The sequence below is a fragment of the Stegostoma tigrinum genome, chromosome 23, assembly GCF_030684315.1.
Source record: "Stegostoma tigrinum isolate sSteTig4 chromosome 23, sSteTig4.hap1, whole genome shotgun sequence".
Classification (NCBI taxonomy): Eukaryota; Metazoa; Chordata; class Chondrichthyes; order Orectolobiformes; family Stegostomatidae; genus Stegostoma; species Stegostoma tigrinum.
Window position 1 is genome coordinate 5,286,151 of NC_081376.1, and position 72,089 is coordinate 5,358,239.

The window sequence follows — 72,089 nt, forward strand, 5'->3', positions numbered from 1 at the left end:
AATTCACAATTCCAGCAGAAATCTGTTTGAAATCCTGTAATGGAGTCCCTACTTTCATTATGTGCACACCTTCTGGTGTATGTGTGTGTGTGTGTGTGTATGAGTGTCTGTGTGTGTGTGTGTGTGTGTGTGTGTGTGTGTGTGTGTGTGTGTGTGTGTGTGTGTGTGTGTCGGTATGTATATGAGTGTCTGTGGGTGTGTGGTATGTGTTTGTGTTTGTGTGTGTGTATGTGTGTGTGTGTCTGTGTGCACCTGAGGAATATCACTGCTCATGCACACAGCGCATTCATTTTCCACAATAGATTTTCAGAATCAAAATATTTGCCCGAGGAACAAAAACAGGGTCACATGTCTCGGCTGTCGTATTGTTGAGGTGCAGAAAAATCAGATTGTTGACAGTATTTTCAGATTGTTTGATGCTAAGAGTTTCTGTGTGTTTTGGAAAACTCAGCATAAGACAATACAAATTGACCCTGGACAGACTAACTGCGAGCTGCATTGTGAGTCACAGAATTGGCAAAGACCTGGTAAACTAAAACATTTTCAGGACAATAAGTCTACGAGGAAAAACACCATGTACTTATGTCACCACAGATTTGGTCTTCTCTTTCAGAAAGAATATAAATACCTTCGAAGCAGTGCAAAAAAGGTTCGCTGAGTTAATGTCTGGGATGAGGTGTTTATCTTATGAAGAAACGTTGGGCAGGTTGAGGTGTATTCTTTGTAGTTTAGAAGATTGGAGTAATCATATTGAACTATTTAATGGATGGTATGGTGGCTCAGGGGTTAGCACTACTGCCTCAGAGCACCAGGGACCCAGGTTCAATCCCAGCCTCGGGTGCCTGTCTGTGTGGAGTATACATGTTCTCTCTGTGTCCACGTGGATTTTCTCCAGGTGCTCTGGTTTCCTTCCACAGTCACAAAGATGTGCAGGTTAGGTGGATTTGGCAATGCTAAATTGTGCGCAGTGCCCATTGAAGGATGCGTAAGCTGGGTGGGTCAGCCATGGGAATTGCAGGGTTACTGCCATAGGGCGGGATGCTCTTCAGAGGGTTGGTATTGGAGATGATGGGCTGAATGGTTCCACACTGTAGGGAACTTTTGATCCTGATGGGACTTGATAAGTCAGATGTTGAGTGAGCGTTGACTATCAGGTATATAGACCATTGAGTCTGCACTGCCAATGAAATCGTGGCTGGTCTGATAATCCTCACCTCCACTTCCCTGCCTTTTCCCTTAAAAGTCTGTCTGTCAGTATTGAATGATTCAGCATGGAGGGCCCTCTTTGATAAAGAATTCTACAAATTCACTGCCCTGAGAGATAAAAAAACTCTCTCCTCATCTCTGTCTTAAATTCTCATTCATTATCCCAGCCCTAAGTTGTCCCACAAGAGGAAATAACCTATCCGTATCTACTCTTCAAGTCCCCTGACAATCTTAAATGTTACAATAAGGAGACATTGTCGTTGTTCAATGAATATAGCCCAACCTAGTCAGCCTCCCTTCAAAGGGAGTTCCTTCATACCTGGTATTAGCTGAGAGAACTGCTTTCTGGATTGGACTAAAACTAGGGGGGAAGCAGGTTAAAAATAAGAACATAGGGACATAAGAAATAGGAGCAGGAGTAGACTTTTGGCCCATTGAGCTCTGCCATTCAATAAGATCATGACTGATCTTTCTGTGGACTCAGCTCCATTTACCCGGCCACTCACTGTAACCCTGTATCCTTTATTGTTCAAAACTCTATTCATCTTTGCCTTGAAAACATTCATTGCCATTTAAGTCAGAGATGAAAGAGGGTTGCATGTCTTTGCAAAGTCTTTCTCCCCTAGAGTGGTGCTGTGGGGACACGGAGTAACAGAACAGGGATAGGAGCATCACTGAAGCACAGGTAGATTTTCAAACAAGTGAACGAAAGTTTATCGGAGATAAATGGGAATGTGGAGTCGAGACAACATTCAGATCATCCATAACCTGATTGAATAGTGGACCAGGCCCGAGGGGTTGAACACCCTACTCTTGTAAGGATCTTGTATGTTGATCTAATGTTAAAAAAAATCCTGAGGTGCTCTGTATGGAGGGAGTAACAGATGCTCTGCTATGAGTGGGACCATATCAGTGGATGATCAGGACCTAGAGTGGAGCATACAAGTATACAAATTGGGACAAGGTCATTTTAGCTCCTTGAGCCTTCTCCACCATTTGATAATATCCTCATTGACTCGATTGGGTCCTCAACCCACTTGTCTCACCAACCACCTCCTCCCTCTCCCCTTCCCCAGACAAGTTGTATTTTGACAAGACTCTTGAAGAGGACACTCCTCAGTGAAATTACTTCTGAATGTTAGTCATTGCTCAGCGTGACCACACGTTCTTCTCAATCCTTTAGTGTGAGTCATTTCCCTTCAGGAGAAGAGGAGAAAATATTTGAAAAACAAGACATAATCAAGGCAAACATGTTTTCACACATCACATATTTACAGACAGTTATTATTTAATTCACTGATGGAATGTGGGTGTCGCTGGCTGGGCCCAGCAGTTATTGCCTGTCCCTAATTGGCCTTGAGAAGGTGGTGGTGAGCAGCCTTCTTGAACTGCTTCAGCCCATGTACTGTCGGTTGACCCATAATGCCCTTGGGGAGGAAATTCCAGGATTTTAACCCAGTGACAGTGAAGAAATGGCAATGTTTTTCCAAGAAAGGATAATGAGTGGTTTCGAGGGGAACTTGGAGGTGGTCATGTTCCCATTCATCTACTGCCCTTGCCCTTCTAGGTGGAAGTGATCGTGGGTTCGGAAGGTGTTGTCTGAGGATCTTTGGTGAATTTCTGCAGTACATCTTGTACATAGTACACGCTGCCGTTTACTGAGCGTCGGTGGTGGAGGGAGTGGATGCTTGTGAATGTGGTGCCAATAAAGCAGGCTGCTTTGTCAAAGGACAAAGAAAATTACCGCACAGGAACAGGCCCTTCGGCCCTCCAAGCCTGCGCCGATCCAGATCCTCTATCTAACCCTGTCACCTATTTTCCAAGGATCTGTGGCCCTCTGCTCCCCGCCCATTCATGTATCTGTCTAGATACATCTTAAATGATGCTATTGTGCCTCCCTCTACCACCTCCGTTGGCAATGCGTTCCAGGCACCCACCACCCTCTGCATAAAGAACTTCCCACGCATATCTCCCATAAACTTTTCCCCTCTCACCTTGAAAGCATGATCCCTAGTAGTTAAGCCCCCACTCTGGGGAAAAAGCTTCTTGCTATCCACCCTGTCGATACATTTATGATTTTGTAGACCTCAATCAGGTCCCCCCTCAATCTCCATCTTTCTAATGTAAATAATCCTAATCTACTCAACCTCTCTTCATAGCTAGCGCCCTCCATACCTGGCAACATCCTGGTTAACCTTCTCTGCACCCTCTCCAAAGCATCCACATCCATTTGGGAATGTGGCGACCTGCCCTGGATGGTGTCAAGCTTCCTGAGCGTTGTTGTGACTGCACTCATCCAGGCAAGTGGGGGTGGGAGGTAGGGGAGGGGAGGTATTCCATCATGTTCTCAGTTTGTGCCTTGTAATTGATGGGTGGGCCTTGGAGAGTCAGGAGGTGAGTTACTCACTGCAGAATTCCTAGCCTTTGACATGCTCTTGTAGCCACAGTGTTTATGTGGTGATGCAGATTATGTCCAATTAGCTAACCAAAGAGGTATGACTGATGACTATCATCTTTCCAACCATCTCATTATTCAATGTACCTACTGCTCTGGAGGAAGAAGTTTTTCCAATACCAACTTGCATGGTGATTCTATTTACATCTGTGCACCTTTGCCAGGGAATTCAAAATGACTTGAGAGAAATAGTCAGCTTTGGATTTTCATTAAAGGACAAACATTGAGGATGCTGAAGTAAGAGCAGAAAATACCAGAGAAACTCAGCAGGTCTGGCAGCATCAGTGGAGAGAGAAACAGAGCTAACACTTTGAGTCTGGTATGAATCTACTTCAGAACTGTTCTTCGAAGAGTTGTATTATCTGATCCTACAACCAACAGAGCAGGTTTACATTCTGCAACCCTGCCACACCCAGTTGTGAATGGTGGTAAACAATGAAACAACTCACGTGAGGAGGAGGACCCACAAATATCCTCATTCTCAATGATGGAAGGGCCCTGCATTTCAGTCTTCTGAAGAAAGGTCTAGACCCAAAATGTCAGCTTTCCTGCTCCTCTGATGCTGCTTGGCCTGCTGTGTTCATCCAGCTCTTCACCTCGTTGTCTCAGATTCCCCAGCATCATCAGTTCCTACTATCTCTGTAGGAAAAGATAAGGCTGACACTGTTGCAGCAATCTTCAGCCAGAACTGCCACTGATCCATCTCGGCCTCCTCCAGTGGTCCCCAGCATCACAGTTACCAGTCTTCCATTCACTCCACATGATACCCAGAAACTGTTTGAAGCCCTGGATTCTGCAAAGGCTATGTTCTCTGACAACATTCCGGCAATAGTACTGAAGACTTATGCTGCAGAACTTGCCGCTCTCCGAGCCAAGCTGTTCCATCACGGTTACAATGCTAGTGTCTATCCGACAATGTGGAAAATAGCCCAGGTATGTCCTGTACACAAAAAGCAGGACAAATCAAAACTGGCCAATCACCGCCCCATCAGTCTCCTCTCAATCATCAGTAAAGTGATGGAAGGTGTCAGTAACAGCGCTATCAAGCAGCACCTGCTCAGCAATAACCTGCTCAGTGACGCCCAGTTTGGGTTCCACCAGGGCCACTCAGCTCCTGACCTCATTACAGCCTCGGTTCAAACATGGACAAAAGAGCTGAGTACTAGAGGTGAGGTGAGAGTGTCAGTTCTTGACATTAAGGTTGCATTCAACCGAGTGTTGCATTGAGGACCCCTAGCAAAACTGGAATCATGGGTATCGGGGCAAACTCTCCACTAGCGTGAGTCCAACCTGGTACATGGGAAGATGTTTGTGGTTGGTGGAGGTCAGTCATCTCAGCTCCACACATATGCCCCATAGGTATGCACACTCACTCCCTAAACACATTCGTAAAGTCACAGATACACTCATATATTCACAACCAGGTATACACACACACACAAACACACAAACACACACACACACACACACACACACACACACACACACACACACACACACACACACAAAACACATACTCACACTCTCTCTCATACACACTCACTCACACATATACCGACAACACACACACTCACGCACATGCACACGCGCACACACACGCTTGCTCACACACACTCACACACACACTGTCACAGATACACACACATGCATACTAGCACTCTCACACACACACTCACACACATACAGACAGCACACACACTTACACACATGCACACGCACCCACACACACTCGCGCACACACACACACACACACATGACACACACAGACACACACGCAAACATACAGCCCTAATGTGGTGTTTCCATTAGGTGGGGCTGTTCATGTTTTGTCTCACATATCCTTTCTGTGGTCTCTGGTGGTACTGAGTGTTAGTGAGATTAGCTGGAGTTGTTTACAGTCAGAACTGTCCTCATGGGGATGTGGAATAAGACCAGGAAATAGTGGCCTGGGCCAATAGGAATTGAAAGCCAATAAGATTGGATAAGCAGGAGTCCATTCTGAGGTTTGTGTGTATCTAAACCTGTGTTTCACAAGTTTAAAGTACAAGTTACTTTTAAACACTTTTAACACCAACCTAAAGAAACTGTCGGCAGTCTGAGCTGGCGAAGTAGCCCTATTAATTAATCGCAACTATTATACCTGAGTTGGCAGATTGCAGCTTTATTTACTCCTGCACTGTGAAAGATTAAAACTTTTTATATACGTTACCCAGGGCAACATCAGGCAGTGTCGAGGGCTAGATGTTAAAGAAAAAGGAAGTGCCTTTCCTGAGAGATTTGTGCTGATAAAGATTTCAACTTGCTTTTTTTAAAACGTCAGGCATTGTAGTCACTGAATGTGTAAAGACTTCCTGCAAATCTGTTTGGGACCTTTGATATCAGTTGTTTTTGTACAAGTCAAACAAGGTCAAAAGGCCAATTCAGACACGTGGGCAATTTGAAGGATGTGACAGACAAATTTGGAGAGAGGGCCTGGCCTAGATTTAGAGACCCATGGCAGGCCTTGATGCACAGTCAGTGACTACTTGGGCAATTGCCATGTTCCATTTGTGATTACCTGAAGGTGAGCATCAATAGAACGAGCTGTCTCAGGCAATGGTGCCCAGGATTTTTCAGCAAGCCATTCACAAAGCAAGGCCCCAGTGTGAGGGCACTTGCTTATGACCTGGTGAAAGGGAAGCACGTGGAAAGTCACAATGCTGACTTGAGACGACGTTCGCCTGTGGCAGTCTGACTGCTGAGACGCCAACCAACCTCAGTTCCAGCAGCTCCCAGTACATTGCTAGCAACCAGCTATCCCCCAGGGGCTCAGCTAGCCCCTAGGAATAGTTTACAAGGAGCAGGCTCTGTATTTATGATAGAAATTAGCTGTCCCTATGTACATCATAATGTATTTTGTGTATGAGAGGGAATATGGTTCGAAAGAAGAGTCGCACAAGACTTGGAACATTAACTCTGCTTCTGTCTCCACAGATGCTGCCTGATCTGCTGAGCTTCTTCAGCATTATATGTGTTTTTTTAATTATGATTTCCAGCATCCACATTAATTTTGCTTTTGGTTGAGGGTGATTGGGACTCCCACAGGGTGCATCATACAATATGCCACACATGTGCCTGTGAGCTGAAGTGAAAAAAAGGTGGGAGCTGGCCAATGACTCCTCACTAAAGGTACATCCCACCACAAGGTGTGCCTCTTATCAGAGTGTTTCTAACATTCCTGGGCACAAGACCATTCTCGGTATCCTCTGCATTAACTTCATTCCCCGCTTCCAGATCAAATACCCTCTCTTTTGATCAGTTTTTGTTGTTGTGAAGCATGCAGCAGGATAGCACACAGTCCCAGCAGGATGTGGGGTTAGCCAAGTATTCTTCCGCAGATTCTGATAGGTCCCAATTCAGCAGGATTCCTGGCAGAGTTTGCCTCCTGGCTGCCATCTACTCACATGGCTCTGCTCTTTAAAAGGCACTGTTACTAAGAACTTAATGAAAGCATTATGGCACATTCCAAGGAACCTGGTGTTAACCCACAGGGACCAAATTCCTATGTTGAGAGATGAGAATCTCTCTCTATTGATATATGCAGCTGGCTCACCAGCAGGTATTCTGATAGTAACATGCCTGCAATGTACATCCTGTTGTACTGTTTGGAAGCCCAGAGATCTAGCATGCTGTCCATTGGGGAATTACATAAGTTCCCCAGCTCACGTCAGCCTATCACTTGTTTGATACACATCTACGGCTAACAGGGAAACATGACCCACATCATTTGCACTGGAGCCTGAAGCTAAACACAAGTTCTGTCTTTGGCATTCCTAGAGCTAAGGCTCCAGGATATGACAAAGTCTTGGTGTGGGACACGTCTGGAGAGGATCTCTGGCGATCACATTATTTATACATGCTGGAAGGCTTAATGAGATTTCTAACTAGTTTCATTTTTCTTTCATGGGACATTGCGCATCCCTAGTTGCTTTTGGAATGGCCTGGCAAGCCACTCATTCCAAATAGCAGTTCACCTCATTGCTCTGGGCCTAGAATCTCATGTAGGCCCGACCAGGTAGAATTGCAGAAACAAAAGGCCCTAGCGAGCTAGCTGGAATCTTACAATAATTGGTGATAGTTTCATGCTCTCTGTTACTGAGAACAGTTTTCAATTCTGGAAATCGCTCGTTTATTTTCAATTCTTCTCATGGCAGGTTTGAACCAGTGCCTCGAGACAATTAACACAGATTACAACTCCAATGGCATTGTTAATGTACTACCATCTTCCCTACCTATGCTAACTGAGGGTAGGTAAAAGAATCTTTAGGAAAAGATAATCAGTGACCACAACAGGGTCTCTTTCCTCTGTTACCCCACATTTATTCTAAAAGATAAGACCCCCAGACTTTGGGGCCATAGGGCCCAGATAGGAAAGACCCTGCAAAAGGCAGGTGAGGTTCTGGCTGTTTAACTAACAGCACAGGATAAACATGCACCATGAAATTTGTATGAGAGGTTGGTGATTTTGACCATTTCTCTTCATGCTCAGCAGTACCATAGTCCTCTGATGCTGAAGCTTCTCTTATGGCCTGCATGCTCCCCTAGTGTCTTAGTTATGTGGTGTGCCAATGAAGCAGGCGTAACTTAAGGAAAAAAACCTTTCCACACAGTGAGTAGTTAGGGTCTGAATGCACTGTGTCAATGTGGTCAATGTGTTGGAGGGAGGTACCACTCAGGCATTCAAGAAGGGCATCGGATGTTTATTTGGGTAGTAATACCATGCTGGGATATGGAGAAAGGCAGAAGGTTGACACTACAGGATAGAACGGGTTCGGGCACGATGGACTGAATAGCCTCTTCCTGTGATTCTATGATCTGAACCAATACCAGTAGTTGGTTGATTTTTGCCACCAACCCCAAGATTAACAACCCCAAAGAGACAGCATTTGTCCCTAGTTAATTAAAAGCTGCAGGAGTGATAAACCATTGAATCAAAACTAGCATGGTTCACACTTGGATATTGTATTTTTATTGTGTGTGTTCATTGGTATCCAGTTCATAGAGCTGTACGGTGAGGAAATGGACATTTTGGTCCAACTCGTCCATGCCGACCAGATATCTGAAATTAATCTAGTCCCCTTTGCCAGCATTGGCCCATATCCCTCTAAACCCTTACTATTCATATATCCATCCAGATGTCTTTTAAATGTTGTAATTGTACCAGCCTCCACCACTTCCTCTGATAATAAAATGTGAGGCTGGATGAACACAGCAGGCCAAGCAGCATCTCAAGAGCACAAAAGCTGACGTTTCGGGCCTAAACCCTTCATCAGAGAGGGGGATGGGGTGAGGGTTCTGGAATAAATAGGGAGAGAGGGGGAGGCGGACCGAAAATGGAGAGAAAAGAAGATAGGTGGAGAGGGTATAGGTGGGGAGGTAGGGAGGGGATAGGTCAGTCCAGGGAAGACGGACAGGTCAAGGAGGTGGGATGAGGTTAGTAGGTAGATGGGGGTGCGGCTTGGGGTGGGAGGAAGGGATGGGTGAGAGGAAGAACAGGTTAGGGAGGCAGAGACAGGTTGGACTGGTTTTGGGATGCAGTGGGTGGAGGGGAAGAGCTGGGCTGGTTGTGTGGTGCAGTGGGGGGAGGGGACGAACTGGGCTGGTTTGGGGATGCGGTGGGGGAAGGGGAGATTTTGAAACTGGTGAAGTCCACATTGATACCATTAGGCTGCAGGGTTCCCAGGCGGAATATGAGTTGCTGTTCCTGCAACCTTCGGGTGGCATCATTGTGGCACTGCAGGAGGCCCATGATGGACATGTCATCTAAAGAATGGGAGGGGGAGTGGAAATGGTTCGCGACTGGGATGTGCAGTTGTTTGTTGCGAACTGAGCGGAGGTGTTCTGAAAAGCGGTCCCCAAGCCTCCGCTTGGTTTCCCCAATGTAGAGGAAGCCACACCGGGTACAGTGGATGCAGTATACCACATTGGCAGATGTGCAGGTGAACCTCTGCTTAATGTGGAATGTCATCTTGGGGCCTGGGATAGGGGTGAGGGAGGAGGTGTGGGGGCAAGTGTAGCATTTCCTGCGGTTGCAGGGGAAGGTGCCGGGTGTGGTGGGGTTGGAGGGCAGTGTGGAGCGAACAGGGAGTCACGGAGAGAGTGGTCAAACACCCCACCACTTCCTCTGGCAGCTCATTCCATACACACACTATACTGTACGTGAAAAAGTTGCCCCACCGATCCCTTCTAAATCTTTCCTTTCTCATCTTAAACCTATACCCTCTAGTTTTGGGCTCACCCACTCTGGACAAAAAGGCTTGTCTATTAACTCTATTTATGCCCCTCGTGATATTATAAACCTCCACTGGCCCATCTTCTCTGTCCACTACAATTTCAGTGCCATCTGGAAGCTTACTAACCAACCCTCCTATGTTCATATCCAGATTATTTATATTAATGACAAAAAGCAGTGGACCCAGCACCAATCATTGTGGCACACTGGTCACAGGCCTCAGTATAAAAAAAAACCCCACCACCACATTCTGTCTCCTACCTTTCAGCCAGTTCTGTATGCAAATGGCTAGTTCTCCCTGGATTCCATGTGATCTTGCTAACCAGTCTACCAGGAGGAACATTGTTAAAAGCCTTACTGAAATCCATATAGATCACATCCACTGCTCTGTCCTCATCAATCCTCTTTGTTATTTCTTCAAAAAATTCAATCAAGTTAGTGAGACACGACTTCCCAGGCACAAAGTCATGCTGACTATGGGCGACATGGTGGCTCAGTGGTTAGCAGTGCAGCCTCACAGCGACAGGGACCCAGGTTTGATTCCAGCCTCGGGCGACTGCGTGGGTTTCCCCCGGTTGCGCCGGTCTCCTCCCGCAGTCCAAAGATGTGCAGGCTAGGTGGACTGGCATTACTTAATTGCCCGTAGTGTTCAGGGGTGTGTGGGTTATAGGGGATGGGTGTGGGTGGGATGCTTCAAGTGGCGGTGTGGACTTGTTGGGCCGAAGGGCCTGTTTCCACACTGTAGGGAATCTAATCTAATCCCTAACCAGTCCTTGCCTTTCCAAATACACGTAATTCCTGTCTCTCAGGATTCCCTCCAGCAGCCTGCCCACCACAGATGACAGGCTCACCAGTCTATAGTTCCCTGCCTTTTCCTTACCACATTTCTTAAATAGTGGCACCATGTTATCTAATGTCTAATCTTCCAGCACCTCACCTGTGGCTATCGATGACACAAATATATCAGCAAAGAGCCAGCAATCAGCTCCCTAGCTTCCCACAGAGTTCTAGGGGCCACCTGATCAGGCCCTGGGGATTTATCTACCTTTACGCATTTTAATATATCCAGCACCTCTTCCTCTGTAATATGGGCATTTTTCAAGCTGTCACTATTTATTTCCCCACGTTCTCTATCTTCCATATCCTTCCCCACAGCAAACGCTGATGCAAAATACTTGTTTAGTATCTCCCCCATCTCCTGCGGGTCCACTCATAGGCAGTCCTGCTGATCTTTAAGGTGCTCTGTTCACTCCCTAGTTTGTCCTTAATTTATTTGTAAATCCCTTTGGATTCTCCTTAACCCAATTTGCCAAACTATCTCGTGTCCCCTTTTCACCCTCCTAATTTCCCTTTTGAGTGCACTCCCACTGCCTTTATACTCTCACGATTCACACGATCTCTAGACCTGACATATACTTCTTTCTTTTTCTTGACCAGTGCCTCAATTTCTCTAATCAGCCAGCATTCCCTACACCTACCAGCCTTCCCTTCATCCTGGCAGGAATAAGCTGTCAATAGGCAAGTTATCCAAAATATAGGCAATTTTTTAAAAAAACGCCTTTTTAAGGTTACAATTGCTTTTACTTGGCAGCCATTAAAAACTCTGCCTGGAGTTGAGATGCTGGTGGAGGTGAATGTTAAAATGTGGGATAGGAAGTGGTTATCTATCACAGACAAGATTAAGCTGTCTCATAGAGTCATACACCATGGAAACAGACCCTTTGGTCCAACTTGCCCATGCCGAGCTGATGTCTTAAATTAATCTAATCCCAGATGCCAACATTTGGCCCAAACCCCTCTAAACCCTTCCTATTCATGTGCCCATCCAGATGACTTTTAAATGTTGTAATTGTACCAGCCTCCACAACTTCCATTGGCAGCTCAGTCCAATCACGCACCACCGTCTGTGTGAAAAAGTTGCCTCTGAGGTCCCTTTTAAACCTTTCCCCTCTCACTTTGAACCTATGCCGGCTAGTTCTGAATTCCCCTACCCTGGGGAAAAGACCTTGACAGTTCATCCTATCTATGGTCCTCAGGATTTTATAAACCTCCATCAGGTCACATCTCAGGATGCAAGGAGGCTTCAGGGTTGAGTGTGACTTGGGAGGTGCAGTACAATGTGGCTAAAAGTAAAGTTCTACACTTTGGTGTGAAAAACAGAATGGGAGAGTATTACTTAAATGGTGATACTCTGGGAAGTATAGATATACGCACGAATATGGGTGCCCTTGTAAACCAGTCAACAAAAGTAGGTAGGAAAGTGTCGCAGACAATGAGGAAGGCAACTGTTGGTCTTGAGAGCAAGAGAATTTAAGTTCAAAAGTCAGGATATCCTATGACAGGGTCTTGATGAGATTACAACTGGAGTATTGCGTGTAATATTGGTCCCTGTCCCAAAGAAAGGATATACTTGTCACAGAGAGAATGTAGTGGAGGGCCACTGGGCTGATACTGGGGGTGGCAGGGCTGAACGATGAGAAGAGGTTGGTTCGAACAGGCCAACATTCACTAAAGTTCAGAAGAATGAGAGACAATTTGATTGAAACATTAAAAATTATACATGGGCTGAAGAGACTTGTTACAGAGAGAGTGTTTTTTCCTAGTTGGAGAATCCAGACCGAGGAAACACAATTTTGGGATATGGCGTAGGCCATTTTAGAACTGAGATGAGGAACCATTTTGTCTCTGAGGGGAGTGAACCTGTGAAATTTTCGACCACAGAAGGCTATGGAGGCCAAATCACTGAATATTTTCAAGAAAGAGATGGATATATTTTTAGATTTTAAAGGCATTAAAGGGTATACTGAGAAAGTGAGAATATGGCATTGAGATAGACGATCTGCCGTGAACATGTAAAATGATGGAGCAGGCTTGAGGGGCTAAATGGCCCTACTCTTGCTCCACATTTCTATTCCTCTGATGAATTAAAATGGACTTAAAAAGGGCCCTGGGGGAAATCTTCAAATTAACAGATTCTTTGTTAAACTAACAGCAATGATCTTTTCAATTTGAAAGCTGTTCATTAATGTATCTTTACAAAAGTTCAACTCCTTTTCATTAGAAAATGAATTTTGGAAGTGCAGCCTGAGGATCTGGAAATAGTCACATTCGAACCTCCTGTTATTCTGTTGTGACAAAACATTACGATATATTAAACCCATTCATTTTCCTAACATGGTTATTGTTATCTCTTTGGTGATCATGCAGGAAATCCACAATGGAAAAGATCAAAATTCCTGCAGCCCCAGCCCGGGTACAGATCTTACAAAGTCCAGGACACCTATCGAATGTGGTCATAAGCCAACAAACTGTCTCTGCGCCTGTAATTGCACAACAGCCAGCACCAACTGTATTTGTCAGCCCATCTTTCACTGACCGCTCTGTACGTACAACTTGCCCCAGCTGTGCTACTGAAGTCATGACTCAACTTACTTTCAAAGTTGGTCTCCTGGGTTGGATCCTTTTTGCTACCATGATAATCTTGGGGTAAGTGTTTTCAACTTTTCCGAAGCTCTGCAATTCATTCGGCATGAATGATTTCCAGAGTATCTTCTCCAAAAACCCCTTCCCACTATTGGTTAGATTTTATGGTCCCCCCGCCCCGTGACATACTTGCAGATTTTTAGCAATATGACCTTGTCCTACATTTAATGATTTAACCTCTTTCATAAGGCTGTGATCTAGTTGCGTGTCTGATAAATCACATTGTTCAGGCTCGTATAGAAATTTTTCAAAGCCATCTATTCAGAGATGTTATTACACCTGGAGCAGGTGGGACTTGAACCTGGGCCTTCTGTCTCAGAGGTAGGGACAGTAAAACTGCAACACACAAGCCCTTTAGGACTTGAAACTCTTTCTCCTGATTGACAGAGTTTATTGACTACTCAGTCACACAACTCGTTCCATAGCATCATCTTTACAGGTGTGCCTTATACATATTTCTGATTCAATCTGCTCTGACCTGTTATTACACACTTCTGGGGCAGATGGGACTTGAATACAGGCCTCCTGGCTCCAAGGTAGGGACATTACCACCTTGGCACAAGAACTCTTAAAATTCACTGTCTGCCATGGTGAGATTCAAACCTACATTCTCAGGGCATCAGCCCAGCTCAGAGTCCACTGTGCCACCACCTCCACATTATTACGCTGAGGTTTGTAGGTTAAGAGAAGCAAGCAGTAAGCATTTATGGTCACTGAGCGCATGTAAATAGGGAGCAGCTGGCTTACTGAGAGTGAATTGAGAGCTGTGAGCCTGCACAAGTCAATAAAATCTCTCTACATAGAAAAACAATGAGGCTTGGTTTCTCTCTCACCAGTTAGAGCCAGACAATTATAGAGATGTACCACAGAACTAGGCCTTTTGTAACAACTCGTCCACACAAATCACATATTCTAAATTAATCTAGTCCCATTTGCCAGCATTTGACCCATATCCCTCTAAATCCTTCTGATGCCTTTTAAATGTTGTTATTGTTCCAGCCTTTACCACTTCCTCTGGCAGCTCGTTCTGTATATGCAGCAGACTCTGTGTGAAAATGTTGCCCTTTAGGTCCCTTTTAAAACTTTCCCTCTTCAACTTAAATATATGCCCCTCTAGTTTTGGTTGTCCTACCCTGGGGAAAAGAGCTCAGTTATTCATCCTATCCATGGCCCTCATGACTTTATAAACCTCTACAAGATTATCTCTCAGTCTCTGACACTCCAGGGAAAATAGCCCCAGCCTATTTAGCCTCTCCCTATAGAGCAAACCCTCCAACCCTGGCAACATCCTTGTAAATCTTTTCTGAACCCTTTCAAGTTTCATAACATTCTTCCTACTTAGCAGGGGGATTAGAATTGAACACAGAATTCCATAAGTGGGATAAACAATATCCTGTACAGCTGCAACCTGACCTCCCAACTCTTACATTCAATACACTGACCAATGAAGGCAAGTATAACAAATCCTTTCTTCACTTTCTTATCTACCTGTGGCTCCAGTTTCAAGGAACTGTGAACCTGCACCCCAAGGTCTCTTTGTTCAGCAATACTCCCCAGGACCTTACCTTTAAGTGTAAAAGTCCGACCTTCTTTTGCCTTTCCAAAATGCAACATCTCACATTTATCTAAATTAAACTCCATCTGCCACTCCTCAGCCCATTGGCCCATCTGATCAAGATCCCATTGTATTCTCAGGTAACCTTCTTCGCTGTCCACAACACCTCCAATTTTGGTATCATCTGCAAACTTACTAAGCATCCCTCCTATGTTCACATCCAAATCATTTATATAACTGATGAAAATCAATGGACCCAGCACTGATCCCAGAGGTACACCACTGATCACTGATCTCCAATCTGAAAAACAACCCTCCGTCACCACCCTCTGTTTTCTACCTTTGAGCCAGTTCTGTATCCAAATAGTTGGTTCTCCCTGTGTCCCACCTTGCTAACCAGTCTACCATGAGGAACCTTGTCGAATGCTTTACTAAAGTCCCTGTAGCTCATGGAATCCCTACAGTGTGGAATTGGCCATTCGGCCCAATAGGTCCACACCAACTTTGTAAAGCACATCACGCCCAGACTCACACGCCCTGGCCAAATTGTATCCCTGTAATCCTGCATTTCCCATGGCTAATCCATCTAACCTGCATACCCCTGGACACTTTGGAGCAATTTAGCTTGGCCAATCCACTTAAGCTGCCCATTTTGGACTGTGGGAGGAAACCGGAGCACCCAGAAGAAATCCACCCAGACGCGGGGAGAATGTGCAAACTCCACACAGACAGTCGGCCGAGGCTGGAATCGAACCCAGGTCCCTGGCACTGTCGGGCATCAGTGCTAACCACTGAGCCACCGATCATGCCCACTGCTCTGCCTTCATCAATCCTCATCGTTACTTCTTCAAAAAAAACTCAATTAATATTTACAAGTTTTACAAAAGGAGGTTATGGTCCAACACTAGCTACTTAACTGCTACTATTTTCCATGTCATTTTTATTTGTTATCCATGTAGGCAGAGACTCCGAACTCTAGTATTGGGGAGTCTCAGTGTGGCGTGGATCTTAACGTCCCGGCCTCGTGAAAACTGTCACTAATTGAGGCCCAATTCCCATTGCCTACCCATCTTACCCAGTCTTGTTTTTCTCTATTGAACAGGCAAGCAGGACACCTTCATGAAAGAGACATAGTCCCACAGTTATTACATAGGCTGGGTTCCACCAGGAATCGATGTGCATGAGTGAAATGGACAGATACTACTAGTTTCACCATCCCGCAGAACTGTTGGGGAGTGTGGTTTGTGGATTCTGGTCCAGAACAGGCCCAAAGACAATTTGATGTTCGATTTCCTTGAGATCTTTCGGAGCATCCCAAGCAAGCCTAGACCTCATTGGTCCAGCCTTGATACTGAGACCCTGGTGCCACTCCCAGAAACCAGCAGTGATCCTCCTGTGACTGAGTTCACACCACACCCCACCAGCCAAGTAGTCACCATGACCTGGTCTTGCAGGAGTGTTCAAATAAGACCCAGCTTTTAAGGTCATACCCTTTCTGTCTTTAAAATCAGGCCCTCGGTCCAGTTCAGTGTTTGATCTCAGCCTTAATCCTGTAATTCACCTACCAAGATTTTGTCTGTGATCTACTGCACAGCACAAAGAGAAATTCTTCCCTAAACCTGTTGTGGTAATCACCTGGTTTTCCTAAAGGAGAGACAGGGCTAAAATATGTAATTTCGTGTAATCACACCTCGCCAATCAGTTCCAGAAAAACATTAACAATGTCTTTCAGTGGATCGTTCATGTCAAACATGTGGTTTTAAGGAGACATGTGTGTACGTATGTAGGAGTGTGTATGCATAAATATGGATATACTTCTGTGTATGGGCAAAACTGTTCGTTTACAGGTGTATCTGAGTGTGTGTGTGTGTGTCTGTGTGTGTCTGTGAGTGCGTGTATGTGTGTGTGTGTGTGCACGTGTGTGCGTGTCTGTGCGTATGTGTGTGCATATGTGTGTGTGTGTGTGGGGATGTGTGTGTCTGGTGCTGTGTGTGTGTGAGTGTGTGTGCGCATGTGCGTGTGTATGTGTGTTTGTGTGTCCGTGTGTATCTGTGTGAGTCTGTGTGCACGCATGTGCATGCGTGCGTGTGTGTGTCTGTAGGTGCGTGAGTTTGTGCGTGTGTGTCTGGGTACATGCGTGTGTCTGTGTATGTGTGTGTCTCTGTGTGTGTGGGGAGTTGTGTGTGAGAGTGTGTGTGTGTGTGTGTGTGTCTCTGTGTGTATGGGTGCTTGTGTCTGTGTGTGTGGGGCGTTGTGTATGAGAGTGTGTGTGTATGTGCGTGTGTGTGTGTGTGTGTGTGTGTCTCTGTGTGTATGGGTGTTTGTGTCTGTGTGTGTGGGAGGTTGTGTGTGTGTGTGTGTATGTGTGTGTGTGTGTGTGTGTGTGTGTGTGTCTGCAGTCCCACAGACTGAAGGTGACACTTGCTCTTGTCACTGCTTGCCTGTGAAATTTTTAACGCTGAGAGTCTGTCACATTGTAGTTGCCTCACAGTCCTTGCTGACTACTACACCCTCCCTGTCCTCACGGCTACCTTTGGCATACCTGAGGGATGTAGACATTAGTAACCAACCTGCCTGGCTACCTGGGAGCACACCTTCTGTAGCCATCAAGCCCTCAGGTGGGACTTAAAGTCAGAGATCCAGACCCTACCACTGTACTGAAGGGGATAGCACAGGAAAAGACATGAGAACAAAACAAACTTCCGGATGGAATACCTAACATTAATATGATATCAAGAATATGTATGCATATGGAAAACAGTCTGCAACAGGAAAGCATTTAAAGTTGTCTTTTTGATCACTGCACATGGCAAATTATTCCCGATGCCGATTGGAACATGCCTGACCTTGTTTTAACAAAGTGCTGGGGCGTGGAAGACAATAATAACAGCCTAGAGTGGTGTCGGAAATTTTCAACTGTTATCTGAGGCCTCTGCTTAACGCAGAAATCAAGGAGTGGTGTACAAATATTCAAAATATTTCCTCACTATACAATTGCTCTGTAAATTCCTGTTCTTTGTTCTCTGTTGCCATACGGTCCAGCATTGCAGAGGGATTCCCTAGGTAGCAGCTGGAGTCAGTGGCCCTCTGGGTATTCCTGCATATTGGCAACATTGACATCATTTCTTAACAATGTGATGTTGTTCAGAAGTCCCATTCTGTTGGGGTAAACACAGTAATTTTCTAATGAAGGGAGTAATAAGCTCATACATACCTTGCCAAGTGCTAAAGGATCCACCCTGGCTCAGGCAAGCAGGTTAATGTCAGCTCCAGCCTGTTCATTCTGTGTGTGACTCCTAACTGTGTTGTTTTGAGAGCGTTCACCTCCCTCCCCTGCCACTGGCTGTTTTAGTTCAACCGGGAGAGGTGCATCTGTTAAAGCAAAACGGCATTCTTATTAAGATAATAAAATGTGAGGCTGGATGAACACAGCAGGCCAAGCAGCATCTCAGGAGCACAAAAGCTGACGTTTTGGGCCTAGACCCTTCATCAGAGAGGGGAATGGGGTGAGGGTTCTGGAATAAATAGGGAGAGAGGGGGAGGCGGACCGAAGATGGAGAGAAAAGAAGATAGGTGGAGAAGGTATAGGTGGGGAGGTAGGGAGGGGATAGGTCAGTCTAGGGAAGACGGACAGGTCAAGGAGGTGCGGCTTGGGGTGGGAAGAAGGGATGGGTGAGAGGAGAACAGGTTAGGGAGGCAGAGACAGGTTGGACTGGTTTTGGGATGCAGTGGGTGGAGGGGAAGAGTTGGGCTGGTTGTGTGATGCAGTGGGGGGAGGGGACGAACTGGGCTGGTTTAGGGATGTGGTGGGGGAAGGGGAGATTTTGAAACTGGTGAAGTCCACATTGATACCATTAGGCTGCAGGGTTCCCAGGCGGAATATGAGTTGCTGTTCCTGCAACCTTCGGGTGGCATCATTGTGGCACTGCAGGAGGCTCATGATGGACATGTCATCTAAAGAATGGGAGGGGGAGTGGAAATGGTTTGCGACTGGGAGGTGCAGTTGTTTATTGCGAACTGAGCGGAGGTGTTCTGCAAAGCGGTCCCCAAGCCTCCGCTTGGATTCCCCAATGTAGAGGAAGCCACACCGGGTACAGTGGATGCAGTATACCACATTGGCAGATGTGCAGGTGAACCTCTGCTTAATGTGGAAAGTCATCTTGGGGCCTGGGATAGGGGTGAGGGAGGAGGTGTGGGGGCAAGTGTAGCATTTCCTGCGGTTGCAGGGGAAGGTGGCGGGTGTGGTGGGGTTGGAGGGCAGTGTGGAGCGAACAAGGTTGCAGACCAAGGTTGCAAACTCCACATTTCTAATGTGCCCATCCCCTGCAGTTTCCTTCCCCATCCTATGCTCCCTAAATCTTGCCTAATCTCATCGTAATTGCCTTTCCCCCAGCTATAACTCTTGCCCAGTGATATACACCTATCCCTTTCCATCACTAAAGTAAACATAACAGAATTGTGATTGCTATCACCAAAGTGCTCACCTACTTCCAAATCTAACACCTGGCCAGGCTCATTACCCAGTACCAAATCAAATGTGGCTTTGCCCCTTGTTGGCCTATCTATGTGTCAGGAAGCCCTCCTGCACACACTGAACAAAAACTGACCCATCTATAGTACTCGAACTATAGTGTTCCCAGTCAATATTTGGAAAGTTGAAGTCCCCCATGACAACTACCCTGTCTGTCTCACTCCTATCAAGAATCATCTTTGCTATCCTTTCCTCTACATCTCTGGAACTATTCGGAGGCCTATAGAAAACTCCCAACAGGGTGACCTCTCCTTTCCTGTTTCTAACCTCAGCCCATACTACCTCAGTTGACAAGTCCCCAAACATCCTTTCTGTAACTGTAATACTGTCCTTGATCAACAATGCCACACCTCCGCCCCTTTTACCATTTTCTCTGTTCTTACTGAAACATCTAAATCCCGGAACCTGATGTTCTGATATCAGATAATTGGCCCACTTTCTGCCTCTAATCTCACCATTTATATTGAAGAGATGATTTGTACTTAGATTTGCTTAACTGATTAATAACTTCCTCCTTTCTATCACACGTCATTCATTAATCTATAGCACTGACAACATGCTGTTTGCTTTTGCCCATCAACATCATGCAATGTTCATAATCCTTCACCATTTAGTTGCTGGAATCAAAGTTTTACACAAAACAAATTGGGTGTTTTAGATTTGAACACATAGACACATAGAAAATAGGAGCAGGCCTTTCTGATCTTTGATCCTGCACCACAATTCAATATGATCATGCAATGTCAGCTTCCCACTCCTGCTTTCTCCCTGTACTCCTTGATCCCTTTAGCCACAAGGGCCAAGTCCAGCTCCCTCTTGAATATATCTGATGAACTGGCCCCAACAGCTTCCTGTGGGTCAGCATTCCATACGTTCACAACTCTCTGAGTGAAGAAATTCTTCCTGAATGGCTTATCCCTTATTCTTAGACTGTAACCCTTAGTTTTGGGCTTCCCCAACATCAAGAACATTCTTCCCACATCTAGCCTGCCCAGTCCCATTAGGATTTTATATGTTTCTATGAGATACCCCCTCATTCTTTTAATTTCAAGTGACTACAAGCCCAGTCGATCCAGTCTTTACTCATACGTCAGTCCTACCATCCCGGGATCAGCCTGATGGTGAACCTTCACTGTGACTCCCTCAATATCAAGAATGTCATTCCTCAGACTAGGAGACCAAAACTGCACACAATACTCAACGTGCGGCCTTGCCGAGGCCCTATATAACACAGCTAAACAGCCACAATGTGATACCTGCACCATTAATAGGTATAGGGCACACCTTCAGCCTTGGTTCCACCATCAAATTCAATGTGCAAGTCTAAAAACTTTCTGCAGAAAGGCTTTCTGATCTACTAACAGTCCTCACAATCCTAACTCCAGGAGAAGTCCTGAGGCAGGGTCAAGTGGAACACAGTCTTAGGATAAGCAATAAGTCAGTAAGGATTGAGATGAAGATGAATTTCTTTACTCAAACGTGGTGTATTTTTAGCTTTCTGTACCCCAATACGCAGCAGAGACTCAGCAAGTATATTCCAGAATATTGTATAGGGCTTTGGGAGCTGCCATGGTGATGATATCGTGGAGCTGTTTCTCACTGGGTATAAATCTTACAGTGTGGGTGGAGTTAAGGGGAAGATAGAATGAAAAGGAGAGCTAGGCAGAAGACTGATGGTGTAAGTATATTTGTGGAGTAGAAGCACATTGCTATTCCTTCAGACAGGTTGGGTCAAAATCCTAGAATTCCCTCCCTAAGGGCATTATGGTTTTACCTACAGCAGCAGTTTTATTCATTCATGGGATGAGGGTGTCGCTGACTAGGGAGCATTTATTGCCCATCCCTAATTGCCCAGAGGGCAGTTCAGAGTCAATCACATTGCTGTGGATCTGAAGTCACATGTAGGCTAGACGAGGTAAGGATGGCAGTGTCCTTCCCTAAAAGGCATTAGCGAACCAGGTGGGTTTTTCCCAACAATCTGCAACGGATTCACATCCATTGTTAGATTTTTAATTCTATCTGCCATAGTTGGATTCAAACCCAGGTCCCCAGAACACTATCTGGGTCTCTGGATTAACAATCCAGTGATAATACCAGAAGGCCATTTGCCTCCCTTTGGCAGCTCACCATCACCTTCTTAAGGACAATTAAAGATGGGAACATGAGGTAATCAAGTCTATGAAATAGTGTTAAAATGAGATTAGATCATCGATTACCATGTGATGTAGTATTTAATCTTAATCTGTAATAAACAGTTTTTATAGTGAAGGCCAAGTCTGAAATCAGTTCTTGACCTTGACTATTCCTCAACCAGTCTATTTTGAACATGAATTCTGGTTCTGAGCATAAAAACACACAATAACAATAGAGAGCCGGAGACAAATAGAGGTGTGAAAATTATAAACGTCAAGAGATATGGGGAGAGCATTGAGAAAATGTCACTGAGATATTAGGTATGGTTTAATGGTGAGACACGCTCAAGGAATTGAATGATCTAATCTGCTCTTGTGTTGCAATCAAGAAAATCAGAAAAGACATTTAATGTGCATCAGTATAACTTACATCATATTTGAATAAAGGAAAAGATGCCAATTAAGTTGATGACTTGTGCAAGTAATGTTTACATCAATGTCACTGTCTAATATTTCAGGAAAGGCAAGGTGCTGAAGATGCAGAAAACATGAAACAAAAAATCCAGAAATAGTTGGAAAATACACTTTGCGGAGAGAGGCATGGATACACCTGGGCCGAACTTGTCCTGACAAATGGAGGTGAAGGGTGGAGACAGGAAAATGGCACAGAACATTTCAATGTGATTCCTCAGTGCCCTCCCACTGGCAGCTAAATTTCCCTGGGACGGCCAAGAAGCATTAGTGGGAATTCACTGGCAATCCACCCCACTGTTGATGGGCTATTTTGAATAACAATTGAAATTTCATAGACTCCCTTCGACCCCCTAGTTCGTTCACAGCCTTTGTATAAGTGCTGTCATTTTATCAATTCAATCTATCATGGGATCATTAGCAAGGCCAGAATTTATTGCCATTCTCTAATTGCCCTTGAACTAAGTGGCTTGCTAGGCCATTTCAGAGGGCAGTTAAGAGTCAACAACATCGCTATGGGTCTGGAGCAACATGTAGGCCAGATCAGGCAAGGATGGTGGGTGCACAGCATTGTGGGTAATGTATTAGCATGGAGAGAAGATTAGTTAACTAACAGAAATCAAACAGTGGGGATAAATGGGTTAGAGACAAAAAAAACATGCAGATGCTGGAATCCAAGGTAGACAAACAGGAGGCTGGCAGAGCACAGCAGGCTGGGGGAAAGGAGCAGTCAATGTTTCAGGTATTACCCCATCTCATCCTCAAGGCCTACAGCTACGGGGATAATTCGGTGTTTTTTTGGTTGGCAGTCAGTGGCTGGTGATGTGCCTCAGGGATCAGTGATGGGACCACAACTGTTCACAATTTATACAAATGATTCCAAGCTGGGAACCAAGTGCAGTGTGTCAAAGTTCATAGACGGCACTGTGATGAGTGCTAGAGCAAAATGTTCAGAGGACGCTGAAAGTCTGCAGAGGGGTACAGATAGGTTAATTGAGTAAGCAAGGCTCTGGCAGATGGAGTGCAATGTTGGTAAATGTGAGGTCATCCAAATTGGTAGGAATAACAGCTAAATGGGCGACTAGTTAAATGGTGAGAAATTGCAGCATGCTTCTGTGCAGAGGGAACTGGGTGTCCTTGTGCATCAATCACAAATAAGTTGGTTTGCAGATGCAGCAGGTAATTCAGAAGGCAAATGGAATTTTGTCCTTCATTGATAGAGGAACAGAGTCTTAAAGCAGGGACATTATGCTGCAGTCGTATAGGGTGCTGGTGAGGCCATACCTGGAGTGCTATGCGGTTGCAGGGGAAGGTGGCGGGTGTGGTGGGGTTGGAGGGCAGTGTGGAGCGAACAAGGGAGTCACGGAGAGAGTAGTCTCTCCGGAAAGCAGACAGGGGTGGGGATGGAAAAATGTCTTGGGTGGTGGGGTCGGATTGTAGATGGCGGAAGTGTCTATCATGGGCCTCCTGCAGTGCCACAATGATGCCACCCGAAGGTTGCAGGAACAGCAACTCATATTCCGCCTGGGAACCCTGCAGCCTAATGGTATCAATGTGGACTTCACCAGTTTCAAAATCTCCCCTTCCCCCACCGCATCCCTAAACCAGCCCAGTTCGTCCCCTCCCCCCACTGCACCACACAACCAGCCCAACTCTTCCCCTCCACCCACTGCATCCCAAAACCAGTCCAACCTGTCTCTGCCTCCCTAACCGGTTCTTCCTCTCACCCATCCCTTCCTCCCACCCCAAGCCGCACCCCCATCTACCTACTAACCTCATCCCACCTCCTTGACCTGTCCGTCTTCCCTGGACTGGCCTATCCCCTCCCTACCTCCCCACCTATACCCTCTCCACCTATCTTTTTCTCTCTCCATCTTTGGTCCGCCTCCCCCTCTCTCCCTATTTATTCCAGAACCCTCACCCCATCCCCCTCTCTGATGAAGGGTCTAGGCCCGAAACATCAGCTTTTGTGCTCCTGAGATGCTGCTTGGCCTGCTGTGTTCATCCAGCCTCACATTTTATTATCTTGGATTCTCCAGCATCTGCAGTTCCCACTATCCCTGGAGTGCTATGTATAGTTTTGGCCTGCTTACTTGAGAAAGGATGTACTGGCACTGGAAGAGGTGCAGAGAAGGTTCACTCGGTTGATTCCAGAGTTGAGAGGGTTGGCTAATGAGGAGAGATTGAATAGACTGGGACTATACTCATTGGAATTTAGAAGATTGAGGGGTTAATACCGAAACATATAAAATTATGGCGGGAATAGATAAGATAGAAACAAGGTGAATGTTTCCACTGGCAGATGAAACTAGAACTGGGGGGCATAGCCTCAAAATAAGGGGGAGCAGATTTAGGACTAAGTTGAGGAGGATCATTTTCACCCAAAGGGTTGTCAATCTGTGGAGTTTCCAGCATACTGAAGCAGTTGAGGCTTCCTCATTGAATGTTTTTAAGGCAAAGATAGATAGATTTTTGAAAAGTCAGGGAATTAAGTGTTACGGTGAGTGGGTGGAAAAGTGGATCTGAGTCCAGGGAAAGATCAGCCATGATCTTATTGAATGGCAGAGCAGGGGCTTGATGGGCTGGAAGGCCTACTCCTGCTCCTGTTTCTTATGTTCTTATGTTTCTTATGTTCCTCTATCAATGAAGGACAATATTCCATTAGCCTTCTGAATTACCTGCTGCATCTGCAAACCAACTTGTTTGTGATTGATGCACAAGGACAACCAGGTCCCTCTGCACAGCAGCATGCTGCAATTTCTCACTGTTTAACTAGTCACCCATTTTGCTGTTATTCCTACCAATTTGGACAGAGCAGAGGATCATCTGACAATAAGCAATGGATTCACAGTCATCATCAGATGCTTATTTCCAGATTTGTTTTTTTCAAACTGAATTCAAATTCCGCCACTTGTCACAGCTTGATTCGAACCCAGAATGTTATCTGTGTAATAATGCGGTGGGGCAAAGTGCTAACTTAAAGGGATTTCTATCTGAAACGACTGCTGCAGGAGTCGGTTAGTGGAAACACCTTGCGCTTGGGACCAAGCGAGGCAGATACTGCCATCCATTGAGAGCTAAAGGCTACATAGGGTGCCCCTTCCACATAGAGTTTGCCATCTCCAGCCAGGTGGTGGGTGAGAGAGAGGAATTCAGCAGGCAAAGGAGCATCTGCATATTGGCACAGTGCTGGCACATACATGTGGAGGGCACGCCAGAACAGTAGGCAGCTATGTACATGAAGAGTGCACTTGGCAGCGCAGACAGCCCACAATAAAAAACACACCTTCATGGACCTGAGGGAGTAGCATTGTTGCTGCTGGTAGTGATATTTGACCGGATGGTTGGCATGCTGAATAACAGGTTGGGGGCACTCCCATGTGGTGCGAAACTTTAGTGATTGTGGCATTCAAAACTCCCCACCCCAGGGTTGTTCCAAGGGTCAAGTGGTGGCCAGTTGCAGAATCTTGCAACCTAAGGCTCACTGTTCCATCAGGCAGGTGATAGACAGCCATTTTGCAGGAACTGGCGAGAGGGCCTGAGCTTACAAACTGAGCTCAGGGCTAAGGACCAAACAGTGTCAGCCCTGAGAGGGTTCAGTAGCAGGAGGGTGGGGATCAAGATTTGAAATACACTCTCACGGTCACAAGGTTCCCTCAGAACAGGCCGAGGCTTCCAATGAATGGCCAGGCTCCCATTCCCTGCGGATTTGTGAACCATGAGCACAGGTTCTACACTAACTTTCCAAGAAGCTGCCGTGACACCTTCATTTTGTTTGTACATTCTCCCCGTGTCTGTGTGGGTTTCCTCTGGGTGCTCTGGTTTACTCCCACAGTCCAAAGATGTGCAGGTTAGGGTTGATTGGCCATGCTAAATTGTCCATAGTGCTCAGGCATGTGCAAATTAGGTGGGTTAAACATGCAGGGGTAGAGGAATGGGTCTGGGTGTGATGCTCTTCAGAGGGGCGATGTGGGCTACTTGGGCCAAATATCCTGTTTCCACACTGTAAGGCTTTTATGATTCAATGCAAAACACAGGGGAATGGGAGAGACCAGAGTCTCCAGGAGCAACAGCTGGAAAACGGCCTTTTTTGTGCTCAGTTCTGGGTAATGTCTGCTCCAGAGAGCCCTTTCTGGATAAATCCTGGACCATGAGTGCTATCCAATGAGAGCATCAGATTGGAGCCTCAATACCATGACACAGAAACCTTACAGACACCAGCAGTTATCTCCATGGCAACCATTTTACAAGCAACTGGAATTTCGGATGAACGAGTCTTACCTTTTATGCATTCACAGGGCATGGGCATCACTGACCAGATCAGGATTCATTGTCCATCCCTAATTGCCCAGAGCACAGTTAAGGGCCAATCACATTGCTGTGGGTCTGGAGTCACATGTAGGCTAGATCGGGTGAGAATGGCAGATTTCCTTCCCTAAAGGGCGTTAAAACGGTCAAAGCCACAATGTGGTTTATTGAGTGAGTATCAGGGCAAAATTGGAAGCAGTTAGGATGCACCTGGACTTCAGCAAAACATAATAGTTTTCGGCGGAAAGATGGAATACTTTGGTGAGCAATGAAAGGACAAACATGCTACAATCTAAGAAAGTGTTTAGAATATCAGTGCTGTAGAACTAGGAAAAATTAAAATCAGTATATCAGGGCATACAGCATGAGACTTTAAAATAAACTGCAATTCTACACCACAGGGCCTGTTGGTGACATACATGATCATTTTAATGCAAATTTGAATGTTTGCAGAAGATAATAACAGGAAGTGTTAACACCAGTCAGATAAATGCAGTTAAAGTCAACTGAAATTTTGCATGTTCTTCCTGTTCTATTTAAAAATGAACTCATATAGAAACCCAACCAAAACATACATCATAACTTGCCAAATGTGAAACACCAGGGGGGTTTCCAATGTCTCTTTTGCTGTTTTTCACCACTGTAACTCAGTGTTAATTAGCAAGAACTGCTCACTTTAGACAAGTTCAATATAAATAGAAGGTCATACCGCAAGCACCTTAAAACAAGTGGTAACACAAGCCTTGATGACTCAACCCTTTCTGGTTCTGAGCTAATTCATGCAGGATCGACCAACAGGCTATTTTGGAAGATAACAAAATGTGGGGCTGGATGAACACAGCAGGCCAAGCAGCATCTTAGGAGCACAAAAACTGATGTTTCGGGCCTAGACCCTTCATTAGAAGAAGCCCAGTTCACTGAAGCAACTGAGTAAGTTACTCGCTAAGGCACGTGCTTCTGTCCTCTCCTGTAAATCGGCTAATGTTTCACATAATTCTTTCCCCACTCCCCAGTGAGATTAGTCATTCTGCTTGCCCAATAACTGAGCACAAATAAGGCCTTTTTCCAGCTATTGTTCCTGGAGACTCTGGACTCTCCCATTCCCCTGTGTTTTGCATTGAATCATAGGTTCCTTACAGTGTGGAAACAGGTCATTCAGCCCAACTAGTCCATGTCGCCACTCTGAAGAGCATCACACCCTGACAGAGTGAGGTATACAAAGATACAGTCGCATGGAAGGTAAGATCAGCAATAGATTTGAAATTAGAGAGGTCCATTTAGCAATCTTAGAATGGCAGGGAAGATGCTGTTCTTGAACCTGATGGTGCATGTGTTCAAGCTTCTGTATCTTCTGCCTGATGGAAGAGGTTGGAAGAGAGTATTAGTGGGGTGGGAGGGGTCTTTGATGATGTTGGCTGCCTTTCCATGGAAACAAGAAGTGTAGTTAGAGTCCATAGACACGAGGTTGGCATCTGTGATGGTCTAGGCTGTGTACGTGACTTCAGAACAAATAACATAGAAAGTAGAACTATGCAGCACAGGAGTGGGCCCTTTGAGCCTGTGATGTTGTTCTGAACATGACACCAAATTAAACTAATCCCTTCTGCCTGCGCTTGGTCCATTTGCCTCCATTCTTTGCATATTCATCAGGTTATTTAAAAGCCCCTTAAACAACTCTAATATATCTGTCCCCACCACCACCCTTGGCAGCGTGTTCCAGACTTCTATCATACTCTGTGTAAAAAAGTACTTGTCCCTCACATCTCCTTTGAACTTTCCCCTTCTCTCTTTAAATGCATGCCCCTAGTTTTAGACATTGCAGCTCTGGGAAAAATATTCTGACCATCAACACTTTCTGAGCATTTCATAATCTTGTAGACTTCTATCAAGTCTCCCCTCAGCCTCTGCCACTCCAGAGAAAACAACCTACATTTTTCAAGCCTCTCCTTATAACTCATATCCTCTAATCCAGGCAGCATCCTGGTAAACCCCTTCTGCACCTTCTCCATGCCTCCACATGTTTCCTGTAATGTAGCAAACTGAATTGAATTCAATACTCTAAACGTGGCCTAACCAAAGTCTTACAAAGCTGCAACATGACATCCTGACCCTTGTACTTAAATCCCTGACCAATAAAGGCAAAAATGCCATATGCCTTCCTTACCATCCTATCTACTTGGCCACTCTCAGGGAGCTATGGACTTGAACCCAAAGATCCTTCTGCACATCAGTGCCGTTCAGTGTCCTGCCATTAACTATATTCTTTTCCTTAACATTTGATTTCCCAAATCGCAGCACTGCACACTTACCCAGATTAAATTTCATCTACCATTTCTCCACCCATATCTGCAGTTGCTCGATATCCTGCTGAATCCTTTGACAACCTTCCACACTATCTACAACTCCAATGATCTTTGTATCATCTGTAAACTTACTAACCCACCAGTCTAGATTTTCATCCAAGTCATTTATATATATCGCAAACAGCAGAGGACCCAGTATGGATCCCTGCGGAACACCACTAGTCACAGACCTCCAGCCTGAAAAATACCCTTCCACCCATACCTTCTGCCTTCTATGGGTAAGCCACTTCTGAATCCACGCAGAAGTCGCCATGGATCCTATGCATCTTAATCTTCTGGATGAGCCTACCATGAGGGACCTTGTCAAAAGCCTTACTAAAATCCATGTAAGGGACGTCCACTGCTCTACCGTCATCGATCACCTTTGTCACCTCCTTGAAAAATTCGATCCAGTTAGTAAAACATGACCTGCCCTTCACAAAGCCATGCTGACTGTCCCTAACTAGGCCAATCTAATGCAATTGCACACAAATCATATCTGTAAGAATTCTCTCCAATGGGTTCCCAACCACCAATGTGAGACTCATTGGTCTATAGTTTCCTGGATTATCCCTATTTCCCTTCTTGATCAGAGGAACAACATTAGTTACTTGCCAGTCCTCCGGGATCTCTCCAGTGGTTAAGGAGGATACCTTGGTCTTGGGCAAGGCCCCAGCAATCTTCTCTCTTGCCTCTCTCAATAACCTGGGGTTGGTACCATCAGGCTCTGGGGACTTAGTTATCCACCTTAACGCTCTTCAAGCAATCCAGCACCACTTATTTCTTGATCTTAAAATGCTGTAGCATGTTGGTATGCTCCACATTAATCTCACTACTCTCCATATCCTTCTTCTGGACGAATACTGATGCAAAGTACTCATTTAAGATCTCACCCACAACCTCTGCCTCCAAACACAGTTCACTCTTTTATCCTTAAGTGGTCCTATCCTCCCCCTAGTTACCCTTTTGTTCTTAATGTATGTATAGAACACCTTGGGATTCTCGTTAACCCTACTTGCCAAGGTCATTTCATGGCCTTTCTTGCTCTCCTCATTCCCTGCTTTGATTACTTTCCTGCTTTCCTTGTAATCCTCACAGGGCCCTGTTTGATTTTAGCTTCCTAAACCTTGCATTTTTTTTTCTCCTTTTGAATAAATTCACAAACCTCCCTCATTATCCAGGGGCCCCTTACCTTGCCACCCTTGTCCCTTCCCTTAGCGGAACATGCCGGCCTTGAAGTCTCATCAGCAGGTCTTTAAACAGTTCCCACATGTGAAATGTGGACTTGCCTGATAACAGCTCCTCTAAATTAATACTCCCTTGCTCCTGACTAATACTGGCATAATTTGCACTCACCCAATTTAGTACCTTCCCGCAAGACCCTGACTTATCCTTGCTAACATCTATCTTAAAACTTAGGCGTTGTGATCACGGTTTCCAAAATGCTGTCTCACTGAAAGGTCAGTCACCTGGCCAGAGACATGAGCCAACACAAGGTCTAGCATGGGCCTCCTCTAGATGGGCTATCTACATACTCTTTCAAGACTTTCTGCAGTTTCTTCCAGTCCTCAGCAGAGCTGCTGCCACACCACCCTGTTATGCACCCAGGTAGAATGCTTTTTATGATGCATCTGTAAAAGTTGGTGAGCATCCTTTAGAGCTTGCTGAGTTTCCTAAGCCTCCTGAAGAGGAGGCCTTCTTGACCGTCACATCCACTGGGAAGTCCAGGACAGATTGTTGGTTATCATGTCTCCCAGAAACTTGACACACTTGACCCTCTTCATCTCTGCTCCATTGATGTAGATAGGGGCATGCCCCCAAATTTCTTCCTGAAGCTAATGATCAGTTCTTTTGTTTTGCTGACATTGTGAGAAGGATTGTTATCATTGCACCACAATACCAAAGCACTCTATCTCCTTCCTGTGTTCTGACTCATCATTGTTTGATATCTGACCTACAATGGTGGAGTCTTCTGCGAACTTGTGGATGGCGTTCGTACCAAATTTGGCCACACAGTCATGAGTGTGCAGGAAGTGCAGTAAGGGGCTGAGTATGCAGCCTTGTGGGGCTCTGGTGTTGAGGACTATTGTGGAGGAGGTGCTGCTGTCTATCTTCACTGATTACAGTCTAATGATGACCACAAATCCATTGTTGATTGTTGGAAAAACCCATCTGGTTCATTAACGTCCTTTACGGAGGGAAACTGCCATCTTTATCCTACATGTGATTTCCAGACTCTTAACGATATTGTTGATTCTTAGCCGTCCTCTGGGCAACTAGGCATAGGCAATAAATGCTGGCCCAGACAGAGGTACCACATCGTTGAATGAATAAAAAGTACAGCCCAAATTCTGGATTCTCCAATACTCTGAAATCTACTCTGGACTCCAGTCTAATGGCTCATCGCTGATATGTGTTGTGTTTTCCACTGTTAGAAAAGACTCCTACTGAGATTGACAGGACTGGAAGTCAATGCTTGATACAGTATTTCCTTGAACTCTTTTATTCCCAGTAGGAGCACAGAGCTATCCTGTAAGAAAAGATGGCTCCATTGTCCTCCTGTATAAATGGAAGGGAACTCTCCAAACTTGCAACAAAATTTAGAGGAACCTTACTCCTGGATGAACACAGCAGGCCCAGCAGCATCTCAGGAGCACAAACTCCTGCCAGCGCAAGCAAGTATTTCATCAGAAACGCTCTGTGAACTACTTAAAGCATTATCTCGAGAAGGATTTCCTGCTGCAGAGTGCTATCAAAGAAGGTTGAGGTAATGCTGTTTACAGACAGACAGCTGCAGGAAGGGAAGGTGAACCTCTGCACTACATTTACTGGCCTGGCCATAGCTCTTGATGCGGCCAGCTGCGGAGATGTATGGAAGGTAATGGAGACATTTGGCTGCCCTGAGATACTCATCACAACAGCTCAACAGTTTCATGATAACATGTGCAGACATGTCTAGAATGATGGAGAGTTCACACCTATTCCCACTCACTGATGGATTTCGATAGGGCTGCACTCAATAGCCATCCCTCTTCAGCTGGTATGTAACTGCAAGACTTTACAAAGGTGTTCCTGACCTTGCAAACATGAACTTTTTTGACTGGAAGCTGCTCAATCTGAGATGACTCCAACCAAAAAAAACAATGCCACGGTTTGCTGCTTTCTGGTGAGTGTGCAGCTCAGAGCTTGACACACAGTGTGGCACAGAACCTGTTCTCCAAGACATGTGGCAACTTCAGCCTTACAACCCACGGGAAGAGTATGGCAGCGAGGTTCTTGGCCTGAGTCAGGAAAACCTGACCTCGAGACTTGAGGGTTTCTGTCTCTGTCAGCAGTGAGAATATCTCGACAGCATGCCATAGCGATGATGAGACACATTCTAGAATTGTCATCCTCTGACAGGCTTTGAGCATCAGCCTCAGAAAGAAGAGAATTAAGCCTTCCTACTAGAGTGAAAGTCGATAGGAGAATAGCCCCATTCATTCTGATGTATGTGTGTGGGACTTGGACTGTGCCTCGGAATCAGGCTACGAAGCTCAACCACTTTCAATTGAAGATAATAAAATGTGAGGCTGGATGAACACAGCAGGCCCAGCAGCATCTCAGGAGCACAAAAGCTGACGTTTCGGGCCTAGACCCTTCATCAGAGAGGGGGATGGGGTGAGGGTTCTGGAATAAATAGGGAGAGAGGAGGAGGTGGACCGAAGATGGAGAGAAAAGAAGATAGGTGGAGAGGAGAATATGGGTGGGGAGGTAGGGAGAGGATAGGTCAGTCCAGGGAAGACGGACAGGTCAAGGAGGTGGGATGAGGTTAGTAGGTAGGAGATGGAGATGTGGCTTGGTTATTCCAGAACCCTCACCCCATCCCCCTCTCTGATGAAGGGTCTAGGCCCGAAACATCAGCTTTTGTGCTCCTGAGATGCTGCTGGGCCTGCTGTGTTCATCCAGCCTCACATTTTATTATCTTGGATTCTCCAGCATCTGCAGTTCCCATTATCACTTTCAATTGAGCTGCTTTCTGAGGCTTCAGAATACCAGACAGCAAGATAGAATACCAGACACTGAACTACTCACCTGGGCTGGCATCCATACCATATGCAGACAAGCAGGTTGTCTGTGTGGTCAGAATCCCTGGCATTCACTTCCTGAAGTGAATCTTCAGCTAGGAGCTTCAGTCTAGCGCATGCTGTCAGGGCGAGAACTACAAGGACACTATGAATGGCTGATTTTAGAGTTTTGCTGTTGATTCTGAATCATGGGAGAAGCTCATCCAGGAGCACCATACTTGTAGTTTAAAACAGCGTGCCTTCCCTCGAAAGTAAGTGCGTGTATGAGGCAGCGAGAAAATGCAAGGACAGCAAATCCCAAATCAGCAGCTCAATAGCCTCCAGAAACCTGACCTATTTACAGCGGAAACATTTTAATGCAAATCAGCCTTCTCAGTCATACTTTTTCCCACTGAAACCTCACGGAACACCTTACACATTGAACATACTCATCTTCATCTTGAAAGATGAAGAAGAACTGTCAAGTCTTCTGGTGCAATTTCCCAATGTACATCACCAAGCATCAGCAGGATCTGATGTATTAATTCCATGACTTACTGGGCAGTCCACCACACCAGATGTTCAAGCTTAGTTCTTATCGATCCCTCATTCATGTTTCTCCAATCCTTGCGTATGTAAACAGCTTCAAAAATACAATATTTTTTGCTGATTATCCCACAGTGATCAGCACCTATCCAAATTCCTCAGACTGAAGCAGTCCATACCCAAACGCAGCAACTTTCAGGCTCGGGTTAATATGTGGCAAGTTACCATTGGCTCACCAATGCCCAGCCATGACCATTACCAGTAAGAAAACATTCAACTATCTCACCATCACTTTCGGGGCACTTTTACCAGTGCACTTGACGGGCTGAGGAAACTATAGCATTGTCTCATTGACAACTGACCTCCTTTTCCAGACATAAACATCACACTGGGCTGCTCCTAGCCAATTTGACAGGTCTGCCTGTTACCGTATCTGCCCCAGGAGGGGCATTCACTCATAAAGTCGAAAATATACTTTTAAGTAAACTGATGCTCAAACAAAATTTTAAGGAGAGTTGGAGAAGGCAAATTAAACATTGCATGTGACTGAATGCAATGATAGTATTACTCACGGTATAGTGACTTGTAATGGAGCAAATTGATCATTCTGATATCCCCTATTTTGCATCTCAGCACCCATTTCAGATCAATTTCCAAATGTTTCAACCAAAGTACTTTTTCCAATTGTGTCCCAATTGTGCTGAAAGCAAGGCTCCTGATATCAGTCATTTATCGGGAACTTAAAAGTTTGGGATGCATCTTATATCCTTCATTTGCTTGTTCATTCTTCTCCTTATCCTTTAAAGCCCCAGATTTCTAAACCCCATGCACAATGTCACCTAATTGCTACTCCCCAATTTACATCAACTCACACAGGAATTACTGTGTGGAATAGGCTATTTAGCCCAAATGTCTTTGATGGTCTGTTTGTTTCACACAAGACTCTTTCCCTAACCTCCACCTACCCACCCAGGTCAGGGTTCCTTTCTCTCTCATGTGTTTATCCAACTTCTCACTAAATGCGCCTGTACCATTAACTTCAATTGCTCCGCTGTGGTCATGGGTTCCACATTATCACAGAATAAAGAAGTTTCCCGAATTCTTTATTTGATTTAGTAGCAACTATTTGATATTTATATCTCTTCAGTTGGTCCCTTCCACATTCCCTTTTCCACGTGACACTTATTAAATCTTTGTAGCATCCTCCACAAACTTGATTTCTGAATTTTGAAAATGAAGACAGAAAGTCCCTAGAAACATTCTCCACAACTGCCCCTCCAAGTCCTGACTTTGCATTTCAATATCACAGAAATACCACCCACTCTTTTCAACTAGAGGTTAACACAGTTCTGTTCAGTGGAATATTCTGTCTTGAGCTCAAGGGTTTTTTTGAATGCTCACATAGAGAAGGGCAGTCCCATGGAAGATGGCATTTATTGCCTTCTGTAACAAAGGCAGCACAGTGGCTCACTAGTTGGTGCTGCTGCCTCACGGGGCCAGGGTTTGATTCCAGCCTCGAGCGACTGTCTGCGTGGAGTCTATACATTACCCCAGTGCCAGCGTGGGTTTCGTCCGTGTGCTCCATTTCCTCCCACAGTCCAAAGATGTGCAGGTTATGTGGATAGGCCATGCTAAATTACCCACGGTATCCAGGGAGATTCAGGCTAGGTGGATTAACCACAGGAAATGCAAGGTTACAGGGATGGGGTGGGTCCAGTTGGGATGCCCTTCAGAGCATTGATATGGGCTAGATGGGCTGAGTGGTCTGATTCCACACTGTAGGGATTCTAATTGCCCTTGTATGTCTTGGCTCTCCAGTTCATTTTGGAGTGGAGTTGAGTCAAGCACATTTCGCCCCAACCCGGAACTTTAGCTTTCCTGCTCCTCTGATGCTGCCTGGCCTGCTGTGTTCACTGTGTTAGCTCTGACTCCAGCATCAGCAGTTCCTACTATCTCTGTGAATTAAGAGTCACGTGTAGGCTAGCCTAGGTAAGGATAACACATTTCCTTCCTTAAACAACTCCAATGAACCCGAATCGTGTTTACAATGGCTTCATGCTCACCATTAGACATTAAAAATATCAAATTTTACCAGCTGTTTTTGAAGAAGGTAGTGGTGTGGGGAGTTGGGGTGTGGATGTGTGTGGGTGGTGAAGATTTGAACCTGAGACCAGGAAATTGTCCTTGAGCTCTGGGTCACCTGTGATATTATGACGACACCAGCCCTGCCCTGAGGGCCACGATAGAGCTAATGATGATGAAACAAGTATCGCCCTGTTTATTGATGCATTCGATAAGCTGGTGGAGGATGGATGGATGTTATTTCCCGTCATGGTCTAAGTTCAGAATCGGGGAATCGGCAAATCTATCCCAGCAATTTCCATGAGAGATGGCTACAATTTTGGGATTCCCACTGATTTCATACTGAAGTTAAAGCCTCTTGAGATTTTTTAGAATGTTAAAACAGTATATAAATGCCAGTTGTTATTAAGATTCCAAATTGTTTTATTTAATCCCAGTCAAGATTCATTTTTAAAGTGTGCTACTATAGTTAATCATCCTACATTCTTGTGAATCATTACAACAAAATATCAAACACAAGAACAGCACCAGATCATATTTCACTCACATTCCCACTGAAACATTTTGAAATTCACACCAATTGGATAGAGTACAGAAAATTCAAGTGTGAAGTCAGAGAGAAAGTTTCTTAAAAGCACAATTAACATGAGGTGGCATATCACTAGCGTTGTCCAGACAAGCGTGAATGAAATGGACTGAGTAATCTTGTGAAAGTACACGAGGTTTCGCTATTAATAATGATATAGAAATTAAACCAATTTATGAAATCACACACCATTGAATGAAACTCTACCCACAGTGAAGTTTCAGTTCTGCTCAAATCTGTGAAGCAACAGGCAGTTCTGTGCAATGTTTAGCTTTTATAAAAATGCAAAGAGTAACATAATTCTGTCCCAAGCATAAGGGAGGGGTTTTGTGGTAACAGAATGATAATAGCACAGAATAGGTTTCAACAGAGTTTGCTAATCTGGAGAAAGTTGAGGAAACATGTTGTGAAATACAGAGTTCAAAAAACCCACATGCATCACAGGATTAATCATTCAGAGAAGATGTTTATTTACACAACGGTGGTGAAATTTGAAAAAAAGTTTCAAAATGGGATTGAAAGTCAAGTGCCATGCACTCATTTGTAGACTTATAAATGGACAGGAAAATGATAACATATTCTCAGAATATGTGAGGTCATTTTGAAAATAAACATACAGTCGTTGTTATCAACCAATAAAACTCAGTATTTGGCAGAAAATAACTTTGGCGCAGATGTATTTTACACTTTGAAACTGGCGAACGTTGCTTAATGTTTTTGGAAGGGAGCCCATGTCCGATTGTCAGTTTGTCAGTCAGACGAATGTGTTCATTTAATTAGATGAGAAGTTTAAAGGTGGTCCTATTGGAAAGCTTTTGGCAAACGTTTGTTTGTTTACAAACATGGTGAGTTGATCCTGTGACATGATTGGGTTAGCTGTTCACCGAAAAACAAGCTTGGATCAACTGCTTGTGTTGTAATCCCTCACACGCCCCACTAACAAATACTAAGATCCCACCAGTGGTAGTCTTAAGCATAGAACATAGACCGGTACAGAACAGTACAGGCTTTTTGGCTCACTGTTATGCCAACCTATTATACTAAGATCTAAGCTCAAACTACCCTGCAAACCCTACATTTCACTATCATCCATGTGCCTATCTAAGAGACGATTAAATGTCCCTAATGCATCTGACTTCACTACCGCTGCCAGCAGCGCATTCCACACGCCCACTACTCTGTGTGAAGAACCTACATCTGACATCTCCCCTATACCTTCTTCCAATTACCTTAATATTATGCCCCCTCGTAGTAGCCATTTACGCCCTGGGAAAAAGTCTCTGACTGTCCACTCTATCTATGCCTCTCATCACTTCGCACACTTCTATCAAGTCACATCTCATCCTTCTTCACTCCAATCAGAAAAGCCCTAGCTTCCTCAACCTTTCCTCATAAGACCTGCCCTCCTGCTTGAACTGACCTGCTTGAAGCACCTTCTCCCATGGCCTTATGCAAACGTCACAAACCAGGCCGTGCTATCCCATGGTCTGCTATTACACACAGCCCATTGTTAGCTACTAATAGTCCCCATTAATAGCTACTCATTCCCCAGGCTGATAGTTATCGACTCCTTTCTCTCTGTTCTTCTCTCACTTTTGGCTCTATCTCCCACCTATTGCTTACTCCATAGCTCCTCCTCCCACCCTATCTTCTGCATAAAAAACAACTTTTTCCTAGCTACCATTAGTTCTGAGGAAGGGTCTCTTGACCTGAAATGTTCATTCTGATTTCCCTTGTCTGATGCTGCCAACCTGCTGAGCTTTTCTAGCAACTACTGTTTCTATTTGCTTTGATCATGAAATACAGCTGTAGGATTTTGAGTAGCATTTATTGACCATCTTTAGTGGTCCAAATGGCAGTTAAGAGTCAACCACTTTGCCATGGATCTGGAGTCTCCAATTAGGCCAGACCAGGTAAAGGATTTTCTGAAGAAGGGTCTAGGCCTGAATTGTCAGCTTTCCTGCTCCTCTGATGTTGCTTGACCTGCTGTGTTCATCCAGCTCTACACCTTGTATTCTCAGATTCTCCAGCATCTGCAGTTCCTTCTATCTCTGAGGTAAAGGATGGCCGATTTCTTTCCCTGAAGGATATGATTGAGGCAAGTGCATATTTTACAACAATTGACAACTAGGCTAGCTTTTTAATTCCACAATTTTTATTGAATTCAACATTCACCATTGAAATTGGTGAAATTAGGATTTGAATCCATAACCCCAGAACATTAGCCTGTGGTCTCAGATTAATAGTTCATTGACATGACCAGTTTGCCCCAACCTGAAGGCCTAATGAAGATGAACTGCCTCCCTGTGCAGTTTGTTTGAGTTGCAACTAAGCCACTGGCCAATTTAATTATCCACCCTTTCCTGTCGACGCAGGAAGGAAGTCATATCTTGCAATGAATCAATGGGTACGATGGAAGGATAGCTAGTGATACTGAAACATGACTTTTCACAGAAGAAATCAGAATGAATTCCCAGTTGAATGTAAATATTTTATGTCCATCTCTGAATGAAATATCAGAGTTTTACCAGGTCCTGAGTGTTCAGCAGCAGAGATTATCAATCAGTGAGAGGGACCTCTATGGGATGACACTCCAGTGTACTTCTGACCACATTGGTCTTTCTCAGCAATGGGCTCAGGAGGAGAACATTGGCTCGTTTCACAGAGTCCCTAGGATTTCAATGACAATGGGGTCTCACCGCTGCCCATGGAAGGTCAGCTGATTGATAGGACTTGCCCCCTTGCAGCATTGCTGGAGGCCACTGGAATCAGAGGAACAAAGGAAGGTCCCGCAGAAAAGGAAAGCAACCCCCACAATAATGATGGTCTTCCCAGAAGGGTTTCCATTCTGACATTGCCCGTAGTGCCCAGGGATGTGCAAGGTGGGTGAATTAACCTTAAGAAATGCAAGGTTACAGGGATAGGAAAGGTGGGTGAGATGTTCTTCAGAGGATCAATGGGCTGAAAGGCCTGCTTCCACTTTGTAAGGATTCTATGGTTCTAGCACATGCAGCATGCTGAATTTTTAGTTGGCTGAACTGGAGACATCCCAAGAATCACTGAGCTGTCTCAGACATGGCCATAGTCACTGTCTCCACAGGGACCCATCAGAAAGGAATCTCTGCAAAGTCAAGGAAAGAATTCCACTGATCGGTTCCATTTTTTCAACCTTTGGAGAAACGCAGCAGGGCTGGCAGTATCTGTGGAGTGAGAAACAGATTTAATATTTCAAGTCCAATATAAACAGGGACAGGCAGCATCTGTGAAGAAAAAAACAGAGTTAATGTTCTGGGTCCGTTCTGAGGAAGGGTCACCGGACCCGAAACGCTAACTCTGATTTTTCTCTTGACAGATGCTGTCAGACCTGCTGAGCTTTTCCAGCAACTTCTGTTTTTGTTCCTTATTTACAGCATCCATGGTTCCCGTGGGTTTTATAAGGAGGGACAGCCTGTGTAGGGAGGCAGTGGATGTAGGTGAGATGATAAATGAATATTTCTCATCTGTATTCACAGAGGAGAAAGACATTGTAGCCGGGGATTTTAGCTGGGATGGTGAGGTTCCAGAACATTATTAAGGAGGAGGTATTAAATATTTTACCTAGCATAAAGGTATATAAATCCTGCGGAACTGATGAGAAGTATCCCAGGCTGCTGTGAAAGGTAAGGGAGGAGAATGCTGGAGCCTGTGCAGCCATATTTAGTACTTTGCTGGCCAAAGGTAAAGTGCCAAGTGACTGGAGGATAGCTAATGTGGTTCCTTTGTTCAAGAGGGGCAGCGGGGATAGGCTAGATACTTGCAGACCAGTTAGTCTCATGTCAGCAGTAGGCAAAATATTGGGAAAACTCCTGAGGGACAGGAGTACACCAGAGATCGGTGCTAGGACCCTTGCTACAACTTGGATGTGAGTGTAGAAGGTATAATTAGTAAGTTTGCAGATGACATGAATATTGGAGGTGCAGTTGATAGTGAGGAGGATATAGCATTCTTCGCCTACCTGCTTATAGAACATACCTTGAGCTCTCTACAAAATCCACAAGGGCCTCATGTACTGTGTCGGAAAACTTATACGCCCAGGCCCTCAGGCTCTGAACCATGTTCGTACACTGTTAGCCAGTATACTCCATACCTTTGAGGTGGAGGGCCAGGTGTTGGACCGGGATGGACAAAGTCAGGAGTCACATGACACCAGGTTATGGTCCAACAAGTTCATTTGAAATCACAAGCTCTCGGAGCATTGCTCCTTGGTCAGGTGATGAAGGAGCAGCATTTCAAAAGCTCATGATTTCAAATAAACTTGTTGGACTATAACCTGGTGTCATGTGACTTCAGGCTTATTCCATACCTTCAGCATGTGCTTGGATATACCATGACACACTGGCACATCCTCAATCTGGGCCTGCTAACCCAGAGGTAGGGGCACTACAACAGCACCATATATGGATGTTACGCGTACTGTATTTGGAAAATTCTTGTAATCCTCACCTGAGTTCTAAACATTGTCAGTGTTTAGAGCTTAAAGCACATTTAAATTGTGATTGTCACCTGGTGGCCTTAAAATTGAAGACCTTTAAATAGATGAGTCTTATTAGCATAGCCCACGATTAGCGGCTATGTTGTCCTTTCCCCAAAATAGTTCTCTGATGGGGTTTTCCCATTCAGTGTGAGCTGCTGAGATGTGGGTGTCAAATATCCAATACACATATTCAGTACAAGCACATAGGGAAACAGCAATCATGGGTTAGAAAGCTATGCCCAAGTTTGCTTAAGTATTGGTTAAAATACCAGGAAAAGACAGTTCTTCAAAGCTACTTCAGCATTTGTGTGCAAACATTGCACAGCTTAAATTTCAGGTTCTGCAAACAAACGATTAGAAAGTTCAATTCTACCTGTGTAACAGCACCTTAAAAATAACTTGTCTAATGAGAACCAGTCTGTTCTATAAATCTATAGCATTGAATTCCAATTAGATGTAAACTGGGCTTGGTTGGCTGGGTGTCTGGTTTATAATAGAGTGGATGCCAATGGTATGAGTTCAGTTCCTAGAATGAATGAAGTTACCATGAAGGACTGAAAGCACTGCAGATGCTGTAAATCAGGAACAGAAACAGAAGTTGCTGGAAAAGCTCAGAAGTTCTGGCAGCACCTGTGAAGAGAAATCAGAGTTAACGTTTCGGGTCCGGTGATCTGAGTTCTGAGGAAGGGCCACCGCTCCCAAAACATTAACGCTGATTTCTCTTCACAGGTGCTGCCAGACCTGCTGAGCTTTTCCAGCAACTTCTGTTTATGTCACCATGAAGCATTGTCCTCTCGACTTGTCTCTGCAGCTGAGGGGTGGTCTCCCTCAGGTTGACCTACCACCAGGCATCTCTCTCCCTCTCGAATGACAGGCTCAGGCTGTGGCAATTTTCCCTTCAGTCACGAGCTGCTGTTTTTTGAGCTTGGCAGCATGTTCCCTACACTGAGGAAGAGATCGATGCTATATAGAGGCAGCTCATTCCTTCACTCGCCCTGAGGGGTGGGTGCAGACAGCAACCAACTATTTAATAAAACCCAATCTGATGGTAAAAGTTCCCATGCCTTGCACTGCTTTCCAGACATCATCACCCTTTATGGACCGTGAATGAAGTAATATATTTCAAAATATACTTTATTCATAAAAGATATCTTGATATATGTGTATATTGTGTATGTATTGTATATATGCCAAATCAGTAAAGCAGTTTGGCTCTGTACAACAGTGTATCAAGGTAGCAAACATTGGAGTTTGACTCTATCCAAACAAACCAAAGACAACTCTTATTTGAAGATTATACTTACATGCTGTTGAGGCACTGGGAGTGTCCGATAACTGAGCAAACATCCATTCAGTTTCTTCAGAAAGACCTCAGGTGGTGGACTCTCTCCATTGTGCCTTGTCAGCAGCTGCCCCTTACTTTAGTGTGCCCATCAGTGCTGTTACCTGCCTTTTCCCCATATCCCGCCACGCCATTTCAATATAAATGATCATCCCACGCTCTTTGAATTGATTGATCCAATAAAGTACAATTAGATGAGGTTGTTGACTTGCCATTGAACGAGAACAAGCCAGCTCGGCGAGCAAGTCAACAAACTCACCCACAACCCAACAAGACCTACAGATCTTTGCCAAAACTTTGAGTACAATTGGATGTTGCTTAAAATCCTATTACAAAGTTTCATGGTCTAACATGTCTACCCAAAATCCAGAAGACCTGGAACATTCAGACTGTACTGAGACAAGAACTTAGAGTAGAAGTGCCATCCTCCGACAGATGCCAGTTATACAGAGGCTGGCAATGCTGAAAGACCATGCTGCTGGGGCGATGGAAGCTGATGCTGGTATGAACTCCACTCAAGGCTTCAGATCACAGAGGGGCCCACTTACAGGGGATTGAAGATAGGCCAGGCTTCTTGGGTTGGTGGTTGCAGGGGTAAATGGTGTTAGAGGGGGTTGGCAGCAAGGATATGGAGGGATAGCTACCAGCAGACCTAGCCTCCACTCTCCAATAGCCAGCCTGTTAAATGGACACTAAAGTGTCTTTGAATAACGGATAGCCCCTTAGTTTCCCAAAAGAAATGCACACCTGTACGTTTATATGAAGCCTGGTCCACGGGTGAGGTTTCCCATGTTCTTACCGTTCATGAAAAGCACCCCAAATCGTGAAGCTCTTGATTGAAGGAGGTGCGAACAAACTCCCCTTCTTTATTCACCCCGCCCAAGGTTAGTTTTTTTTTAATTCATTTGCAGGATGTGGGCGTTGCTGGCTGGCCAACATTTCTTGCCCATGCCAAAGTTCATTGCACCAAAGTTCATTTAAAAAACATCCCTTTGTGCCTTTTTCCCAGACCAGATGGACTCATGTTTTAAAAATTTGACCAGGCTGTCTTGAGTAAACAAAGGAATGAGGTTACGAATAGCTAAACCTGAAAAGAAATAATAACTCAACACACACAGACACAGACTAGGAATAAGAAGTGACCTAAAACAAGATCAAATGTTAAAATATATATGAAACCATCTCTCTGGGTGATTCCTGATAGATTAGATTCAGATTTAGATTTAAGCTTTATTGTCACGTGTACAGTGTAAAGTGAACAATGTTGTCCCAAATGGGTACAAAGGTACCCAAGTACATGAAATAACATAGAGAAACAAAATTAAATGCAAATCATTACTGTTATTCTTAGTACAAATAGAAAAATAAAGAATTCAAGTTAAAAGTTAACAATACAATTCTTCCTGGCATTAAGCGGAAAAGAAAAGGAAAAAGGTTAAATTTCAACAGGAGATAATGGAGCATTGATTGTTCAGTTGACGGTTGCCAGGATGCTTGGTTTTGCAGTTCGTTGAAATCTTTTTGCCTGGCTTCCTTTTTACATTGGTTTACCGATAACACTCAGGGTGAGGCAAGCCTGTCACCCTCTTTCCTAGATTGTGAAGCATTGTCAGTTGAACAGTTGAATTTGAGACTCTTGGCTGTGCATGTTGACAGAAATTATCTTGTCCTCTCTTTTGATTGATTGGCTTGTTAGTTAGTTGACTTCTAGCACTCAAACTGCAAGTATCCATTTATCTGCATTGCAGGAGAGATTACTTCTTTAATTGTGGCCTTCACAGCACATTACTGTGTGAACCCAAGCTAAGATACATGAATGCCACAGTTCACCAGTCTACCTCCTTTCATTAACATACCTTCTTCCACTAGAATGCGTAGACCAGTCAGTTTTTAATTGCTTTTATGTAAATTCCTGGAAGGGCAAAACACAAAACATTTCTCCAAGGGGTGATCTTGTGCAAAGAAGGGGGAGAATATAAACCTCTTTGATGGTTCTTCCTACTACAGCATGCAAGGTCAGTGTGGACAGGAGGACTCATCTGCTCTGACTTCTCGGCTTCAAATAACTGTTAATCTGAAAATTTTATTTCTTTATTTTTCTCATTTATTCCTAAGAATGTGTACCTAGGTATTGTTGTAATTAACATGGTGACTTTGTAAACTTTCCATTGTCCTGATGTGAGTACATGCGACAATAAACTGAATTCTAATTCTAATTATCCCCATAACCCTGAATATTGTTTCTATGTAAATAATCTTCCAATCCCTTCTTGAATATCTCAGTGGTGCCTGCCTCCAGCACATTTGTCTGCCCGTATATTCCAGACTGTAACTGCTCACTGTGCAAACAAGCTTTTATCTCAGACCGTGTTTGCTTCTTTTGCAAATTGCGAAACTTTTCCCCTCTTGTTCTTAATCCTTTCATGAGAGGGCAGTTTCTCTTAGTCTATTTTATCCAGTTCATTCATGATTTTTGAAGACAGTCCCAGTTTCTCCCATCTTTATACCCGAAGCTTCCCATCCCTGGAACCATTCTTAGAAATCCTTTCTGCATTCTTTCCAATCTGTTGACGTTCTTCCTATAGTGTGGCACTGGACACGATACTCTAGCTGGGTTCTAACTGGTCTTATGTAAACTCAACATAACATTCTGTTTTTGCACTTTATGCCCTGTTTAGAAAGCGGAGGATAATACTTGTCTTGTCATGTTCAGTAACGTACGTATCTATGTCTCTTAACTCCTGCACAGCCTTAACTGTATCATCCTTCTCTTTATTCTGTAAATCCATGTTCTCTCGAGCTGAATGTTTCGGCTCACATCTGTTGCGGAATGCTTATGGCTTGAATTACTCTGCCTCAGTGTCCTGAGATGGAATGTGTACCAGCAACACTTTGGTTAAGTCAGCAGTGGGTTGAGATGGAAGCCACAGGGACGGCTCCAAGAATAGCTGAATAGTTTCTCGAAAAACACTATCGCCTCACATTGAAGTGTGGAAACAGGAGGGAGCCATTCAGTCTCTTGGGGCTGCACCAGTGAGATTGTGGCCAATGTGCATCCATTCTCCTGTGACCTGTCTTGCCTTCATACACTTTAATACCCTTGAAACAAAGTACTTTCCAGCTGTGGGATCTGGAAGGAGGCTGGAAGAATGATGACCTGAATGGGAACTGAGGCAACGTGGAGTAGACAGCAGTCTAGTGAGTGAGAGTAGAATAGGGGAAATAACATAGAAATGTTATCATTATCAGGAATTTGATTATTAGGGATCAGAATATCTGGACAGGTATATGGATGGGCAGGGAGCAAAGGGATACAGACCCTTAGAAAATAGATGATAGGCTTAGACAGAGGATCTCGATGGGTGCAGGCTTCAAGGGCCGAAGGGCCTGTTCCTGTGCTGTAATTTTCTACGGTCTTTGTTCTTTGAACCAGGGGGGTTAACAGTCTAAGGATACAGAGTAGGCAATGTAGGACTGAGTTATAGAGATATACAGCACACAAACAGACCGTTCGGTCCAACTCGTCCATGCCAACCAGATATCCTAAATTAATCTCATCCCTCTAAAGCCTTCCTGTTTGGGTGCCTATCCAGATTCCTTTTAAATGTTGTAATTGTACCAGCCTCCACCACTTCCTCTGGCAGCTTGTTCCATACATGCACCACCCTCTGCGTGAAAAAGTTGCCCTTCTGGTCTCTTTTAAATCATTCCCCTCTCACCTTAAATCTATGCTTCCTGCTTTTGGTCTCCACTACCCTGGGACAAAGACCTTGTCTGTTCACCCTACCCATGTCCCACCAGATTCTATAACAGCTATACAATTACTCCTCAGTCTCCAATGCTCCAGGGAAAATAGCTCCAGCCCATTCAGACTCTCCATGCAGCTCATACCCCCCAACCCTGGCAACATGCTCATAAATCTCTTCTGAACCCTTTTAAGTTTCACAACATCTTTTCTATAGCACGGAGACTAGAATTGAATGCAGTGTTTCAAAAGTGGCCTAACCAATGTCCTGTACAGCTGCAACATGATCTCCCACCTCCTATACTCAATGTACTGACCAGTAAAGGCAAGCGTATCAAACGCCTTCTTCGTTATCCTGTCTACCTGTGACTCCACTTTCAAGGAACTGTGAACCTGTACTCCAAGGTCTCTTTGTTTGACAACAATACCCTGGACCGCACCATTAAGTGTGTAAATCCTGCCCTAGTTTGCCTTGCTAAAATGCAGCACCTCATGTTTATCTAGATTAAACTCCATCTGCCACTCCTCGACTCATTGACATTTGATCAAAGTCCAACTGCATTCTGAGGTAACCTTCTTCTCTGTCCACTACACCTCCAATTTTGATATTACCTGCAAATATACTAACCATACCTTCTATATTCATATCCAGATCATTTATATAAATGGCAAATGATGAGGAGAAATCTCCACATCTAGAGAGTGGGGAGCCTGAATTAACACAGAAATGACAGTATTCACCATAACAGACCAAGCAGTATAAATTCCAAGTGGATTACAATAACATTGCTTCATCGGAGGCCTCGCTGATGATGTTACCTAGAAAGGTGATGAAACGTCTGAACGAAAACAAGTCAGCTCGACGAGCAAGTCAACAACCTTACAGAAAGTGGTTGAGGCCAAAGCATCGAACCTTTCGAACAAGGAGTTAGCTATAGTTCATAAGGCTAAAGCGATCAAAGGGTATGGGAAAACAACGGAACGGGGAACTGAGTTGTATGATCAGCCATATTGCATGGTGGAGCAGGCTTGAAGGGGTGAACGGCCTCCTCCTGCTCCCATTTTCTATGTTTCTATGGGAGTAAGGGATCACCCATTCAACAATGACTGAGGATTTAGATGGTACTGTCATTTCATGCCAAGGTAAGGGACATCTAAAAATCCTAGCAAATGAATGCTGCTGGGCAGAATGTGATCGAAACCAGAATCAATGAGATCGACAGGGAGGAGGTACCCCTTTTGAGGGTAACATGAACATGGAGTAAAAAGCAGGGCCTTGTGGTGATGTGTGCAATAGTTCAACACAAAGATTTTTCCTTCTTTCTGTAGGTTTTCACACACCTGGCTGGAATGGACTTCCTGCTAAATTGGGGGCTGATAGATGTGTTAGAATTCCTAGGCCGGAGTATCCCTTCTATGGAGATGCCACTATATTGGAACAGTTATTTAGTAATGGGTACTGTATTAATTAATTGGTTAAGTTTTCTAATAGTTGTTATAGAGTCATATAGCATGGAAGCAGACCCTTTGGACCAACTAGTCCATGCCAAAAGCAATCGCAAACCAGCTCAGATGGAAAAGCTATGACCATTACGGTACAGGCTAACAGGCCTGTGAGGCATCCACGGTGAAAAGGATCCGCTCAGGAAATATAAATAAAAAATACAGCCATGCTGGAAGAATGTAAACAGATGGCGGAACATCAGCTGTTTCACTGGCAGACGTCAGATAAGTTTGGATGTTTGGACAGTGCAGACTGCCAGGAATGCACACAGATGAGCTGACAGTTGGTATCCAGGTTTTGGTAGCAATCCTTGTTATCTGGCCCACACTGTTCAGGAAGATAATCGGGGTTACGAGGTGTGGCAGAGGACTGAACATAGCCATCAATCTAAACATCAGAAAAGAATGTGTAGCATTGACAAGCCAGAGTGGAATGTTTGCGTACCAATACCATGCCTCAGATCAGTTGTAGTATAACCTAATACTGGGATATGAGGGATCTGGGTGTATATGTGGAGAAGTTATTGAAGGTAGCAGAACAGGGTTCATAGGGCAGTTAATGCAGCCTACATGATTCTAAGGCTTTATCAATATGGAGACAAAGTACTGAAGGCACCAGCCTTACTAGGCCCAATCATGAGAGAGAGAGGGCTGGTGGTGGTTTAACCTGAGGGTCACCACACCTCAGGGGAGCGGAGACATTGAGGAGGGTCTTTCATGTCAGTCTCAGCCAGCGCAGGAATTGAACCCACATTGTTGGTGTCAATAACAAATCATCCGGCCAACTGAACTATCTGACCCCAGGCTCAGTGTACAAGACCAAGGAGGTTCGGTCGAACTTGAGCCTTAGTTTGGGCCTCAGCTCGTGTATGGTGTACAGTTCTGGGCTCCACATTAGAGGAAATGTGTGTGTTCGGAGAGACTGCAGGAAGAGTTCATAAACCTGGTTCCAGAAATTAGGGACTTCAGTTGCATAGGTAGTTGTATGGGGTGGCTCAGTGGTTAGGATTGCTGCCTCACAGCACCAGGGCTCAATTCCAGCCTCTATCTCGGTATGGAGTTTGCACATTCGCCCTGTGCCTAAGTAGCCTAAAGATGTGTGGATTTGGTGGATTAGCCATGGGAAATGCAGGGTCACAGGGATGGTGGGGGTTGTGGGTCTGGATGGGGTGCTCTTTGGAGGGTTGGTGTAGATTTGATGGGCTGGGTGGCCTGGTTCCACATTGTAGGAATCCTATGATTGGAGAGGGTGGGACAGTTTCCCTCTGGAGGAGATCTGAATGAAGTTCTCAGAAGCATGAGGTAACAGAGCATGTAGGATGTAAAACTTTCCAATTACTAAAGGATTAAGAGTGAGGGGGCACCGATTTAAAGGAATTAGGAAAAGAAGATGGATTGATTACTGAGGAAATGTTTTCACAGAGTATGTGGTCCAGGTTCTGAAATGGACTGGTCGAGAGTGTATTTGGAGGCAGATTTTTGAGGCTCCATTTGAAAAGGAGCAGTGTTGGTGGTGACAGGGAGAAAGGCACTGAGGGAGCTACTCAATTCAAGAGCCAGTGAGAGGGCTGAATGGCCTCTTTCCATAATTGCAACTATATAATCTACAACCAGGATGTCACTGACACTGAAAATAAAACTGCAATTTAATGTGGGTAACTTTACAGGAGGAGCAGTCATCCCTAACCTAGCTGTACCAGGCCAGATTAACTGATGCTTTTTAATCTCAATGCCAGTTTATTGATTTACTTTAAACGTTTGTTCAAAATGACTCCCAAACTATTCAACAGGATCCCATCTCCTTTAAAATACATATTTTCACAAGAAGCTTTCTGTTTAAATGTAAAATAGCTTCTCACTCTGTTGCATCATTCCTCCTTCACTTGTGATACAGCACGATGATGAGGTTGGTATTTATTTCAATGTAGTTTTACGTAACATGGACCATTGATTCTTTGAGGTCAAATATTACATCTTGGTAAAGATTTATTTTTTCCAATACATGCAGGGAGTAACATTTCTTGTGGTTTATTTCTCAATTTCTCTTGTGCCCTTGATTTCTCACCAACAGCCATGTACTTTTCCATGTAACACTTCTACAATCATGAAGGGCTTCATGTCAACATTATCAAACAAAATTTGACCGCGTAAAGAGATACCACCGCAGATGGTCCAAGAGATCGGTCTTAAGGGCTATCTTAAGAGGTGGAGGTGAAAAAGTTTCGAGCCGCAATTCCAATGTTATGTGCTTTCCCCCATTTTTTGCCCAGTTTTCTTAATCTTGCATCTTATGCACCAGAGGTACACTCCTATGTTCACTCATGGGATGCAGGCATCATAGTCTGGGCCAGCATTTACTTTCCAACTCTAGTTGTTCTTGAGAAGGTGATGGTGAGCTGTGTTCTTGATGTCCATGTGCTGTAGGTAGACCAGAATGCCATTAAGGAGGGAGTTCCAGGATTTTGTCCCAGCAAAAATGCAGCAGTAAGGATGATGCATGGCTTGAGGGGGAACTTGCAGGGTGTGGTGTTCCTATGTAACTTCTGCCCTTGTCTGTCTAGATAGTTGTGGGTTTGGAAGATGCTGTCTAAGGATCTTTGGTGAATTACTGCAGTTCATCTTGTAGATAGCACACACTGCTGCTACTGAGCATTGGTGGAGGAGGGAGTGGATATTTGGGGATGGAATGTTAATCAAGCAGGCTTTGTTCTGGATGGTGTCAATCTTCTTGTTGGGTCTGCACCCATCCAGGCAAGTGCGGAGTATTCCATCAGATTCCTGACATGTGCCTTTTAATTGATGGGCAGGCTTTGGCAAGTTAGGAAGTGAGTTATTGTGGCATTCCTAGCCTTTGACCTGCTCTTGTAGCCACTGTGTTTGTTTAGTTTCTGGTCAGTTGTACCCTAGGATGTTGATAGTGAAGGATTCAATGTCATGATACCGTGGAATGCAATGATGTTGAGGAGTCAGTGTTGGACTGGGGTGGACAAAATCAGAATCCACATGACACCAGGGTACAGCCCAAAAGATTTATTTGAAAACACAAGCTTTCGGAGGCTCAGTCCTTCTTCAGGTGTTAGTGAGAAACGTAATATCAGACACAGAATTTATAAGTAAAAGATCAAAGGTTCACACCATTGATGAGGATGTGCTAAACAAGCGTAAGATACTGTTAAATATTTAATCAGTTAGAAGGTTTTAATTGATTAATATGTATATAAAACATTGTATGTAAAACATGGGGTGTCAAGGAGGGATAGATAGATTCTCTCTTGCTCGTGGTGATCATTACCTGGCATTTGTGAGGCATCTGCATTTATTGTTGGCAGCACAAATCTGGATATTGTCCAGAATTTGTTGCACTTGGTCAGGGGCTGCTACAGAGCCTGAGGAATCATCAGCAAACATTCCCATTTCTGACCTTATGCTTGAGGGAAGGTCATTGCTGAAGCAGTTGGAGATGGTTGAGCCTAGGACACTACCCTGAGAAACTCCTGCAGAGATGCTCTGGCCTCATTCAAGTGGCTGCTATTCATATATGAGCCTATTTCATCTCAAATTTGCCCTACCCTGCTAAATCTTAATCAGCAATGGAGATTAGAATTCATTTTCCTTTGGTTTATCCCAGACCTGAAAGCAATTGTAATTCTTCCAAACAGAAATCAAACTGAGTGCAGACCAGGAACTGATCCTAAAATGCTAGATACATTTTTGGGATCATTAACCAGACATCACCTCCTCCGTTTACCTCCTTGTGTTTTTACAACTGGTTCTCTCAGAAAAAAGATATTGAAAACAAAGGAAAGTTTCATTTCAACATTGATAGCATCTGAGCTGAGAGGTCATTTTCTCATTCATTCATGAGATGTGGGTGTTGAATTGTCCTCCTTTAATTGCCCAGATGGCAGTTAAATTCAACCACATTGCTGTGGGATGGAGTCATTTGTTGTTGAGTCCTAGAGTTGTATAGTACAGAAACAGACCCTTTAGTCCAACTTGGCCATACTGACCAGACATCCTAAATTAATGTACTCCCATTTGCCAACATTTGGCCCATATCCCTCTGAATCCTTCCCATTCACGTACCCATCCAGATGCCTTGTAAATGTTGTAGCTGTACTACCCTCCACCACTTTGTCTGGCAGCTTATTTCACTATGTACCACTCTCTGAGTGAAAAAGTTGCCCCTTAGATCTTTTTAATGTAGGCCCAAACAGGTGAGGATAGCAGTTTTCTTCCCTAAAGGACATAAGTGAACCACATCTGTGCATGAAGCAGAGCCAGTCTCCATTGCGCTCATGAAAATTGAAATGGGTCCCACACAGTTTGATTAAAACCTCAAATGCTTCATTTTTCAAAACATTTATTACCTCAAAGTCTCATTTAATTTTCTGCAACAGTATAAAAGAAAGGAAATCGAACAGGGGTCGCTATCACCCATTTTTAGTTTTGGCACAGAGTCAGGGTCTGCTCCAATCAGTGTAATAGCCACATGATAAAAGGCAGCAATGTTCATCAATGCGGTTAATTATTTTATCAGTGCACCGCTGGAAATGAACACACCACAGCATCAAACTGAAATCTTGGGCAGTCAGAAATAAGCCTTTACTTTAGAATAAAGATCCGGATTTGTCCTTTTATTTCCCCTGCGAGACTGATAAAGAACATAGTGATTGCAGCACATTTTTCTTTAGTAATGAGCTCCTCTCTCTTATTTAGATTCATGTCAAGCATTACACTTTATGAGAGTTTTCCCAAATTGGATGGAACACAGTGAAGTAAGTAGCTCCCGTTTGCTTAGAGCAAGCCAGCCTCTGCCACATAAAGGCCATTTTGTTCATTTGAATCAGAAAGGATGTGGCAGTATGACTGGGATGTTTTGAATAACTGGCATTCAATAGCTGCCAAACCTCCATCACAGACTGATGTAATGAATGAAAGCGAGCCCAGGTTACAATGACGTCAGCTTCCTGACAGTGTGTGCCAGATAGTGGGGTTGTTTCGCTGTGAAAATCAGCAACTGCCTGGGCTGTACTGTTCCATGATAAGCAAATGGCACTATCTCGCCCAAGATTATAGGAATGAATGCTACAGACGTCTTGGCACCCCCGTGGATCAGGAGCTTTGATCACATTGGCCTGTGGAAGTAACACAATTGGTCTATTGTGTTTGACACTGTGCGATCACTCACTGATAAACTGTTGTTGATTGTATCATCTTCTGTGAAGCAATACTCTGCATTCATTATATGAGATTGAAGGTCGAGATTGAATTATTGAACTGAATTAGTTTTATTGTCACGTGCACTCTCATAAGTACACTGAAAAGTTTACAAATATAATCTGATCTTTTGCCTTTCCAGATCTGGGGAGGACGTTGAGAAAAAGCCTTCACAATTAACTAGTAGAAATTGACACTAGTTTTTGGATTGTAGATATATCTGTTCAATATGGATTTGACAACACATTTTAAAGTTTATAAAATGTGAGGCTGGATGAACACAGCAGGCCAAGCAGCATCTCAGGAGCACAAAAGCTGACGTTTCGGGCCTAGACCCTTCATCAGAGAGGGGGATGGGGGGAGGGAACTGGAATAAATAGGGAGAGAGGGGGAGGCGGACCGAAGATGGAGAGTAAAGAAGATAGGTGGAGAAGGTGTGGGTGGGGAGGTAGGGAGGGGATAGGTCAGTCCAGGGAAGACGGACAGGTCAAGGAGGTGGGATGAGGTTAGTAGGTAGCTGGGGGTGCGGCTTGGGGTGGGAGGAAGGGATGGGTGAGAGGAAGAACCGGTTAGGGAGGCAGAGACAGGTTGGACTGGTTTTGGGATGCAGTGGGTGGGGGGGAAGAGCTGGGCTGGTTGTGTGGTGCAGTGGGGGGAGGGGATGAACTGGGCTGGTTTAGGGATGCAGTGGGGGAAGGGGAGATTTTGAAACTGGTGAAGTCCACATTGATACCATATGGCTGCAGGGTTCCCAGGCGGAATATGAGTTGCTGTTCCTGCAACCTTCGGGTGGCATCATTGTGGCAGTGCAGGAGGCCCATGATGGACATGTCATCAAGAGAATGGGAGGGGGAGTGGAAATGGTTTGCGACTGGGAGGTGCAGTTGTTTGTTGCGAACTGAGCGGAGGTGTTCTGCAAAGCGGTCCCCAAGCCTCCGCTTGGTTTCCCCAATGTAGAGAAAGCCGCACTGGGTACAGTGGATGCAGTATATCACATTGGCAGATGTGCAGGTGAACCTCTGCTTAATGTGGAATGTCATCTTGGGGCCTGGGATGGGGGTGAGGGAGGAGGTGTGGGGACAAGTGTAGCATTTCCTGCGGTTGCAGGGGAAGGTGCCGGGTGTGGTGGGGTTGGAGGGCAGTGTGGAGCGAACAAGGGAGTCACGGAGAGAGTGGTCTCTCCGGAAAGCAGACAGGGGTGGGGATGGAAAAATGTCTTGGGTGGTGGGGTCGGATTGTAAATGGCGGAAGTGTCGGAGGATAATGCGTTGTATCCGGAGGTTGGTAGGGTGGTGTGTGAGAACGAGGGGGATCCTCTTGGGGCGGTTGTGGCGGGGGCGGGGTGTGAGGGATGTGTCGCGGGAAATGCGGGAGACGCGGTCAAGGGCGTTCTCAATCACCGTGGGGGGGAAGTTGCGGTCCTTAAAGAACTTGGACATCTGGGATGTGCGGGAGTGGAATGTCTTATCGTGGGAGCAGATGCGGCGGAGGCGGAGGAATTGGGAATAGGGGATGGAATTTTTGCAGGAGGGTGGGTGGGAGGAGGTGTATTCTAGGTAGCTGTGGGAGTCGGTGGGCTTGAAATGGACATCAGTTACAAGCTGGTTGCCTGAGATGGAGACTGAGAGGTCCAGGAAGGTGAGGGATGTGCTGGAGATGGCCCAGGTGAACTGAAGGTTGGGGTGGAAGGTGTTGGTGAAGTGGATGAACTGTTCGAGCTCCTCTGGGGAGCAAGAGGCGGCGCCGATACAGTCACAATCTCCGATACAATCCCACAGCTACCTAGAATACACCTCCACCCACCCACCCTCCTGCAAAAATTCCATCCCCTATTCCCAATTCCTCCGCCTCCGCCGCATCTGCTCCCACGATAAGACATTCCACTCCCGCACATCCCAGATGTCCAAGTTCTTTAAGGACCGCAACTTCCCCCCCACGGTGATTGAGAACGCCCTTGACCGCGTCTCCCGCATTTCCCGCGACACATCCCTCAAACCCCGCCCCCGCCACAACCGCCCCAAGAGGATCCCCCTCGTTCTCACACACCACCCTACCAACCTCCGGATACAACGCATTATCCTCCGACACTTCCGCCATTTACAATCCGACCCCACCACCCAAGACATTTTTCCATCCCCACCCCTGTCTGCTTTCCGGAGAGACCACTCTCTCCGTGACTCCCTTGTTCGCTCCACACTGCCCTCCAACCCCACCACACCCGGCACCTTCCCCTGCAACCGCAGGAAATGCTACACTTGTCCCCACACCTCCTCCCTCACCCCCATCCCAGGCCCCAAGATGACATTCCACATTAAGCAGAGGTTCACCTGCACATCTGCCAATGTGATATACTGCATCCACTGTACCCGGTGCGGCTTTCTCTACATTGGGGAAACCAAGCGGAGGCTTGGGGACCGCTTTGCAGAACACCTCCGCTCAGTTCGCAACAAACAACTGCACCTCCCAGTCGCAAACCATTTCCACTCCCCCTCCCATTCTCTTGATGACATGTCCATCATGGGCCTCCTGCACTGCCACAATGATGCCACCCGAAGGTTGCAGGAACAGCAACTCATATTCCGCCTGGGAACCCTGCAGCCATATGGTATCAATGTGGACTTCACCAGTTTCAAAATCTCCCCTTCCCCCACTGCATCCCTAAACCAGCCCAGTTCATCCCCTCCCCCCACTGCACCACACAACCAGCCCAGCTCTTCCCCCCCACCCACTGCATCCCAAAACCAGTCCAACCTGTCTCTGCCTCCCTAACCGGTTCTTCCTCTCACCCATCCCTTCCTCCCACCCCAAGCCGCACCCCCAGCTACCTACTAACCTCATCCCACCTCCTTGACCTGTCCGTCTTCCCTGGACTGACCTATCCCCTCCCTACCTCCCCACCCACACCTTCTCCACCTATCTTCTTTACTCTCCATCTTCGGTCCGCCTCCCCCTCTCTCCCTATTTATTCCAGTTCCCTCCCCCCATCCCCCTCTCTGATGAAGGGTCTAGGCCCGAAACGTCAGCTTTTGTGCTCCTGAGATGCTGCTTGGCCTGCTGTGTTCATCCAGCCTCACATTTTATTATCTTGGAATCTCCAGCATCTGCAGTTCCCATTATCTCTGATACATTTTAAAGTTTGTTAATTTCCATCCATTCACATCACAATCAGATAGGGTTGAAGAACAGAGAGACCGAGAGATTCAGGTAACATAATTCCTTGAAGTTTACAACACATACAGAGGGTGGTTATGAAAGTGCTTAGCACGCTTGCCTTCATTACTCAGACCTTTGAGTATAGGAGTTAGGATGTCATGTTGAGGTAGTATCGGACGTTGGTGAGGCCTCTTCTGCAGTACTGTGTGCCGTTCTGGTCACCCTGTTATCGAAAGGATATTAATAAGCTGAAGAGGGTTCAGAAAAGACTTACCAGCATGTTGCCAGGAACGGAGGGTTTGAATGATACGGAGAGGCTGGATAGACTGGGACTTTTTACACTGGAGTGTAGGAGGTTGAAGGTGACCTGAAAGAAGTTTATGGGGACATAGATAAGGTGAATGACAGATGTCTTTTCCCTAGGGGGGGAAATTTCAAGACTAGGGGGTGTATTTTTAAGGTTACGGGAGAAAAATTTAAAGAGAACATGAGGGACAATTTTTGTTTATTTATACAGGCTGGATCATGAGTGGAATGAACTTCCAGAGGAAGTGGTGGATGTGGGCGCAGTTAGAACATTTGAAAGACATTTGGATTAGTACATGAATGAGAATTGTTTGGAGGGATATGGGCCAAGGCGGCAGGTAGGATTAGTTGGGAATATGGTCGTCATGTACTGGTTGGACCAAAGGGACTGTTTCCCTGCTTAATGACTGTATTGACTACACTTATATTGTGGCTGTCCTTACTTTAGTAGAGCATTTCACAAGCATTCAGTCCATTACAGGAAATGAAGTTCCATTGAGGTTTCTGGTCACCAAAAAAGGGCAATGAAATTATTACATAAGTTTGTAAGAACAAAAAAAGCATTTGATTCTAACTGTGTTAGATGATATAATACCAGGGAAGAAAGGGATTGTGAAATGCAGTGAGCAAGTGAGTGAGTGAGAGAGTTAGACCTATTGAAATGACTGAACTTGAGGACCTAATGCTTCTTCTCTTCCTAAAAATTGTGTTGTTTCTGAAGAGGCTCCGTTAATGCAAGAAAATGTCCCAAAGTGCTTTAGAAACAGAGTTATCGAATGGTCAGCCTTCAAAGGCAACAGTGTTACAGATGACCAAAGTAGTGTGCTATGGAGGTTATGGGGTGAAGGTGTTGAAGGTTAGGGCTTCAACAGCTTGGTCACCACAGTTTTGGACCTATCGAGAGGCCAGGACTGCAGGAGTGAAGCACACATACCTCTGAGACTTGTAGTCAGAGTGGACAATTCAAGGAGGAAGTGGTGGAGGCTGGTAAAATTACAACATTTAAAAGGAATCTTGATGCCCATATGAATAGGAAGGCTTTAGAGGGATATGGGTGAAATGCTGGCAAATGAGTCAGATTAATTTAGGATATCTGGTTGGCATGAATGAGTTGGGCCAAAGGGTCTGTTTCTGTGCTATACAGCTCTATGACTCTATGACCCTAAGACAAGGTGGCTAGTGGCTCAACGGTTAGCACTGCCACGGACCTGGGCTCGATTCCACTTTCAGGTGATTCTCTGTCTGTGTGGAGTTTGCACATTCCCCTTGCGTCTATGGGCGTTTCCTCCCATGGTCTGAAGATGTGCTGGTTAGATGGATTGGCCATGGGAAATTGATCATATTTTACAAGGATGTGCAGGTTATGTGGATTAGCCATGGGAAATGCAGGGTTACAGAGATGGGGTGGGTCTGGGTGGGATGCTGTTCAGTGGGTTGCTGTGGACTCAATAGGCCGAATGGCCTGCTTCCACACTGTATGACAGGAAAGAGATGAGACAACGTAAGGAGTTGAAAGCAAGGACAAGCCTGGAGCCAATGAAGATCAGCAGGTAGATTAGAGTAAGGAGCAGTCAGGAATAAGAAAAATCAATGGGTGCAAAAGATTTACTCATTTAGCTACAACAACTATGAGGGAGCATCAGTTCCCAAGGAGTGTCATTATCAGATTCAAAACATCAACTCTGTTTTCTCTCCACTGACGCTTGAAGAACTGTTGAGTTTCTCCAGTGCTTTCTGTTCTTATTTCAGATTTCCAGCATCATAGTATTTTAATTATGGAATCATAGAACCCCCTACAGAGGGGAAGCAGGCCATTCAGTCCATACTGGCCCTCTGAAGAACATCCTACCCAGACCCACCCCATCACTGCATTTATTGCGTCTAATCCACCAAGCTTTTAATTATTTTGTCTTTTATTGTGTAGCAACATCTGATACAGCTAATATTTTGGGAGCAATGATGAGTCTTTTCACATTTGTGCTTCAAGTGTGCTGTGAAACATTATATTGTGATTGTAAAGCCTCAATATAATCTCTACAGATATGCATTCCACTAGTGCTTACCCTTGACACTCTTACTCATGTTTGTTTATTTACGCAACCCTGTTGCCCTTTCTCCTAATTTCTGCTTTTGAAAACATTGGGTTTGATGGGGCAGAAATTCTTATTTTGGACTCCAAGGGGTCAAGAGTTGTAAAGTCCAACGCTGCAGCTCTGTGTATGGAATTGATGACTCACACTTGAGTCGAAAGGTTAGGTCCCGGACAGGAGATACACCAGGAGTGTCTGGTTGATAGGGAATCACAGGGATGCTGTTTGTAGCAAATACTGGAATGGCCAACTGGAAGACCATTTTCAGCAAGGGGCCATATCGTGATTAATACCAAGCGGACACTGCCCAGAACAAGGAGCCAACCCCACTGAGGAAATCTATGAAGGATTTCAGCTCCATCTTTACCCAGCTATCTTAGAGCTGCTTGAGTTGGTTGAGCACATTCAGAGGTCGGAACTGCTAACCTGAGACTCAAATGCTCTGAGACCAGCCGCGTGCCTTACCTTCTTTCTCCCTTTCCACCTTTGACCTAATATCAAACCTTAACTACTAACTTTTTGCATTTGTTTGTAGATTTAATAGATGGAAAAGGGGGGATTTTGGGGTAGTGGTCCAGCTAGGTAGTTGGGGAGAAGTGTAGACTGAGTTGATGGAAGGAAGGCTGGTTTTTGTGATGGGCTGGGTTGTGTTCACAGCTCTCTGTAATTTCTTACAGTTTTGGTCAGAGCGGTTGCCATGCCAAACTGTGATAAGATGCTTTCAATAGTGCATTGATAAAAGTTGTTGAGAGTCTTTGTGGACATGTCTGGGGAGGTAGAAGCATGTGTGTGCTGCAGCATTAATGTGGATAGACCAGGACAGATAGTTGGGGATATCTACTCATAGGAGCCTGAAGCTCTCGACCACTTCCAGCTCATCCCCATTGATACAGACAGGGGGCATGTCCGCCATTCTGCTTCCTGAAGTCCATGACCAGCTCCTTCATTTTGCTGATATTGAGGGAGAGGTCGTTGTCTTTACACCATGGCCACTAAACTCTCTATGTCTTTCCTGTACTCTGTCTTGTTGTTGTTTGAGATCCAGCCCACTATGGTGGTGTCATCAACAATTGTGTAAAGGGAGTCACAACTGAATTTGGCCACACAGTTGTGAGTGCATAAGGAGTACAGCAGGGGACTGAGAACGCAGCATCATTGAGCACCGGTGTTGAGGATTATGGTGGAGGTGGTGTTGTCTCCTATCTTTACTGATTGTGGTCTGTGGGTCAGAAAGTCAAGGATCCAGTTGCAGAGAGGGGAGCAGAGTTCTGGTATCAGAGTTTGGAGATGGGTTTTGTTGGAATTGTGGTGTTGAAGGCAGAGCTAAAGTCAATAAATAGGAGTCAGATATAGGTGTCATTGTTATCCAGGTGTTTCAGGGATGAATGTACCATCTGCCATGGACCCATTGTGACAGCTGGCGAATTGTAGTGGATCAAAGTAATCTGGGAGGCTGGAGCTGATGTGTGCCATTACTAACCTCTCGAAGCAGTTCATAATGATGGATGCCAGAGCCATCAGGCGGTACTTGTTAAGGCATGCTGCCTGATTTGTCTTCGGCACCGGGATGATGGTGGTCTTCTTGAAGCGAGTGGGAACCTCAAGTTGTAGTAAGGAGAGGTTTGTAGATATCAGCAAATACTCCCGCCAGCTGGTCTGCTCAGGGCTTGAGTGCACGGCTGGGTACTCCATCTTGGCCAATCGCTTTCTGTGGGTTCACTTTCAAGAAGGTTGATATTGTGTCTGTGGTGGGGCCTGTGGGTACAGGTGCACCAGAGGTTGGCGGGACAGTTGACATCATTTCACTCGCTTAAAACGAGCATACAGTGCATTGTGCTCACTGGGGAGGGATGCACTGTTGTCAGCAATTCTAGCCGATTTCACTTTGTAGCCCGTTATATTGCATAAGCCTTGCCATAGGCAGTGTGTGCCCCTGTGGCCATTAACAAGCAACAACTTTCCTGAATTAGCAATTCACCTCTGCCTTGCAAGAATCTTATCTCACTGGTCAGAATAAGCATAAAAGATGGAGTGAGCTGGACCTGGCATCCATATCAGCCTTGCCTGCTTCTACCACACACCTCCCCCAGTTCACATAAACCCAAAGGAGATTCCACCCCACGTGTTTAACTATTTACTCGCTGCGATCATGAAAGACACATCATTCAGTTTTAACAGAGAGGACGCTGTGAAATCCCGATGAGTGGTTTCCCAGAGGGTCTGCTCATACATTCATGCTAACCAGAGCAGTGACACCCCAATTTAACTCGATTCACCCACGAGCAAAATGAAATTACAATAAGGCTGGAAATGTGTGAAAAATGCCTTTATTCAATTTGTTCAGCTCTCACTACAGCCTAACCTTGAAAATCATCAGGAATTAACTCCAGAAAAATCTCAGTATGACATATGATGCCGTTTACAAGTTTGTCTCATGCTGGTCAGCAGCGCCGACTTTCAGAATATCAGACCCCTCGAACCCATTAGGGTTACAGTTGGGAGGGAGTAGTTGGTCATTTTGATAAACTGGGTTTTTGCGTCATCTGTGATTGACTCATCAGTGTTTCACTGTAGCTTTTACTGCTCTTAACGTGCATTATGGAAAATAATAAAATGCAGTCTGACATCCACAGATTCACATGCTCGCATTTGAAGTTCACATGCACCCTAATAAATTATAACGTGGGAAAGGATAGTGGAAGCAAGTTGTGTCCAGTGAAGTTAAAGGGGTACAACAGTTACTGGAGGCAGCTCACACTGGCATCGACACTGGAGGAATTCAGGGTATGTGGCTCTGCTCCTGCTGCAGCGACACAGGAGAAGATTAAATGACCAGTCATTTCCACAGTCGCATTTGCAAACTTTCCTCAAGAGCTTCAGGAAAGGCAGAGTCACTGTAGTCTTAGCAAGCTGTAGGGCTACTCTCATTAGAGAGAGCGAGAGATGACTAGTGATGGTTTAGCTTGAGGGTTCCACACCTCAGGCGAGGGGAAATATTGAGAAGGAGAGTCCTTCAAGATTGCCTCAGCTGGTGTAGGAATCAAACATATCACCTGCATTGCAAACCAGCTATCTAGCTAACTGAGCTAACCAAGTCCAGAGAAGAATTGCAAGAGCTCTGAGCTTGGGCTGGGAAGAGATTCTCAGTCCTGGCCGTTCCCTCGCAGTTCCTCCTAAACACAGAGGCTTGAGAAATGACTCTGACTGCTCAATAGTGGCAGAAACTGGGCTGGTGGTCAGCTGGGATCTACAAAGTAACCCAGCAGCTAGCATACATTTCTCGCAGCACCTTTCACAACCACAGAATGCTCTAAAGAGCTTGATAGCCTGTTTGAAGGAATGGAATTGAGCACAGCGTATTAGCTGGGCTGCTTTAGTAATGTGACCTCTTGTTTTCACTTTAGTTCATGGCAGCCATTAAACAGAGAGCTTGAAATGCAATCAAAGATGTACTTTTGAGGAGCAATTGCTGTCATAATGTAGGATCTCAGTCAGCAACTGGCAAATTCAACCTGCCAATCTGATTTGGTGGAGTTTATTGAGGGATAGCTATTGGTCAGTCCCCTGACTGAACCTACTCTTCACCCTGTTGGTACTGTAGGGGCTGGTTGTATCCACCTCAGTGGGCAGACAGGACCTTCAGTTATCTGAAAGACAGCACCTCAGCATTACAGTTTCAGACCCAAACTGACAAAGAATTTGAAGCCAGAATGTCAACCTGCCTTTCTACATGCAGTAGCTTCAGTCAGACTGTCAATGTATGGTTGGCCTGGAGGTTATTGAGTAATAAGTAAGGACTGTGAGGAGTCCCAAGAGGAAAATCATATAAATGTTGAGACCAAACCAAAACATTGCAGCTCCTGGAGATCTGAAATTAGGAGCAAAAAATGCTGCAAATACTCAAGTCAGACAGCACTTGTAGAGAGAGAAACAGAATTAGCATTTCACCTCACATTCGACCCTCTAGAAAAGGAGGGTGGCAACAGACCTGAAACAAGCCTTAACCAGAAACTGCTGGAGAAACTCAGCAGGTCTGCCAGCATCTGTGGTGAGAGAAAGCAGAGTTAACATTTTGAATCTATTGACCCTTCTTCAGAACTGAACTGAAATTAAATAGACTTGAAATGTTAACTGATGTTTCGCTCCACGCATGCTGACTGACCTGCTAAGTAGGAAGGATGTTGTGAAACTTGAAAGTGTTCAGAAAAGATTTACAAGGATGTTGCCAGGATTGGAGGGTTTGTGCTATAGGGAGAGGCTGAATAAGATGGGGCTATTTTCCCTGGAGCATTGGAGGCTGCAGGGGTACCTTACAGAAGTTTCTAAAATCATGGATAGGATGAATTGCCAAGGTCTTTTCCCCAGGGTAGCAGAATCCAAAACTAGACGGCGTAGGTTTAAGGTGAGAGGAAAAGATGTCAAAAGGACCTTAGGGGCAATATTTTCACATGGAAGGGTGGTGCATGCATGGAATGAACTACCAGAAGAAGAAGTGGTGGAGGCTGGTACAATTACAACATCCAGAAGGCATCCGGATGGGATGAATAGGAAGGGTTTAGGGGGATGTGGACCAAATGCTGGCAAATGGGATTAGATTTATTTAGGATATTTGGTCAGCATAGACAAGTTGGACCAAAGGGTCTGCTTCCATGCTGTACAGCTCTATGACTCTGTTAGAACAAACTGTGTTGATTTTACTTAGACACTTATGGTTGAACTTTCCCATATTTGGCCAAGTGTCAATTTCGGGGAAATCTGATGCAGGGTTTCCCTCTGGGAGCCCTGGGGACTATATTCTCACAATTCTTCATCGCTCACGTTGTGAATGAAGCATCAGGCTAGCGCACAATCTTGCGGCTAGCAGAGCAGAGTGTTCTTTCGTGATTGGAGCTACTGGTCGTTGGTGTCACTGCTGCCATATTTAAGCACAAGCTGCACAGTATCTCAAAAATTGCAAGTCCAGAACTGCCCTTTGAGCATTGCTGTGCTACTCCAGGTGATGTGGCTAAGAGAGGCACATTTGCACCAGTGTCGCAGGGACCTAAAGTTCCTCATGAATGGGGTACTGGAGGGACGGCTGTCCTCTTCTGCCAGACAGACAGAGGAGACCGCAGGAGGACATACTGGACTGACATAGCAGAGCCACAAGAGGAAAATGACCGTTGGAGTACCACCATGTTCTGCCTGCTCTCCCACACTCACTCTAACTGCGCTACCGCATCCCTCCAAGGCCAGTGGTCTGCCCCTCTCAACATTGCCTGCAGCACCGTGCCTCTCTCGCTCCTTCTCACATGGTCACCCAGGCTACTCATAAAGGTAGAATGCCGTGGATGATGAAAATCTGAAACAAGCTCAGAGAATGCAGGAGAAACTCAGCAGGTCATTTCTATAAATGATTTGGATGTGAATGTTGGAGGCATGGTTGATAAATTTGCAGATGACACAAAAACAGGTGACGTGGCAAGCAGTGAAAAAGATTCATAATGTGATGGGACCTTGATTGGGTGGACCAATGGGCAGAGGAGTGCAGGTGGACTTTAATTTAATGTAGGCAAGGCAACGGCCTGGTGTACTCTTAATACAAAGAGGGGAAAGATTTATAAGAGACCCGAGGGGGAACTTTTTCATGCAGAGGGTGGTGTGTGTGTGTGTGTGGAATGAGTTGCCAGAAGAAGTAGTGGAGGCTGGTACAATAATAACATTGAAAAGGCATCGGGATGGGTACATGAATAGGAAGGGATATGGGCCATGCACTGGCAAATGGGACTAGGTCAGATTGAGATATCTGGTCAGTGTGGATGAGATGGATTGAAGGTTCTGTTTCTGTGCTGTATGGCTATGTTTCTACATCGGGCAACATCTGTGGAGAGAAATACAGAGGGAGCCTTTCTAGTCGGATATGACTCCTCTTCAGAAAATTCTAACACAGCATTGCCTGTTTCTCTCTCCGTGGATGCTGCCAGACTTGCTAAGTTTCTCCAGCTCTCTCTGTGCTTGTTTTCCCTCAAGCTACTAATGCTTCCTGCCCTATACACTTCCTACTCACTCACTCGGGACATCTCAGAGTTTTGCGGGTACCCCCCCCACCCCAGCAAAAACATTAGCCACTAACTGCTAACTTCCATCTCACTCAATCCCACCCTCTGTCCCATTGTAGGAGAAAGTGGCCCACAGTTGGGCTGAAATGGCTGGGTTGGGGTGGCTGACTTTCATCTATATAGCTTGCACAAAGGGCAAACCCTTCAGGTCAAGGGAGAGGACCATGTATACCTCTGTATCCTGGCAACCAAATGAGATTCATCGTGCTATTCTGCCATGAATAACATGAACACTATGAATGTATTCTTAAGACGCCAATGTTTCCAGCCCTATTGCTCACTCATTTCCCTCTCTTGTCTCCTACAGGCCACCTACAGCACCTGCACAGTTTCCCATCACAAGAGAGCAGCTCTTCTAGATGTCAGCTCCTTCTCTACCTCGGAGGAAGAAGTCACACATCCCTCAGAGATAGCACCAAGCTCCTACCCCCTGCCCCAGCTCACACAGCAACACCTTGCTGGGTATTTTATCAAGACTAGAATCAGAGCTAGCATTGGGAGCATATTCTGGTAAGCACATCACTGACACCTCTCCACAGCTGGGCAAAGGAAGGAATAGCGTGGGCCACTGACGCTTGGAAGATTGCCAAAGACCAGGCATCTGCTCAGTCCCAGCTTGGAGAGGACCCCCATGCTATTGGCCATTAATAAATCTTATTAAAATACACAAGTGGATCCAGGGACATCAGTTGGTAAACTGGCTTCGACATGTTGGTGTCCAGCTTTCTCCACTGGAGAGGTTGATGATTGTCATGGATATACGGGTCTGCTGGGACAGTCTGCTCGAACCTACACGTTATTGCTTTAGCCACTGGTATTCAGCGCCAATGGCAAGGCAAGAGGGCCACAGGTGACCTTGACCTCACTGTAGGTGCCCCTTCCCACTCCAAAGGACAGGTTGGGTCTCCCAGCTGGAGGAGGAACCATAGAGAGTTCATTCCACCCCTGACTCCTCTCAGGACACTCCAATGGCATCCACGCACTTAGATGTGGATTTGCTGGGCTGAATGGCCTGCTTCCACACTGTGGGGATTCTATGATGTCTTGAGCAGGATTGCTTGCTGCCACAATTTCTAATCTGCACCTTATTGGTCATTACATGGGATTTACAGGCAGGACTTTACAGCTGCAAACAACATTAATCTCAGATCTTCAAGTCCCTGACCAATGCAATTGCTGCTTGAAGGGCCTCACATGGCCTGCTAGCGGAGTCCACCCCACGGACAAGACCATACTGCTGGCCCTGCCCATTCTGAGTGTGCACAGCCAGCTTTCATGTTTATTGCACAGTAGAGGTTTGGTTGTGCGCAGAAGGTTTCCCAGATTGTCCTTGAGAGGCTGAGTTGCCTTTAATTCTAGATTCACAATCCCACCCCTCAGCAACCTCCATGTTCCATTCCGCATTGCAACCTCTGTCAACCCCATCTGCTCTGAGCCTCCTCTGCTTCCAATTGCCTCTTTTCACTCTATTCTTCTCCGATTTACTCCCGGGCCTTCCAATTGCCTCTTTTCACTCTATTCTTCTCCGATTTACTCCCGGGCCACAGGGCTGCCATATAGACAAACCCAACACTGTTACCCATTGTAACCCCCAGTGAACATCCAAGGCCATAATTCTGGCAGTATCCCATGTTATATCGGCTCTAGCCCTTATACTGCAGCATAGCGATTGCCCCCTCTGCTTCCCCAGCATGCTGTCTCTAATCTCTCCAATTAACTTCCCCAATTTCTCCACATGACATTCCCCACCTCCAGCCCACCCCCCCCACCTCGAGAAGCCTCCTTGACATTTTGTGCTGAAACCCCAATGTTTCCACCTGGGAGCACAGCCCTGACTAAGGGCAGATTGATCTCTGTGCTGCTCCCCAATGACTTCCCTGTCATCCCTGGACTCAACCTGCAGAATTGCCCCAGTTGTGAGGACACAGATTCCCCAGAACCTGATTCCACCAAGCGACTGTAGCCAACCCTTTGGACTCAGAAGGGATGATGTCCTTGCTGAACCTAGTGGTACCCCTTAATTGAGCATGGGTCCCCTTGAATGGGCTGTGGACTACTCATTTTAGACAGTTGTATATAGCCATCTGCTTGAAACACATACAGTGTGAAACTGCAGGCACATGACATTGCTGTCGCACAGTGTAACACCCCCTTTACCTGTTCCAGAGCTGCCAGTTCTTTTTAATTCATTCACAGGATGAGGCCTTCATTGGCTAGGCCAGCATTTATTACCCATCCCTAATTGAAGTTAATCGTCAATCGCTGTGGGGGCTGGAGCCGCATGTCGGCCAGACCAGGTAAGGATGGCAGTTTCCTTCCCTAAAGGACATTAGTGAACCAGGTGGGTTTTTCTGACAATCGGCAATGAATTCATGTGCATCATAAGATTCTTGATTCCAGAGTCTTATTGAATTCAAATTTCACCATCTGCCGGGGTGGGATTTGAACACAGGGCTCCAGATCATTATATGGCTCTCTGGATTAACAATCCAGCAATGACATCACCAGGCCATCACCTCCACTGTAAGATATCATCAAAAGCTGCCTGGCTTTCTGGTTACACTAAAAGACAAACTAGAATGAGTCCTGAATGAAGGGCTCTCACCACTTACTTACACTGTCATTGAGCTGATGAAACCTGAGGGGGAGGATTAGACACATTTTCTGTCAAACCTTTTTCATTCTAGATGTACTCTCTGAGCCTTTTAACGATTGCCCATGTTGTTTAGGGGCTGGGAAATTTCTGGCCTTTGAGTAATATTAGTAGTTGGGCTTCAAAGTGTGGCTGTGCTGAGTTTGTCTCCTTTCCCATTCATGTGGGAAGATGAAATTCCATGATAATGTTTGTGTTGGGTGACCAATAGCAGGAATGGCTTGGTGGGATATTTTCTGACTGACCTGCTGCATGTTCCCAGAATTTTCATAATAGGTTTTAAGAATTGAACTGGAAAGCTTAAAATTTCCGAATTCCTGATTGCCTAGTACAAATACTGTTTCTTGCTCATTCCACCAAAGTTAAAGACATGGTCTTGGTGTTAGAAATTGATTCGGTGGTGTCCTAGCTCCAACAGTACATCTTAGATAAATAAATAAAGAATTTATACGCAGCATGTGTTTTGCATTTCAGTTGCAGATATTATGAAACAACATCTTTGTCAATCTAGATTGTGTCAGAGCCTGAAAAAACTGCGGATGATGTAAATCAGAAACAAAAACAGAAATTGATGGAAAAGATCAGCAGGTTCGGCAGCGTCTGTGAAGCAAACTCAGAGCTAATGTTTTGTGTCGTGTGACCCTATCTCAGAACAGAATTTCTGCTTTTGTTTTAGATTGCATCAGAGCCGCTCCCATCTCTCTCCAGCCATAATACAATAGTTTAATTAGAGTGAACACATCCCTGCACTGATAGGCAATGGTACACACGGTTCTTGATAAACTATTTGTTATTCATCATTCCAGGTACCTTAAACAAGCAAACATCAAAAGAAAATCATCAGAATACCTCTGTCTGTCTCTCAGCCTTCCTGTCCCCCCTCAGTACAGATTGGAAACTGGTTACACACACAGGCCTTTTGTCTGTGGTGTTCAATACGATCACACTATATGATGCAAGACTAATATTTGTTTTCTCTCACAGTCTGGCAAAGTACACATTTGAATAAATACTACTGTGAATAGTGTTTCAGGCATCCCATTGCTTGCATTCCCTGATGCATTAAGCTTAGAATAACACATTTAATTAAGTGAATAATTTATGTAGTGAGTGCCTGGTAAATGGACCCAGCAGCTAAAGATCCTTCTACCAGTTACAAAGCCACATTAATGTGGCTTCCTCTTCCTGAAACAGTAGATGTACCACACCGAGCTATAATAAGAAAGTTCCATTTTCTTAAGGTAAACCTCTCGTTTATTGTGAGGGAGGAAGTATCGTATTCTTCAGTTTCTTGGCAGTAGGAAAGATGATGTGGGTGTTTGGTCATTTTCTCTTTCTCTCGATGGGGAAACGTGGGTAGAGATACGCAGCCAGAATGCATGATTTTGCTTTTTCATGAGGCTTGTTTCAGAACCGTGCTCCATTTCCTGAAGTTTGTTCGGCTTCAGGATGACTTTAGTCTGACTTCTCCCTCGTTCAATCTCTCTGGGCAGACGATAGGGTGGGGAGTCTCTGGGCTGTTCACGATTGATCCTTCCTGTCTATTTCCATTCTGAAAGCTTGTGATTTCAAATAAACCTGTTGGACTATAACCCAGTGTCATGTGACTTCTGACCTTGTCCACCCCAGACCAACACCAGCATCTCCACATCATAAAATTTTCAAGTCGCTGCCATTTGGGGAAAAGGCTTCCAAATTCCACCACTTTCTGAGAGAAGAATTTCTAATCATCTCTGACGGATGACCCCTAAGTTTGAAACAGTGTGGCCTCTAGTTCTAGAATTTTCTCTCCCTCCCCCCACCCTACAAGAGGAAACAACTTCTCCATCTTGTCCTGTTCCTTCAGAATCTTACAAAATCTCATCAGAAAAAAATCCACTAAGTGCCATTTTTGGTGAGTTTCATGGACGGCTCCTCTCCATGAGATGTTTTCTCATGCCATCTTCCCGAATTCGCTTCACTTCTTGTACCCTAGCTGGGAGAATGGGAAACTCTATATTGATGGGACAGCGCAGTGTAGAAGTGAGGCCGCTAATGGATGTCAATGAGTCTCTCGCTACTCACTGGACAGAATCTGTTTTCGCCCTTCAACATTTGGTTGGGTAATGGGACCTTTTGCTCCTCACTGCTGATCTTGCATGAATCTCCCTACTTTCTCCCCAGTGTTCCCAGCATTCAGGGACTGGGAAGATTCCGCCTTCTATTTTCCAATCAAATCATCTCTTACTTTTCTAAATTCCAGTGGCTGCAAATCTAGCCAATTAAACCTTTCTCTGTAAGACAACCTACTTTATTTTCCAGGTATTAGTCCAGTAAAACTTCTCTGATTTGCTTCCAACATATGTATATCCTGTCTTAAGCAAGTGACTGATACTGTAGACAGCCTTCCAGCATCCAACATAACTTAAGCATAATCTTCCCAGTTTTAGATTCAATACCTCTTCTAATGAACAATTACACTCTCTTTAGTTTTCATTATTATTTATCATCCCTGCATTGTAACCTTTTCAGTGACAAAATCAGAAATTGCTGGCAACATCAGAGTTAATGTTTTGGGTTCTTGTTCTGAGGAAAGGTCACTCGACCCGAAACATTAACTCTGCTTTCTCTCCACAGATGCTGCCAGACCTGCTGAAGGTTTCCTGCAAATTTCTGTTTCTGTTTCTGTTTCTGATTTCCAGCATTCACAATTATAGAGTCATAGGGTCATACAGCATGGAAATTGATCCTTTGGACCAAGCAATTCTTTCATATTTTTGTTTATCCATTTGAGGATCAGACACAAGGATTCCCAAATCTCTCTCCATCTCAGAGCTCTGCAATCTCTCAATACTTAAATAGTATGCTTCTCTTTTTTTAAAAAAAGTTCCTGCCAAAGTGGACAATTTCAGATTTCCTCCCGTGACATGCCACTTGTTAAATCTTTGCCCACTCACTTAACTGAGAGCCTTTTTTTCATCTCCAGGGATGAGTTCATCTCCAAGGCTAATGACCCTAACTGTGAGAGCCTCAGCCTGAAGCTGAGCTATGCTCCAATGTCGACCAAACAGCTACTGAATGGATGGTTGGTTTTCTGAAGGTGAGTTTCCAATGCCCAGAGCCCTTGGGAGGAGGTCTCCCACACACATTGACAGCGTCTCCAGGATAGTGATGGATTGCTGCATTCTGCACAACCTAGTTCAATGAGAACTGAGAAGGGGGACGATGGACCAGCCATAGGTCTCCTCCGATGAGGAATGAGGAGAGTTTCACGGAGATGCTGAGGGAAACAACACTGATGCTGAGGTAATCAGGCCTGCAGTGAGGCTCCGAGAGAACGCAATAGCGCCTTAGATCTGGCTTTGCATGAAATACGTGGACGCACTGAAGTGATAACCTGTTGTGATCCATAAACTTCCCTGCCTCAAGCAAAGAAACTAGGAGGCAAGAGTAGGCCATTCAACCTTCAAACCTACTCTGCTATTTGATATGATCATGGCTGGTCCTCAATCTCACCCCAGGTGCCTATCCTTCGAGGGATGAGGGTAGGACCAGTTACCTCATCAGTCGAGGCTGAGAAGCTAGACCTGCGCACGTGCATGAGATCCTCGGGGAGCTGGAGCTCTCTAGGCCTTGTGTCATCACATAGGTCCAGGTCCCTTGGAAACCAATCCAATGAATGAAAGCATCCACAGCTGGAGAAACAGAGCTTATGTCTAACTGCCTGTCCGCAGCTCAACTCAGTCCATGGGTACAGCCTCACCATGCTCCCTCACTAGAATCACAGCCTTGGACAGATTTCAATCTGTTTTAGGTCCCTGGCGCCTCTGCCAAATCTTCCCCTGCCAGTGCCTGCACCTCTCTCAGCTTATTTAATGGTGTTCATTATCTGTGAAAAAACCCAGAGAATGTTGGAAAAACTCAGCAGGCCATGCAACATCTTTGGAGAGAGAGAGAGTGAGAGAGAGAGAGAGGGAAAGATTTAACGTTTTGAGTTCGGTGTGACCCTTCTTCAGAACTGGACCAAGCTATCGATACCTCTGGAGTAGGGGTGGACTTGAATCTGATCCTTGTGACCCAGGGGTGGGGACATTATCACTGTGTGACAAAAACCTGAAGCCAAATAGCCTGGGGCCCTGAGATCCATCCCTGTGATATCCCTGAGACTTTCGCTGCCCTAATGATTTCATAGTGTTTCCAATTTCAGCTATTGTTTGCTTCCTGGATAAAACTTCACATCCCTCAGTAGAAATACATTACTCTTCCACCCCTGGATCTTTTGCTGGCGATAGCTGGGCATCTGTGAGGTTACCCTTGCTGTACCAAGTGTAGGTTTGTTCTCTGTACCTAAGGAGGGACGTATCTGCCCTTGAGAAATGGCAACAAAGACTCATTAAGGTAGTTCCTGGTGGAAAGAAAGTGCATATTGTAGAGGCGTTGTGTAGATTAGTTCTGTAAACCCTGCGGTTTAGAAGAATGAGGAAATGATCGAAGAGTTTGGCAGGGTAGATGCTGAGAAACTGGCTTCCCCCTGATCGGGAAACCGGGATCACAGGGACACAGTTGGAGAATAAGGGGTCAGCCAATCAGCATTGTAATGAAGGGAAATGGCTTCACTCACATTTGGTGCCAAGCTTTGGGGCCCTCCATCTCTCACAGTTGTGGATGCTCAGTCATTAAGGACATTCAGGGCAGACGTTGATAGATTTCTCAATGATGAGAGAAGCTGGATTTGAAGGAGACAGTCGGTCTCTTGGTAAATAGAGGAATAGCCTCACAGAGTCCCACAGTCTCCTCCAGCTCCAATTCCACTGTGTTCTTTATCAGTAACATTGAGACTCAGAGGTCAGCCGTGTCTGTCCCTCCTGTAGTTTCAGAGACTTTGTGGCTGGCATGTCACTCTGTAATGAAGCTTTGATAATGATGTGTGATGAAATTTGAAGGTTTATCTGCAGCAAGCAGGATATCTAAAAGTGGGGCCACTTTGAATACATGAAATTCCCCTTTGAACGAGAAAAAGAGAAGATGCCCTTTTTCTCTCCACATTGAAACAGCAAGATTGTGAGCTTTAGAAGTCCTGATTCTATGACAATGTAGTGCGGGTTTATTTTCTGCAGGCTCACTAACCTCCCTCCGTGACTCTGACCTCCCTGCATAACTCTGAACTCCCTCCATAACTCTGACCTCTCTCCGTAACCCTCACCTCCCTCTGTAGCTCTCACCTCCCTCCCTACCTCTAACTTCCCTCTGTAACTCTGACCTCCCTCTGTAACTCTGATCTCCTTCCATGATTCTTCACAAGGAGACCAGGGGAGCCTTATATCTTTAGCTGATTAATAGTTGTGGAGATATGAGGTCAGTTCTCATTTTGGACTCAGGTTTGCCATCAGTGGGCAATTAATGGTTGGCTTATCATGTTGCCACCAATCTTTCTTTCCCCTCTTTATTGGAATGAACTCTAATGAGTTAAAGA